Source organism: Schistocerca americana, chromosome 5, assembly GCF_021461395.2.
Source record: "Schistocerca americana isolate TAMUIC-IGC-003095 chromosome 5, iqSchAmer2.1, whole genome shotgun sequence".
NCBI classification, from domain to species: domain Eukaryota; kingdom Metazoa; phylum Arthropoda; class Insecta; order Orthoptera; family Acrididae; genus Schistocerca; species Schistocerca americana.
In genome coordinates, this window is record NC_060123.1 from 18,568,876 (window position 1) to 18,640,964 (window position 72,089).

Sequence of the window (72,089 nt, forward strand, 5' to 3'; positions counted from 1 at the left end):
TGTGTAATTACCTGTACATCACGTATGCATTAAGGACATCTAGGATTTCATTGTATATCATATGTAGGGTAACATAGCTCCCCCTATCTAAGGATGTCATGCAACCCACAACGCTATCAAATACCATGCGTAGTATTCTCATACTCTCCCGATAGCTAAGCGGAAACTATTAGTCACAAAGAAAAACAATACATAAACAGGACCTTTTTATAGTATATTGCAAGTCTTAAAATGAAAAAAACGTTCAAAAGTACATAAGCTACCTTCAAAAGTATTTTGTGGTGTCACCGCCAGACACCACACTTGCTAGGTGGTAGCTTAAATCGGCCGCGGTCCATTTAGTACATGTCGGACCCGCGTGTCGCCACTGTGTGATCGCAGACCGAGCGCCACCACAAGGCAGGTCTCGAGATACGGGATAGCTCTCGCCCTAGTTGTACGACGACTTTGCTAGCGACTACACTGACGAAGCCTTTCTCTCATTTGCCGAGAGACAGTTAGAATAGCCTTCAGCTAAGTCCATGGCTACGACCCAGCAAGGCGCCATTAGCCTTACATAGTTTGATAGTTATCGTATGAAATGTCTCATCAAGAATGCTGTATTCACAACAAGGATAAATAAAAGTTAATTATTCGAGGAGCTGCATACTTTTCTTATTAGAATTCACTACTTATCCTGTTCCAGAATTCACGCCCGTCTGCATTAGATAGCGTGCATTTCGGCCTCCTCTATCTACAAGGTGTTGGCACATTTGCCAACACATCATATTTTTCTTGAATAATTCGAAACCTGGGAGCTCCAGCGAAAACTTAACTCAGTGCCAATCTTAACTACATTAAATTTCCTACAAAAAGGTCCTGTTCATTTTTTCCGTAAGACTAACAGTTTATGCGTAGCGAACGAGAGAATATCAAAATCTCACGTGTTGTTTATGAAGGGATTGCAGGATTTTTAGAGCCATAGGTACAGGCATCTGAATCACGCGGTATAGGTGGTTTATGCATACATGGCAGCTTGGACTAGTGCTATTTTAATAGGTTACAACTTGTTGGAGTGCAGCAGAATGAGGGATATATTGTTTATTATTGTAGCTTCCGTCAATTGTTTTTAACTTCTTAATATATTATGTAACTCCTTTTATTTCTATCGTAGAATTTAGAAGGTGGCTATTGCATAGCCGAAACCGGGAGTTATACTCATAAGGCTGTGTGATCATGAAAATTAAATAAAAATTATTTCACCTACGTTTGAACATTTGTGTTCTTTTGATGTCAACGTTAGTTTTTTTGATAGAATAACTTATATAATTTGCAATGTTTAATCCTTGATCTTGGTATGAGATTATTGATTGGGAGGACCCGTATGGGGTTTTTCGGCCATCTGGTGCTTCTATTTGATTCCACTTCGGCGACTTACCCCTCAATGAAGACGAGAAGAAATGATTAGGACAAGATAAAACCCACAGACTCTGAGAGAAGGAAGTTTCCAACCTTATCGGGAGTTAATCCCGGGACCCAGCGATTTAGAAACTGCGACGCTAACAACTTTTTTTCTAATCTTAGAGAAGCAGTAAGTGACAATCTGAAGTTGGTGCTACGTTGAAAAGTGTAGTGAAAATGAGTTATCCAGCCAGGATTCGATACTACAAAGTTTCCGTACAGAGCTGCACACTTTACCATGTTTCCATTTATTTACCTGTTATTTTTTTGTAAAAATGAAAATAGCATCAACAAACAGTTAAAAGACAAAATACGCCCCTAAACATGCTTTTTCCTTGCTTTTTCCACCTGCACACAAAAGAGAGCACAATAGCCGAAACAGCTCGCCGAAGATACAAACGAGAAACGATAAGGGTTACACACCACTATAAGACACCTCGACGTCTCTGAAAAGGGCCACATACTCTGACTACCTTAAGCCTGTTTGGTAGACGTAAGTTATAGCATGTTAGCAAAATTGGCAGGGAAATGGGGCAATTGCGAGGCATCTCAATATGATGTAAGCATGTTCTACTAGCCATTAATCTCATCGGAGAGAAGGAAGAATCCGACTTGAGTGTAATGTCGGTGGTATAGGAAGCGAAAGAAGGCCTGCTGAGGAGCGCAAGCTAATTCCCTCGCAGCCAGAGACAGTTCTCCAGATGACCACTGGAGGGAAACCTTGGAAATTTGTGTTAAGTTCCTATGGGTCCAAACTGCTAAGATCATCGGTCCCTAGGCTTACAGACTACTTAATCTAACTTAAACTAACTCGCACTAACGACAACACACACACCCGTGCCCGAGGGAGGACTCGAACTTCCGACGGTGGGAGCCGCGCGAACCGTGGCAAGGCGCCCCAGACCGCACGGCTGAGGGAAATCTGTGCGGAGGGGTCTCCAAGGATCCAAACCGACAATATGTACCCGTTTCAGTAAGTCCAAGTCGGTTAGTAGGTATTATGTTGTCAGTCGCCTGTACCAAGAAAAAGCCACTTCCATCGTGTTGGTCAGATGATCTTCCAACGAACACGGGGTGATAACAGTTCAGCGGGATTGGGCACATTGCCCCTTCACAGCGTAACTATTTTCCACCTCATGATGTCTTCCCCCAGATGGCTCAGCGCGATATAGAATTCTCGAACGTAATGCAATTTGAAATGAGTGCGATTTACGTCAACAGGTGAAACAAGAGTTACTGGCCGCACGAGAGTGAAGAGTCGTAATTCACTGGAAAAAATGTGTCATGCGTCGGATACACACTTCAGACGCCTTGCGTGTGATACCTGAGACAGACAAGAGTCCTTCCATGAGTGACTTCTCCAGAACCTCGTATTGTTGTTAAAATATATTGCCTTTGCACAGAAATCGGCTAGACAATTGCCACAAGTACTGCTCAACATTAAATAAGAGTTCTGTATACTCGATCTGACTTACATTTCGAGATCCCTAATGACCGCGAACTTCCCTGTGGTTAAGTAACCCTTGAACAATAAATACTCTGAGGTGAAACAAGTCATGGAATACTTCCTAATATCTTGTTGGACCTCTTTTTTCACGGCGTAGTGCAGCATCTAGAAGTGACATGGAGTGAACAAGTCGCTGGAAGTCCCCTGCAGAAACAGTGAGCCATTCTGCCACTATAGTCCATAACTGCGAAATGGTTTCCGGTGCAGGGTTCTCTGCACGAACTAACCTCTTCGATAAATGTTTGATGGGATGCATGTCGGGTGATCAGGATGGCCTAGTCGTTCTCTAGAACAGTACAGTATCCTCTTCAAACCAATCGTGAGCAATTGTGGACCAGTGACGTGGTGCAATGTCTTCCTTAAAAATTCTATCGTTGTTTGGAAACACGAAGTCCATGAATGGCTGCAAATGTCCTCCAAGTAGCAGAATATAAACATCCCCAGTCAGTGATCGGTTCTGCTCCATATAAACGCAATCCACACCGTTATAGAGCTATCATCAGCTCGCACAATGCCTTATTGACAACCTGGACCCACGGCTTCTTGGAGTCTGCACCACATTCGAACGGTCGTCTGCTGCCATGGCCCATTAACATCAAATTTCGCAGTACTGCCGTAACAGAAACGTTCGTCCTTCGTTCCACACTGATTTCTACGGTTAATTCTCGCAGTGTTGCTTGTCTGTTAGCACTCACAACTGTACGCAAATGTGCTTCTCTCAGTCTTTAAGTGAAGGCCTTCAGCCACTACAGCGTCCGCGGTGAGAAATAACGACTGAAATTTGATATTCTTGGCACACTTTTGATACCACTGATCTCGGAACACTGCCTTCTTAAATGTAAAGTCCCATGCGAGAAGCTCCAGCTACCCTCTCGCATTCAGTATCTGTTCTTGTAGTGCGGCCATAATCACGTCGGAAACTTATTCACACGAATTATCTGAAGACAAATGACAGCTCTGTCGATACATTGCCTTTTCATACCTTGTGTACACGATGCTACTGCCATTTGTGTATGTGTATATTGCTGTCCCATTGTAACCTCCCCCTCACTTATCGACCTTAATGGCCGTAAAAATTAAACCGCGTGTACCTAATGGAAATTTGGGAAAATCAATCGTCACCGAAGTCAATCTGTCAGTGAAGAGGGAGGAAAGGGTTACATCTAAATGAAAGGAAAAATGCAAATGAAACTGGTGGAAATTAATTTTGAACACGGGTACAGTTAATAAAGAAAGTAAATGTGCGGTCGTTACGTTAACACTTAACTGGCGTTAATTAGATATTTGAGATTTGGAGAAAATTACGGTCGCCAGTCCTATGGACAACTACTGTAATAACTGAAAAAAGAAAGTTTATTGCACATATAATTAGCACTAAAAGCGTGGCAACCGAAGGTTGACACATGTTGTGTGAAAACTGAATGTTTGTCAGAAGTAATAAATTTCGCTACAATCTGACTTAATTTAGCAGAAGAATTAATAAAACCGGAAAATTGAAAGTTAATTTAGTGACTGAAATTAATAGTGAGCTATGTTTCTGAAGCACTACGAATTTCAGTAAAATAAGGTTAGTCTTGGGCTACTTGAATCTACGCAATTTAGAAATAAGAGATTTAACTTTGAACCTGAATTAAATGATTCTGAACAATTAACAATACTAAAATTTAGTACGTACCAAGCTGAGCTGCAGTCACAGGTAAGCTAAAATATGGTAACAAAACTCGCACTCTTAATTTGTGCTTGTGTAATCTAAATATTGTAGCCAGCAATGAATACCTTAACTGAGCTTTGAAATTAAAGCAGTGAAATCGAATGATATTACTTTAATGCTGGCGTTTAAATTTCAACGACACTCGGGTTCATTCCGGAAAAGGAAGGGACCCTGATTGGTAATGCAATTGAGACAATGAGCAACAAAGGTTCATGCTAAGTTGCTGTATTTTGCTAATGGAATAGTTTGAAAAGCTGAAGTCTGGCATACAGTTCTAAAACTCTACGTGCTTTCAGTCTTCCTTGTTGGTTGATTGAAGGTTTGCAGTCGTCGATCGGGGAGGTGGCGACAATCACTCACTGTCGGCCGTCACTGTTGCAGAAACTGGATGTTGGCGCGCCTTCTCCACACGGTCACCAGGCGAAACGGGCTCTTTATGTGCATCAACTAATGCTTCCCGTCCGCGACACCGTGTCAGAAATTATCAAAACAAGTCGAGCGCAATTACATGCTGCGAAACCCAGAAAGCGCGGCAGCTCGCGGGAGCGTCACACAACACACCTGCTCCACCGCCCTACTCCAGCCAGACTCTCTCTGCCGGCGCGCTCCATCCGGCAGAGTTAACACTACCAAAGATCCTAAACACCTTGGTTCTCCACACGACCAATTACAGTATACAAAGATACAGAACTGTCATATGTTTAGGTAACAAAAGAAGGAAAAAAATGTGTAGTACAATAAATGGAAATAGGAGGATATGCATTTCCAGCGTTACACCATGAATTTTGGCACTTCAGTGCAGAACCAGCTGCGTTTGTGGGATGTTTGCTTCATTGTGACGAGTTTCCGGATGCATTATTTTCAAAGATATAAGACGCAGAGGTGGTAACCAGTGTCATGACTCTCTGTTTCACATGAGGTGCACAAGCTGCTGAGCCACATTTCTGCCTCTTCTGGGTATGGTAACTGCGTCACTATCAGGTTGACTGCGTCACTATCAGGTTGTCTGTGTCATGGGTCCTCATTATAACATGTTACAGACTTAGCATTTAGTTTCTGCAGGCACTAAATTAGGTAATTACGTGCTGATATACGTCTTCCTTAGAACACAAGCAGGTGACTTTGATTGCGACCTCCATTCAGTATACTTTCCTTTGGTTTTCTCTGTATCCCATTGTTGTAATCTCTTACATTTTCCTGTGAACGTAGTAAAAAGGTACTGTTATATCTAACTTGCACTGTCTGTGAATATGTTGATTACGTGTGGTTAGGTCTATTTTGCTTTTCATGAATTTGCATGAGTGCTGTTCCACAGAGAATGTGATTCAGGCATTTAATTTATGCTTTACCGATAAGGCGAGAAGTGCTCGCTCAAGGAAGACAATAAAGATCACTCGTCATGAAGATTGTGTGCAATCCCGAGAAACTGCGCCACGATTTTCCGTTTCGTGAGACTCAGGAATCCGAACTAATCGCGAAGCAAACTAAGACTACCGCAGCTCGCAAAATTAGAACTATCGCGTTGCAGAGTAGTTTAAAATATGGAAACATGGGTGACATTCCAGTCTGGATGCGGGGAGGGGGGGAGGGGGGGAATTTGAAACAAGCAAACCAGATAGAAAGAGAGCAAAAGAAAGGAAAGAACCAGTAGAAGCTTATAGAAAGAGAGCGGAAGAGGGAGAAGAACAAGCAAAAGTAAATAGAAAAGAAGCACAAGATGGTAGAAGTTCCGGGACGAGATGTAAGTAAGATATAAGTATTACATGGAATACTTGATTACAATTTAAATTCGGTAGACAAGAACTTAGCTGAAGTATCAAAGACACTACAGGGCAAGGTGTCCAGGTTGGAGAGTGTGGAACTGATGTTTGCTAAGGACAAAGTAGGGAAACCAAACATTTTGCTTTCATAAAGAATACAGGTTTTGGAGGAGCGGACCTTATCTGATGTCACGGAAGCAGTTCGTTTTTCAGAAAAAGGAGAATTTTTCACGATTCGACCAGATGTAGATATATTAAATAAAACAGAGGGGTTCTAGAGCTATATTAAATAAAACAGAGGGGTTCTAGAGCCAGAATCACGGCACAGATAGTATCAGATGTAGAAAGGATGCCTTGGGCTCACGCCGTCCTGTGCGCCTGCGAAAGTTCGCACACCAGCGATGCATTTTCATCAGCGCAGGCAGGGCATATGGCAGGAGAAACAATTGTTCATTAAGGGGCATTATTTGATGACAAGTAGATCTTTTCATTACGTAAACTCCCAAATGCGCTGCTCATGAGAACACTGATCGGTCACGTCAAGGGTAGTGCACCGAATTACTCGCGATTTCAGCGGGAGTCAGAGTTTATGAGCAACCAAGTGAATGGTGAACTGACTGCACCAGTTCTGGCAGCTATAAGAGACAGAAGAATTTTTTTCAGAATTTGACAAAGAAGTGATGGAACTGTGCTGGTTATTCGTGGAACAGAAGTGAGTGAACGCAGGCATTATAAGAACTCTAACTCTGTCAGATCGCATTTCCAGACGCAATCGAAGTGCTACTTTGAAATTTAATCATTATCTAGATTATTCTTACAATACTGGCGAGCTAATACAGCTATTCGTTAATACAATATCCACGAAATGTAAGAAGCGATAATTAAATCAAGACATAAGTTGTCGACAGGCGTTCATGTACATCAACGGGGGCAGTTGAAAATGTGTGCCCCAACCGAGATCCGAACCCGGGATCTCCTGCTTACATGACAGGCGCTCTATCCATCTGAGCCACCGAAGGCACGGAGGATAGTGCGGCTGCGGGGATTTATCCCGTGCATGCTCCCCGTGAGACCCACATTCCCAACTTACTGTCCACACATTCCACTCGTAGTGCCCCTGCCCTTTACACTCGTTACTCGCGGCAGACAATATCACCGAGTCCCGTAAGAGTTCGGGCTATGCGTGTGCATCCAACACAGAAGATGGTCAAAGGCCGGTTAGCCTTAACTATATGAAGATGGTATGTGTTCTTTCGGACATGTCCGCTTTCAAATTGATCCTAAGGGACTTTGACGAATAAGAGGGGTTAGAAGAGAGAATTCTGCAGCATAGAGACAGCAATGTACCGATACAGACGTGGATAGGCGCGCGAATGACATTTCTTTGGGAAGGAGCAACAACGCGTCGCAGAACCAGAGAGGGAACTAGCGCAGTCAGAGATCAGGAATGGTGATAGATGCCGTCAGCCGAATCCTGCACAAATCCAGGAAGCGCAGTAAATCAGAATGCTGGAGATAGCAGAGGTTCGATATCTGGCTCCAAACAGAAATCAGTAGTTGGCTAGATAATGAGCAGGAAAAAAGTATTGACGAGGGCTGTGTCTATGCTCTAAAATGCTAAAATATGAAAGGGACGATCTTTTGGACAAGATGATTGATACGCAGTTACAGTGATAAGATTGCATACGACAGACTTTACCGTTACTGTAGATATGGGGAGTACATGAGAAGCCACATTTCTCGCCTATGAACAGGTGGAACAGAGGACAACAGTTGCATTGCTGAAAACGCGGATGAGAGGATCGGTAAAAGGAAAAAGAGTCGAAGTAAAGAAAGAAGTACGATTTTCCATCAAGTGTCAAGGTTTGAAATTGCTGATGAATGCTATCATAATTTCGCAGCTGAGTATAGAAGTCATTCTGGGCTTAGAATGTATGCAATGGCATGCCACAATAATAGATGTATGAAGAGTCGAGCTTCCCTTCACTAAAGTAGAGCAGGAAGTAACTCCTTTTCAACAGGACAGAGACGAGCAGAGACGCTGTGTCCCATGGCCTAGCCATCTGGGAATTAGCCACATAGCATACTTCGCCATACCACATTTACTCCCACCTATAAAGATATGGAAAGCCGTGTGCGAGATGTTGCAGAGTATGATCACATTATCCGTAACACAGAAGAAAAAGTATATCACTGAGAGATATGCTAGAAACAGACGAGATGAGCTCAAGCCCATTTTAATGGAGCACGCAAAAGTTTTCTTGGTAAAAACGGGTAGTTTCAGGAATTTTACTTACAGATTTCGGCTTAAGATGAACAATGAATTTTTCTCGAATGGTATTGTCCTGATCAACAAGAAGTAAGTGGAGAAATAAGTTCACGAGGTGCTGGAACAAGATGTGGTAGAAAGGACTAGCTATAGCTGTAACAATCCATGCTAATAACGCCAAGAAAGGACCGTTGAATCAGGATGGTACTAGATCCCCGTCAAATAAATACTACCTGCGTGCAGCAGATCGTCCTGAATCCAGAACAAGTGCTTCAAAGATTCCTCAGGAAGCACATATTTTTGGCGCTTTCTCATGCTATGGCATGTGCTATTACTTCAAAAAGCTACTGTTTGGCTTCTCGAGATCTTCCTGTGTCTTAGTATGGACTCTCTACATAACAGCAGACGACGAAATATAACAGTTTGTCACATTATACACTGATGACATGATATTTGGTTGAAGGTCCTCGAAGTACCACTTTTTTTTTTACACAGAGAGGTTGCTGTGGACACTGTCGATGAATGAATGCTTGCGAACGTGAGGAAATCAGGTTTTGGCAAGAAGGAAATTGCTTTTATGGAGCACAGGGTTTGCCACGACGGAACCTGACTAGATGACAAAAAGTTAAATGGGATACGGGAGTTCCTGGCATCAACTACCAAAAAATAAATGACAAACGTCTAAGGATTAATAAATTTTTATAGGCAATTTATAGGAAACGAGGTTTCATCATTGTCCAGGTTGTACGCCTTACCACGAAAGAGCGTGTCTTCGAACAGAAATGAGGACGTTTATAGGGAGTTTCAGGAACAAGTTTTTGGTGAATACGCCCATCCTACCCCACCTTAATTTGAGTATTTCATTCTGCATTGCATTGGATTGCATGAAAGTTTGCATTGGCGTGGTGGTGCACCAATAGGTGGGTGTAAATGAGAAAGGCAACATAAAACGACAGCATATGCCAGCTGCGTGCTGAATAAGAGTGAGTCCGCAGCTCGTGGTCGTGCGGTAGCGTTCTCGCTTCCCACGCCCGGGTTCCCGGGTTCGATTCCCGGCGGGGTCAGGGATTTTCTCTGCCTCGTGATGACTGGGTGTTGTGTGGTGTCATTAGGTGAGTTAGGTTCTAAGTTCTAGGGGACTGATGACCATAGATGTTAAGTCCCATAATGCTTAGAGCCATTTGAACCATTTTTTTTTTTTTTTTTTGAATAAGAGTGACTGTAACTGTCCCGTTACAGAACTGGAGGCAGTGCCCATCATGTATACTTTCCGAAAGTTTCGATGCTATCTCTACGGTTGAAGAACCTCTGTACACACAGGCCACAAGGACCAGAATTTTTAATGTCAGAAAAATATATACACCCATGGATGCCTGTCTCAATGATAAATTAAGCCAGAGAAATTTAATTTTCGTATTAAACACGTCCCTGGAAAAGAGAGGATGGTCACAGATGTGCTATTACTATTATCCGTCAGGTTAAGTAAAGGAGCGGAATAAGAGGTAAATGGGAGTAGATATGTCATCTTTTTCATGAAGATTGTCGCGTTTGATACTTTTGTTGCTGAGGCGTTGTTTAATACGGGTCAGGATCAAGAAGACGTTCCAGCACTGGGAGAAGTGAAAGATAATGTACAAGACAGGATATTTCAGGCGCTAAAGCAGTACTATCTGCACAGGAACAGTATGTCATCCAGCACTTCAGTGTTCTTTGCTTCATTACTAAATTGCGACCTGAGTCTATATCTGCTTCTATGTATGCATTAACACGCAATACCTGATTCAAAATCTCTTTCTGACAAAGATGTAATCCATTCGGTATCTCCCAGTGTATCCAAGCCTTTTCTAAGTTACCTCCTCCTCTTGTCTCTCTTGAACAAAATATTTGCTATTAGTAACCAAACTTTGTTGCAGAACTCGGTTAGTCTTTCTCTATTGTTATTACTACTACCAAACCCATTTTCTCTAGTAACTGTTTCTTCTACTCCTTTTCCTCAGACCCCATTCCAGTACCCAAGACTATTAGATTACCATCTCCCAGTAACTACTGAATTACCCTTTCAATATCCTCGTGTGCTTTATCTCTCTCTCTTCATCTTCCGCTTGCGACGTCTGTATGTGTACCTGAATTACTATTGTCAGCATTGGTCTGTTGTTGAATCCGATTAGAACAGTTCGCTCTCTGCCCTTCACTCCTATTCGTAATGAATCCTACTCCCATTGTACCATTCTCTGCTACTGTTGACACTATTTTATATTCTGTAGCACTTCACTCGGTTTTAGTTAGGACTAGAAACAGTGCTAAAACGCATCTGATGATCTGCATGGGAACGAACCATGTTTTTTTGGAAGATACAGACTATATCTTTGCATATTTATTTGACGGTGTCTAACAAACGCTTCTCTTTCAATACTGTGTAATATTAAATACAGAAATTCTTATTTTCTATTCCTTTCACTTCAGCGATCCCCACTATATGTAGATTGACACTTTGTATTTCCGTTTTCACATTTTATAGCTTCCCTACTACGTTCATACTACTGACATTCAACTCTCCGACTCCTAGAGAATTACCCTTTCGATGATTACTCAGTCTTTTTCTCGTGGTAACCTTCCCCTTAGCAGTCCCCTCCCGGAGATCCGAATGGGGGACGATTCCGGAATCTTTTGCCAATGGACAGATCATCATGAGACATTTTCAACTACAGGTCACATGTCCTGTGAGTACGACTGACGTGTCTTTATTGCAGTGGCTTCCATTGCCTCCTGCATCCTCATGCCGTTGATCATTGCTGATTCTTCTGCCTTATACTGGCAGTTTCCCGCCCCAAGCGCAAGAGAGTGCACTTAACCTCTGTCTTCACCTCCACCCTCTTTGAAAAGATCTTTGGCAGAACGTGGGTGACTCCTTATGCCGGAAGTTTTCGTCCGCACATTGCTGATGGCTTTTATTCAGAATTTAAACAGTGGCTATGTTCGAACTTGGGACCCAGGACATGTACACTACTAGTCTACCACGGATTCTTTCCTTGCTGAATTTAAGTCGTTTGGTTTCAAAACTAGTTTTTTCTTTCAATTTCCCCGACGTTTCTCTTGAGCTTTGTCATTCGAAGACAGTACGAAGATGAAATTTGTTCTTGCTTTTTTGTTGCACACTTTTCCTCTCTACAGTGTTGTACGATCTACGTTAGTGTTCCACTGTCGTGCAACATCTATACGTTACCAGGTGTATTGCAAAGGTACTGCCAGCAGAAGGATGTTTTTCAGTGCATAGTTTTCAAGAACGATCACGATTTTTGTAGCTGGCATCAGCACAGTCCACATCATTTCATTAAACACCCAAACATTGCAATATGACTCGCTAGGCTAGATTCGTCTCGCGTAAATATTTGCGTTTACGGCTCGCCGCCTTATTTCAGTAGCTCTCAGATACGACTCCATTAAATACGGAATGACTCACTTAGACGATGGCGTTGCGAATTTTGCTCATTACTTTTGGCAAACTTTAGATGTACCCTAGCTGTTGCATTTCAAATTCCTGCGCCCCTGGGGAGGCTCAAAGTTCTGGCACCTTCTGACTTCCGCGCAGCTCGTAGTTTCGGAAGCGGGCATGCCGTAAGGAATAATATTGTAACTCCACACATTTCCGGCTACAAACTCGAGAGCGTGCCATGCTCTCAAAGTCTATAAGTCTAGGAACTAACACAACAGCGGAAGTATGGTGCGGATTAACAGCCAGAATGACGGATATTCGTGATGGAAGAAGACATTCTGACATGGAACTTGGCAAGGGAAAAGGACATTTTAGCTTCGTCTAATAACAGCCGTATTCCTACAGAAACCATTGCGTTTCTTAATTCATTCCTAACTGACGTCTCTCATGAAATATTAATGACAATAAACGTCTCACCTATGTTAGGACTAGAATGAAGAAAGATTATACTTTGACGTCCCTCGACAGAACGGTAATGAGAGTTGTACTGTGTTTTACAGACTATAAGACGCTACGGAATACAAGACGGACCATAATGTTTAAGCAATTTTTTTTTAAAAAATAATATTTTCGCGATTTTTATTATTAGATTCCGAAGCCAGACAAAAAAATTCTTAGTTTATAAAACCCTACTATACTCTAAAACATCTTGGTCATTATGCATTCAGTCCTCTGTTTGCATTTCTAGTCTTCCTCGTTTTTTGCAGTTCTTACCCGCAAAACGCGAATCGTTTTTGTTATTGGTTGATGGCCGATATGCCGCTCAGCCACTATGTTTCCATTTTCTTCTGCATATCCTATTACTTTCCATTCATAGCCCCCATCATACGAATACCTTTTATTTTTTTACATTTCGAAACTAGGTACTAACAGAAATATTGTACTGTTATCGATAACACACACTTTTACTTCAGCTTCTGTGGCATCATAGACTGCAATGAGGCATCATAGCCGCGCGGGATTAGCCGAGCGGTCTAGGGCGCTGCAATCATGGACTGTGCGGCTGATCCTCGCAGAGGTTCGAGTCCTCCTTCGGGCATGGATGTGTGTGTTTGTCCTTAGGATAATTTGGGTTAAATAGTGGGTAAGCTTAGGGACTGATGACCTCAGCAGTTAAGTCCCATAAGGTTTCACACATGTTTTGCATGAGGCATCATAGGCTGGGCAATGTCCTGACTTTGTGATGACGGGGTGGGAGACAGAATGTTAGCAATCTTATGACGGATTACGAAAGGATGGGAAGGAAATGGACCGTGCCCTTTGCAGAGGAACCATCCCGGCATTTTGCTGGAACATTTTAGGGAAATCTCCTGGATGACCGGGCAGGGTTTTGAGCCGTTACCTTGAATGCGAGTCCAGTGTGCTAACCTTGCTTGGTTTTAGGTAAGACTAGAACCTGTACTGAAACGTATCTGCAGGTCTCTATGGTAACCAACCGTATGAAAGCTCTTTTGCGTTACATGCAGATTCTATTTTTTTGGTGTGTATTTGTGTATTTCATGGTTTCTAACAGACGTTTCCCTTTCCAACGCTGTGTAATACATTGTTAAAATGCGGGAGGAGAGAAAACTTAATACGTGAAAAGCTATAGATAAAAATACACACTTTTGTGATATCAGGAGGTTGATAAGCAACAAATTCCCTCACAAAAACGTCACTGTTTCTTATCAATTTGTCGTTAGTGTTTTATACCTTGAATTTATCCAAGAACCATATACTGCATTGACTTTTAAAGAATCTGGCTACAGGTTTCTTAAAGCGTTTCAACTCTTACCGCCTAAATAAAATCATTTCAATCGCACTGTTAATGCATGCTATCTATTTATGTGTTCATTGAAAAATTTTCAGTCCATACGACACGTTTATGAAAAAATCTCATACTTTTGAATATATCATTACTTAATTTCTAATACTTTTTTTGTTTGTGAAACTATAGCCAATGTAATCGCAGCTACACTGTGTCATTTTATATGAAGAAAAATAAGTCAGTTAATGTAATCATTTCGTCTTAGAGTAGGCAGTGGTCTTAGTATTATGATTCAACTCAGATCTGCTCCTGTGGTGGGTACGGCTTGCACCCCCTGCACAGCAGAGCGTAGGTAACGCCAAGCTCGGGGGCTGAGGTGGTGACTTGTATTGAGGAAACTGCGGCGCTTGGAGCACGGCGGTCAGGACACACAAGGGCTGTCGATGAAATGTCAGCGGTTAACCAAGATTCACTCTAGAAACACACTACACCCACGTAGAGGGCAGTCGACACAATAGAAACCCATAGGACACTGAAGCGGATGCCTACTCCGCAGCGTCCGCTAGCTACTTGCAAGACCGTTCAGGTCAGGTTATTTTAGAACTGTGTGAAGCTTGCCTCAGTGATTTTGGGTTCTGAAGAGTTGAATAGTAAGTTGTTCTTGACAATATTTTGCTCTTCGATCTTTCCATTGTACTAAGTCATTGTCATCTAAGAATCCCTTTATCTTTCCTACTGTATTAAACCCCGAGTATCCTTTCTTAATGAATGAATGTAAAATACAATTAGTAAATGCTGGATATGGTTTCACCTGTTCCAGGTAATTTTGATGTATTCAATAGGTAAAAAATACTTTCGTTTAACTACCATTTACAAATGAGCTCCAGTAACCATTCAAATATTAACTACAGCGTTTTCACAACTTACAATGCTGGTAATGTAAAGCAGCATTCTACTATTTTAAACACGATTACAGCTAAAAAAAACTTAAGTTACCTGCTTGTCGGCTCGTAATATGGAATCGTATCTCCGTTAGCCTAGGATAGCAGTTTCATTCACTATATTGCTAATTATTACAGTTAATTCCAAGAATTTAATTAGACACGTTAATGAGATTTCAATGTGTGTATGAAAGTTACTTTGAAGCAGTACGCGTTGATTATCAGTGTGAAGAGTTAAGTTTCGATCAGTTCAGTAAATATTATTAGCAAAAATTTTCTAAGTTATCGGATCTTTCACTTTAAATATATCAAAATTTTCAGTTAGTGTTTATCTTATCATGTACAGTGAATCTGGCTGCTACATGTCCGACTTACTTTGTCAGTGCATGTCATTAATGACGCAACGTAATCATCTTCTAATAAACTTTTGGATTATCAAAAAACTAAGCTGGCGATAGTATTTAATTGCCATTTCAATGACTTAGTGTGGGTTGTTCCGAAATTTGAGGATACTTTCCCTACCTCTTGTGTGTCTAATTTGCACTAAAGTTGGCACGTTTCTATTAACGTTAACCTATGAAGCTGATGCAAGTTATCTATCCAAATAACTAGCTGTCCACACTCCCTTTAAGCCGTTTTTACACAGTAACGAGTTACCAAACCATTAGGGACACAGAAGCACGATCTGCTGCATACCTTCCAGATTATGAGAGCCACAAGCAACTTCATGCGCAGAAAGTTGTTAGTGTCCCGAAGTGCTATGTTCAATGTCTAGATGTGCCAGAAACCAATATTTCTAGATTTCGAAGGTGATTTACTTTTCATCCTAGCTTTATCTCTCTTTATATTATCCAGCCTTCTTTCGGGATCGTGGCAAGCTATCTAGTATCATAGGGCCGTGCTCAAATTGAAAAAGGCGTCTCCTAAACGTCAAAAAAGTGTTGTACTTACATTCGTACGTATCTGCTTATGCGTCTGGTTTTTGTGGTTACAACGGGGAATCAACCAGCTTTCACCATGCAGGTCGTTAGAACCAGTTAAATGCAATACATAGATGGTCGGTGTACGACATCCGTTGATGGTAACTTGGCGAACGTACGCGATCTGGTGGTTCAACAACCAATTTCGTAAATCAGAGAGCTTTGTGTCACAGTACACAGACTTTGAGGACTTGTGGTGTGGACCAAGACGGTTAAATTTCGCTTAGGAACTCATGTCCTGCTACACGCAATACACGACAACACATGTTGTTCTCTCTCCTGCTGCTTGTCGTGTGGGTCCACTTACCAGCAGAGCTACATCCCGACGTCAACACAGATGTGGTATCTCTCTAACATGTTCCTGTAGACATTCATCAGTCCCTGGTCCTCCACAGTCATAACCCGCGCCGGTAGGTCTTCTTCGGATGCAACAGGTTTTCGTAAATCAAGGCAGATCAAGCACTCAACGGAATGACATGTAAACAAATCTATAGTGGTCGTGGGACATCGTACGATCGGTGAATGACATCCCCTAGCCAGAGGCGACGAAAATGCTGGAGACATGAACATGTGTTGTGGTATTTGTGGCATTTGGCGCGTAGCGTGAAAACGGCTCATTTTTGGAAGGAGTTCATGTATTAAAGTTAACCGTGTTGATCTCCAGTACAAGCCCTCAAATTCTGTAAAGAGAATTTAGTTAGTCCCTGTACGACTAGGTCTTTTTAAAATATATAGCTGAAAATTAATATACCATATTTTAAACGGTAGCCTACTCAAAATACGTAGAACCGTAGCTGCCATGGGTAATAGCAGCCAATAAGATCTTTGGGGCCCTCAACTGAGGTGAAGCTCTTTGGAGCAGGCGTGTGTGTTTACTCAGTGCGCTCGTAAATATGGGTGTTTACTCGTGGAAAAAATTTACTAAGGCAATATTGTAGCTTAAATAAGTAAATTAGTATCTATTGTGATCTATATATTGAAGGTTTCGCTTTTACTTGTGTAGTTTTCGTGAAAAGAGAACTGTTCTAAAGTGCAAGCTTTTGGCGTGGGTTTGTTTTCGTTATTGACCACAGTAAGTTATGTGATTATTCAATAATTTCCTGGTAGTGTCTGAGTAGCTTTATTGAAGAGTATCGTACGTGTATAGTTTGCATTCGGTTCGTGTTTTCTGTGTTTCTGTACTTCCGTACAGTTAATTTTCCATATTCTGCGGTAAAGTCGTTAAGTGGTGTTTCTGTCTCCATTACAGTATTTATACATAATTCAGCAATAGCGCCTCTTCAAATTTGTCGTTAGAAAATATCGATCCTCTTCAGTTTCTTACTCGTTTCGTGATTGCCGCCACTATAACCTAGGCCTTCAATTAACTTCGCGCTGTTTACATTCGCCTGCTGCTACATTCGCCTGACGTACAGAAGTTCCTCCTCAGCTCACCGCAAGGTAAGTTGCTTTCTGCTAATAATTAATTGGTGTAGGGGAATTGTTTGTAGTGTAATTTGCATTGTTTAATCTGCCGTCATGTGTGACAAATGTGGATGTTGTCGCAGATTAGTGAGCACTGGAGTGAAATGTCAGGGTTGTGGGTTGGTGTTTCACTGGGGAGATTGTAGCAGAGAAGCTGTTGTAGTGCCATCTGAGGCTCGCCAACGGAGTTTTTGTAGCCATGATAAGAAAATCGTGGAACAGGGAAAAAAGATTTGTGCCCTTCAGGCTGAACTAGAAATAGTGTGCTTTGAATTAGACAGGTTGAAGGGGAAAGAGACAATGGGACCTGGGAACAGGTAACAAGTCGTTGTCAGAAGCAAAAAAACCTCAGAAATCACTTTTCAGATTCCTGTGAGCAATCAGTTTGATTTGTTACCTGAAGTAGAAGAGCCTCAAACAGTTTTTGAGCAAAGTAGGGTGCAGCAGACTCGTAGTAACAATTGTAATGCTAGGTCGGGAGTAAAGTCAAGCAGAAAGAAAAGAGTCCTACTGTTAGGCAGCAGTAACGGGAGAGGTGTAGGTCGTACAGGATACCCTAGGAGTCGAGTACCAGGTCACAAGCATTGTGAAACCTAGTGCTAAGCTTAGCCAGGTGACAGAGAACCTAGGGGCCTTGTGCAAAGATTTTGATGGAGAGGACCATGTTCTTACAGGAGGAGGAGCAGGAAACAGCCTGGCTAGCAATTCGGACTGTAGTATTAGGTGTGACCTGGATGAAATAGGTGCAGCAACAGCTCACACTCGTGTGGGGTTTGTGGATGTTTTGCAGCGCCATGACCAGCCCTGGGTTAATACGGCTGTCAACCGTGTTAACAGAGAGCTAAGGGGGTTACTGTTGGCAGAAACTAAATCTCATATCTGAGCTGTGCTTGCTGATGCAATTAGGAGGTGGGGTTACACTAGTCATGGCCTGCACCTGAATAGGAGGGGGAAGGATAGATTAGTTGACCTTCTCGCAGAAAATGTAAGGGGGGGCCACATGCACACAAGGCAAAATTCATGTGATCATGGAGTCAGAGGGACACATTTTTTTAGGTTAAAGTCAGGTTATAGGCAGAAAGTATTGAAAGAGATTAAAACAGAACAGTGCCATAATGTCTGTAGCAGTATCCCAAGAAATAAAATTTGTGTGTTTCATCACAACATTAGAGGACTGAAAATAAGATAGATGAGCTTCTTGTATGCCTAGAAAATGGGTTACATTCTGAAGGTATAGATATTTTGCGTATCCACCATGTAACCGCAGGGATGGAGAAGTTAAATTTAAGGGATTTCAGGTTAGGATCTTATTCATGTAGAGTCGACATGGAGAAAGGAGGAGTTGCTACTGATATAAAAACTGGACACAAAGTCAAAAATATTGAAACAAATAGTTTTTGTGTAGATCAGATCGTTGAAGCATGTGCTTGTGACTTGCTACTGTAATATACCTCTATAGTAATTGTAACAATCTACAGATCCCCTCAAGGTATCTTTAAGCTATTCATGAAAAATCTTGAGGCATTATTGAGCCACCTGTCAGACAAAAAGAAGTAGTTAGTGGTTTGTGGTGATTTTAATGTAGATTTCTTAAAAGATACAGATAGCAAAAATGAGCTCGAATCTTTGTTTGGTTGTTTCAATCTAGTATCTGTTGTAAATTTTCCAACTCGTGTGCAGCAGGATAGTAGGTCACATATCGATAACATTTTCATAGACACTGCTCAGGCAGAAACAATTAATGTGTTTGCAGTTGTTAATGGACTATCTGATCATGATACACAGTTAATGGAAATAATACATATAGCACCTTACAGGATTCAGGCATGTTCATACAAAGCAGGGAGGCTTATTAATGCGAACAGGATACAGAGCTTTAAGTGCAGCCTAGAAGAGGTAGAATGGGATGAAGTATACATGGAAAATGATGCTGATGCCAAATTCAATTTATTCCACAGTAAATTTGTCTCAATATTTTAAAGCTGCTTTCCTGAAACGTTATCCAAAAAAGCCATTACAAAGTCAAGTAAGCCATGGATTACGATTACTAAGGGTATTACGATATTGTGTAAGAGGAAGAGGGAAATATATGGACAGGCCAGAATAAGTCAGGATCCGACATTACTTGTTTACTACAAAAGATACTGTAATATTTTAAGGAAAGTCATTAAGAAGTCGAGAAGCTTATGTGTTCTGACAGAAATTAATAATGCGGATAATAAGTTTAAAACTAAATGGAATATAGTCAAATGGGAGACAGGACAGCCTGACAGTGCACAGTATACCATAGCAATAAAGCTAAATGATGATTTTTGTGAGTGATAATTCAAAAGTTGTAAGTATTTTAACGATCACTTTCTGAATGTAGCAGCAAAAATCGGGTTAAAGGGTTCAGTTGAAGAAGCAAAAAAATATGTTAAAAATGTCATTCTCCAGCCTTTGTAAATAGCACCAACATCCCCTACTGAAATTAAGGGAATAATAAATACGCTGGAGAAACAAGAGCTCATGTGGTGTTGATGGAGTCTCTAACAGAATTTTGAAGTGTTGTTCTAATTTAATAAGTGTAGTTCTTAACGATATATGTAATGCTTCGCTGGCGCAGGGAATTTTTCCAAAAAGATTGAAATATGGAATTGTCAAACCTCTTCATAAGAAAGGGGACAAGAGTGACTTAAATAATTACAGACCAATCTCTTTGCTGACTTAATTTTATAAGATATCCTAAAAAGTTATGTTTTCAAGAATAGTCTCACATTTAAGTGAAAACAATTTACTCAGCATGTCACAGTTCAGATTCCGGAAGGGTTACTCGAATGAGAATGCCCCCGTCAAATAGCACAAGCCCTAAATAACAAATTATCGCCAGTTGGTATTTTTTGTAATCTCTCCAAGGCATTTGACTGTGTGGATCATGTCTAGAAAAACTCAGGTTTTATGGAATTGAATGCTATTCACACAGCTGGTTTCAATCGTACTTAATGAACAGAAAGCCAAACGTTGTGCTGAATAAGCGCAAATAATGTTGGGTGGTAAATTCTAGTGAATGGGGAGTTATCACAAAGGGAGTCCCACATGGTCCAATTTTAGGTCCTCTGCTGTTCCTTATTCATGTGAATGACCTCCCACTTAATGTTCAGCAAGCGGAACTAGTACTTTTTGCAGATGACAAGGGTGTTATAATAATTCCCATTCCAGAAAGAGCAACTGAAGATATTGTTAAGGATGTCTTTCAAATAAATATTAATTGGTTGTCAGAAAATGGACTCTCCATTAATTTTGAAAAAAAAGCTCTATATCCAGTCCTGTACACCGAATAGTCATACTGACAATTGATGTACCATATGAACAGGGCTCAGTTCACAGGGTAGATTTGGGTGTTCACATTGATGACATCTTGAACTCGAAGAAGCATGTTACTAAGCTTCTCAAACATCTTAAGTTCATCTTCTTTCACTCTTCGTATAATCGCCAGTTTTGGTCATAAACAGGTCTGCCTCCTAACGTACTTTGCACATTTCCACTCAATAATGTCTTATGGAATATTTTTCTGGGCTAACTCGCCACTTAGACATAAAGTATTGCTTGCACAAAAGAGAGCAGCGAGAATAATTAGTGGTGTTCGCCCAAGGACGTCATGTAGGCACATTTTCAAGGTGTTAGGTATTTTAACTGCGCCATCAGAGTACATACATTCGCTAATGAAATTCGTTACAAATAATCCATCTCAATTCGCGAAGAAAAGTGATATTCATACGTACTACACTAGAGGGAGAAATGACCTTTCCTATCCGTTATTGAAGCTGTCAGTTGCTCAAAAAGGAGTACATTATTCGGCAACAAAAATCTTTGATAATTTGCCCAACAACATAAAGTGTCTGGCAGGTAGCAGATCGAGTTTTAAATTATATCTTTTGGACAACTTCTTCTACTCCATGGACGAGTTTTTGTTTCAGAAATGGTAAAAAAAATTGTACTTCTAAATGTAGTTGCATGTGTATAACTAAAAACTTAACTAATATTAATATTAGCACCATTCATGTGTATATATATCTTGTAATCTGACTTGTTCCACATCCTATCGATAAAATAATCGGGAAAATGATCTACGGAGCATGACTTACCTGAAACTAAACTAAAACTAAACTCGACCATTACAGAAAATTCGTAAACAAACTTACTTTATCAGTGAAACGTTTCATTCCGTCAACTACCTGTTTTCCACAAATCCTTTCATCTCTGTCTTCCTAAAGTACTCGAAATAGTCTGGAAAATATTCTGCATATTATAATTGTCTCCCTTAGAATGTGTTCTCCACCGTGACTCGCTGCAGAATTAAGATAATCTTTTGATGCTTTAGCATATCTTCCAATGGCACATCTTCTGATAAATAAGTAAACAGTCTTCTTCGGCTATCCTTCATAGTACGTCTTTGTTGCAGTATACATATTGGCAAAAAACTTTTTAGTTGCTGCAACAACAGGCCAGTTGAAAGACTAGAGAAGTAAAAATGCCTCCGCTGTAAAAACCTTGTATTCTTAGGTGCTATCGGTTTCACAGCACTTACAGCTGCAATTTCGGGTGCAAATCTGTATATGAGTTGTGAAGATAACATTACACAACAATAAAGATTGTTCCCCTTTTTCCTGTAAATCGATATATATTTGGAATATTGAAATTGTAATTCGAATAGATGTGAGCTGAGCGGTGTAGGAACATATGGATTGGTCGGCCAAGGAGAACACCAAAAAGAGTTGGGAGCGAGAAGACGACTGTCGTGCCGCGTGAGTGTTAATGTCCGTGACCGATGTAAAATAACTAATCGGCGATGCGTTTTGTAATTTCGGGTGCACCATAGACAAGGACTTAATAACCATGCGTAACGCTTTGCGTGCTGCTATTCGGTACTTTAAACTTAAAAACTATGATATGCAGATCGCCAAACTGCTGTAATTTAGCTCTGTAATGCACTGTTTTTATTGTAGACAGTATATGGTAACGTACATGCTTGTCGTGAGCTGATGTCAATTACTTCAATCCTGAATTCATTCTGTGCCGACCGCTGCGCAGCTGGTGTGACTGCGATGACTACTGCGCACGATACGGATTGTTTGACACACATTGCGGACAGTCGTGTCAAGATACAAGTAACTTAATGTGCTTTCTTGTCGTGGACGTTTATACTGTGAAATGTGCCGACCGCGATAGAACGGAAAACAGTAAATTTCAAACTGTGACTAGCAAACATTATGACATCGAAATATGTCATGCGTTAAATTAAGGAAGCCTCTCTTATTTTAGTCTTTGCATGTAGATGTGCTAATTTCGATGACCCTACAAACATCAAGCGTTCCCGCAACATTCGCAACGGGCTGCTACAGCCAGGAGGGTCAGCAATACCTCGATAATTGCTGGACTACACGCTATAAGATTACGGACCAGCAAAACGGACATCGACGACTCGCCGACAGCACCAGTTAGGTGAAGACAGACTCACAAGTATTATACAAAAGCTCAACCGACGCGAACTATTGCTGAAAAGAATTTTATACTTAAAAAAACCCTTTGAAAGGATACGGGCAACTTCCTTGCCTCATCCGATGGGGCCAATGACCCAGCTGTTTGCTCCCCTCCCTCAAATGCGTCAATAGTAGTGTGTGTGTCTGAGAATTTTGGCCTGACGGGAGGCGTGGTAGGGTAATCCGTGCAGCAGCAAAGACCACTGTGTTCAGAGCATATGTCTCGTAAGCAGAAGACCCGGGTTCCAATACCAGTCCCGCGCACATTTTCTACTTTCCTCATTGATTTCAATCAATGCCCGCTCGCAGCCAATCTCTGTAATTCCTTTGTGTCGAGTCTTCATTATTGCCAGTATCTGCTATGATAAAGAGTGAGACTACAATTTTTCAGTCTTCATATTTCATTTCCTTTTAATTGCTCATGTATATTTATTTGTGTTGATTCCTGGTGTTTGTTTTAGTTCAATGTTCTTTCGTTTTTGCGCCAGTTCTTGTGCGGACTGAGCAGTTGTTCATTGTCTGGCATTACACAAGCAAACAGTATCTCACCACTACTTGCCAACTGTATTTAGTGAATAAGTGTATTAATTGAAAACATTTTAGATTTTGACATGCATGTAAATACTACTCGTGTTATAGTTTTATGAACCTTGTTCGCGTGTGTGGACACATAGTCAGTCCTGGCGGAAGTCAAATGTTGTTGTTCTCAGTTACTTAAAACGTACGTATGGGAGAAATGGGGAGACGTACCGGGTTTCTTCCACTTTTAGTAGATAAACACGGTTATTTCTAGTTAGATTAACATTCCTGTGGGCTCTGCTTCTCAACAGACTGGAGCAATCAGATATCCCAAACCTAATATGAAACCATAATAAAAGATGTAGTCACCAGAGTCAAGTCATACTGTATGTAACATATTAAGGAAACATCCGATGTTCATATTCAGTCCCATGCAATAGATTATCGGAAAACATTCTTATGTCCTAAAATTAATAGCATATGGTGCAACACGCTCCCGTAAAATCTATGAAAAAGGGTAAAAAACTAAATGTGAATACTTACGTAATGTCATTATGGATAAACTGGAGATGTAAGAGCCACTTACCGAACATCAACATGTAGAGTTGAGCACTCACTACCATTTTGAGGCGCGCACTGCAGCTGCAGGGGTTATAAAACTAATTACTGACAAACTTATTTGTGCACTGTTATACAGTTATTAAATTTAATAGTTTTCAGCGGTGTTTCGTGCCGTTTGTGGCGAAATAAAGGTTTAATAAACTTTTGGAAACGTTCGTTCGCTGTTTTTTTTTTTTTTTTTTTTTTTTTTTTAGAGTTTTCTGTGCGTTGAAGTCGTTTAGTAAATTTCGTGCTTTAGTTTTCAACTGACGTTTCCTACTGTTTCTAGTGAAACATTTCAGTAAAATTTTCATTCAGTGTTTTAACTTCGTTTAGTGTTCCAGTGGCCGTTTGCATTATTTGGTTCCAGCTAACAATTTTGTGAAGTTTTGTTGGTATTGATATTAGCTGTGGTGTAGTAGTATTAATACAAGTAGTTGCTTCCTTAGTTGGCAGAGAATTTCGATATTATTATTGTTAGTTCTATTAATAGTTCTACCGGTGTAGCTGAACTTTGGTAACGTAGACGTATAGTTTTTTTCAGTAACTGTGAAATTTCACCATGAGTGAGAAGTGTGGGCTCTGTCGTAGATCTGTGAGTACTGGGTTACGGTGTGGGTTTTGTTCAAAGTATTTTCATTGGGGGGAACGCAGTGGGGAAGCCAGCGGTCATTTTAGTGAGATCCTCTCCTGGGAATGCAGAATACGTAGAAGAAATAAGTTGATGAGGGGCAGGAGCGTAAGCTCTGTGCCCTTGAGGTGCAGTTACAACGCGCAAAGGAGGAACTAGATAGGTTGAGGAGGGTGAAGGGTGGTGGGGAATGGGAACTGGCAGTTGGCAAGAAGGCAGCTAGCAAGAGTAGGTATTTAGACAGTTTCACTTTGCGTATATGCAATAGGTTTGACGAACTGTCAGAGTTGAGAGGAGTCTCGTGTAGCTGTAGATGTAGGGAACACGCAGCAGTCCTCAGCAATTAGAAGGCCTAGGTTAGTTGCAAAGTCTAGCAGAAAGAAGAAGGTTCTGCTGCTAGGTAGTTCTCACGGTAGAGGTGTTGGCCAGCAGTTGCAGAAAATATTGGGGAATGAGTACCAGGTCACCAGCATTGTGAAGCCTCCATCTCCATCTACGTGATTACTCTGCTATTCACAATAAAGTGCCTGGCAGAGGATTCAATGAACCACCTTCAAACTGTCTCTCTACCGTTCCACTCTCGAACGGCACGTGGGAAAAACAAGCACTTAATTTTTTTTGCGAGCCCTGATTTCTCTTATTTTATTGTGATGACCATTTCTTCCTATGTCGGTGGGTGCCAACAGAATGTTTTCGCAATCGGAGGAGAAACTTGTGATTGTAATTTCATGAGAAGATCCCGCCGCAACGAAAAACGCCTTCGTTTTAATGATTGCCTCTCCAATACACGTATCATGTCTGTGACACTATCTCCCCTATTTCGCGATAATACAAAACGTCCTGCCCTTCTTTGTACTTTTTCGATGTCATCCGTCAGACCCACCTGATGCGGATCCCACACCGCACAGCAATACTCTAGAATAGGGCGGACAAGCGTGGTGTAAGCAGTCTCTTTAGTAGACCTGTTGCACCTTCTAAGTGTTCTGCCAATGAATCGCAGCCTTTAGTTTGCTCTACCCACAATATTATTTGCGTGATCGTTCCAATTTAGGTTATTTGTAATTGTAATCACTAAGTATTACGTTGAATTTAAAGCCTTCAGATCTGTGTGACTTATCGCGTAATCGAAATTTAGCTGAATTCTTTTAGTACTCACGTGAATAACTTCACACTTCTCTTTATTCAGGGTCGATTGCCACTTTTCGCACCATACAGATATCTTACCTAAATCTTTTTGCAAGTCATTTTGATCATTTGATGACTTTACAAGACGGTAAATGACAGCGTCGTCTGCAAACAATCTAAGACGGCTACTCAGATTGTCTCCTATGTCGTTAATATATAACAGGAACAATAGAGGGCCTATAACACTTCCTCGTGGAACGCCGGAATTACCTCTGTTTTACTCGATGACTTTCCGTCTATTACTACGAACTGTGATATTTCTGACAGGCAATCACGAATCCAGTGGCACAACTGAGGCGATACTCCGTAGGCACGCAGTTTGGTTAGAAGACGCTTGTCAGCAACGGTGTCGAAAGCCTTCTGGAAATCTAAAAATATGGAATCAATTTGACACCCCCTGTCGATAGCACTTATTACTTCATGAGTATAAAGAGCTAGTTGTGTTTCACAAGAACGATATTTTCTGAATCCGTGCTGACTATATGTCAATAAATCGTTTTCTTCGAGGTAATTCAAAATGTTCGAATACAGTATATGTTCTAAAACCCTACAGCAAATCGACGCCAGTGATATAGGCCTGTAGTTCAACGGATTACTCCTACTTTCCTTTTTGGGTATTGGTGTGACGTGAGCATTTTTCCAGTCTTCAGGTACGGATATTTCTGTGAGCGAGTGGTTATATATAATTGCTAAATATGGAGCTATTTTATCAGCATACTCTGAGAGGAACCTGACTGGTATACAATCTGGACTGGAGGCCTTGCCTTTATTAAGTGATTTAAGGTGCTTTCCTACAACGAGAATATCTACTTCTATTTATCTCAACTTGGCAGTTGTTGTTGACTGGAATTCCGGAATATTTAGTTTGTCTTCTTTGGTGAAGGAGTTTCGGAAAACCGTGTTTAATAACTCTGTTTTGGTAGCACTGTCATCAGTGACTTCACCGTTGTTATCGCACAGTTAAGGTATTGATTGCGTCCTGTCACTGGTGTGCTTTATGCACGAACAGAATCTCTTCGGGTTTTCTGCCAGATTTCGAAACAGAATCTCGTTGTGGGCATTATTAGAAGCATCTCGCATTGAATTACGTGCCATATTTCGAACTTCTGTGCTGGGTTGGCTGAAGTTACTGACAGCATAGGGGGATTATGTAGGAATTTTTCGAAGGAGATAGGTAGTGATAGTGGGTGGAGCAGGGAACAGTCTTGATAGGTGGTGATCTGGTAAAGATAGCTGCTCAAACTGGTGGCAATAATGTGCATTTCGTGCAACTGTTTCAGCGTCATGATCGGCCTCGCCTTAATGCGGCTGTTAGGCGCGTTAACATGGCCCTGGGGAGGGCGCTGATGACAAAGTCATGTGTCACATCTCAGTGGTGCCATTTGGGTCTATCATTAGATTAGATTTCATCAGGCATGGCCTGCACTTCCAGAGATATGGGAAGGGGCGGCTGGCTAAGTGTATAGATGACAGTGTAGTTGGAAAAATTCCTGTAGTAGCTGGTGTCAGAGCTGCACCTTTTTTAGACTGAAGTCATCTGATAGGTGTACCTCCTTAAAGGAAGTCCCCTTAACTAAGGGCTCACATTCCGAGGACGTAATGTTTCCAAGTAGAGAAGGAATTAGCATATAAGAGGTATTAGAGATATAGTTAGTGAATTGCTTACAGATGTTGACTCTGAAATTATTGGTATATCAGAGTACCACTTAAATAATTTGACAATTCAGAGGCTTCATTTGCCAGGATACGGATTGGCTGGCTGTTTCTGAAGGAATTCCTTGTGGGGTGGGGGAGTGTCTACCTATGTAAGAAACAGTATTCTATTTGAGTCCACAGACATATCACGGCACTGCACTGAACAGAAATTTGAAAGTTGTGCAGGGGCAGTTGACTTTAGTGAAACTAAACTTCTAATTGTTGTTGTTTATAGATCCCCTAACTCCAGCTTCAGAGCATATCTGCTGAAGCTAGAGAGAGTTCTTGATTCACTTTGTAGGAAGTACCAGAAATTAGTTCTATGTGGTGACGTCAACATAAATTTTGTATATGATGGTGCAAGAAAAAGTATGTTGGTAGATCTTCTAAATTCATATGATCTGACGCAGATTGTGTTTTTTTCCAACTAGGATGCAGGGGAACAGTAACACAGTGATAGACAATATTTTTATTTATTCTTCATTACTAGATGGGTGTTCCGTTAGTAAAAGCATGAATGGCCTTTCGGACCATGATGCACAAATGTTAACACTAAAAGGCTTTTATACCCAAACCAATGTCATATTTAATTTAAACTATATAGGAAAGTTAATCCAACATTAATATAGAGTTTTTTAAACCTTGTCAAGGAACATGAGTGGCAGGATGTTTGTAGTGCCGAAACATAGATGGTAAATACATTGCTTTCCTTGACACATTTCTCATGTTCTTTGTGAGTTGCTTTCCATTAGAACGTTCTAAACAGGGTACTAGCAGTAACAGACAGCCCAGGTGGCTGACTAGTGGGATAAAGGTATCTTGTAGAACAAAGCGGGAATTATATCAAAATGTTAGTAGCCCCAATCAAGCTACAGCAGCCCAATACAAACAGTATTGTATGGTGTTTAAAAATGTTATTAGGAAGGCAAAGAGTATGTGGTATACAAATAGAACAGCTAATTCACAGGATAAAATTAAAACCATATGGTCAGTTGTGAAGGAAGTGTCTGGTCAGCAGCACAGGTCCACGATATAAAGTCAGTTCACAGAAAAAAATTTCTGTTACTGATGAATAAGATATATCTACAGTATTTAGCAATCGTTTTCTGAGCATTGCAGGTGAATTAAATAAAAGTTTAGTTTCTACAGAAAATCATTTCTTCGCAAATGCCTTTTCGAGATTGATGTCTGAAATACTCCTCTGTGATACAGGCAATAGGGAGATTGAGTCAGTAATTAAATCACTGAAGACTAAGGACTTTCATGGTTACGATGGAGTGTCTAGCGGAATATGAAAGTACAATGCTGCACATGTTAGCCCTGTATTTATCCATATTTGTAATTTTTCCTTTAGGAATTGTCAGTTTCCCGAATGATTAAAGTACTCAGTAGTAAAGCCGCTTTATAAAAAGGGAGAAAGGGATAATGTAGATATTTTTAAACCTATTTCTATGACATCAGTGTTTGCAAAAGTTGTTGGAAAGGTTGTGTATGTAAGAGTAATTGATCATTTTATATCACACGATTTGCTATCAAATGTACAGTTCGGCTTTAGAAGTCGTTTAACAACTGAAAATACTATATTCTCTTTTCTCTGTGAGGTGCTGGATGAGCTAAACAAAAGGTTTCGAACGCTTGGCATATTTTTTTTATTTAACTAAGGCATTTGATTGTGTTGATCACAAAATATTCCTCCAGAAGTTGGACCATTACAGAATACGGCGAGTAGCTCACAATTGGTTCACCTCTTACTCTAGCAACAGGCAGAAAAAGGTCATTACTCACAATGTTGATAAGGGCTGGGATGTGAGGTCTGAGTGTGATACTGTCAAGTGGGGTGTGCCCCAGGGATCAGTGTTGGGGCCACTCCTGTTCCTTATCTGTATAGATGACATGCCCTCTGGAATTACGGGTAACTCTAAAATATTTCTGTTTGCTGATGACACTAGCTTGGTAGTAAAGGATGTTGTGTGCAACATTGGTTCGGCTTCAAATAGTGCCATACATGACCTAAGTTCATCACTTGTAGAAAATAAACTAACGTTAAATCACAGTAAGACTCTGTTGTTACAGTTTCTAACACACAATTCAACAAAACCTGACATTTTGATTTCACAGAACAAGCATATGATTAGTGAAACTGAACAGTTCAGATTTCTAGGTGTTCAGATTGATAGTAAGCTGTCATAGAAATCCCACGCTCAGGGATCTGCCATTTTTACCATTCAAGCGGTACCAGAAGTGAGTGACCGTTCGACGCGAAAATTAGTTTACTTTGCTTATTTTCATTCACTTATGTCGTATGGTATTATATTTTGGGGTAACTCTTCCATTTCTAAAAGGATATTTTTGGCTCAGAAATAGGCGGTTCAGGCAATAAGAGGTGTACGTTCATGAACCACTTGTTGACCCCTCTTCACGAGTCTGGATATTTTCACATTGGCCTCTCAATATTAATATTGCTTACTGTCATTTATTGTTAACCATATTAGCTTATTCCCAAGAATAAGCAGCTTTCACTCGGTTAATACTCGGCACAAATCAAACCTGCATTTGGATCGGACTTCCTTGTGCAAAAAGGTGTGCAGTATACTGCTGCATTTATTTTCAGTAAGCTACCACTCGAATACAAAAATCTTAGCAGTAATCCACGCGCTTTCAAATCGAAACCGAAGAGTTTCCTCATGGGTCACTCCTTCTGTCCTGTCGAGGAGTTCCTTGAAAAACTAGGCTGACTCTTGTTGTATTGTTAACTGCGTTTACTTAAAGTAATGGACTGACTTTTTTCGGGTCCATTTTTATCTGTTACTACTTTTATGTTCTAATTTCATGTACTGACACGTTTCATGGCGTTGGAGATTTGCTCCTCAATTTGGTCCTACGGAACTTTACGTGTAAATAAAAAAAAAAAAGGCATCTAGGTGACAGCGCAACGGTCGCCATAATAGCAGCATCTCAAGGATAATGGACTGTAGTGTGAGTAATTCCATTGAAACATAAAATAAATGTGATAATATAACAAGCAGGCGTAATCTATGACCGAAAGGTTTAGGTAGCAACTCATATAATATATATTGTTATGTGTTTGCCCTTTGGCTTTAACAGTAGCGTAAAGCATCAAATTTTAAATGCTTCTGATAGCATGGGGAAAGCGGTCTATCCTAGTCAAGCGTCGGATGAGGAGTGAAGGAGATTCACTCCGACGTTGTACAGCGCTCTTCGTTGGAACTGGAACAGAACAGTCTTCCCAGCAAACTTCTATTCATCATTGTCTTCCTGGAATAATCTGTTGCATTTATTACTCAGTGATTTCGCACAATGGTTACTTTGAATAGTGTGACCTTTAGAGAAAAGAAACACATGTTGAAATATTTTAGTCATTCAATAGTGTCCTCCAATCGAGACACTCACTCTCCAAAGCACTTTACTCTTAGTTGTATCTGGGTGCCACCGAGCAGTTTTCGGTCGTGACGCGTAGTGAACTGGTAGGCAACCTTCCGAAGTTCTAGGACTGACCACAGAGTTCCCAGACCGGAGGAAGACCGCACCTTGGGATGGTGGCAGAGTGGCTGGCTGTCTCAGATCCATCCTACGATACTCCTTGCAGCGTGAATCTGATTATCGAAAATCACTCTCCTCTGTGTCAGTGTGTTCAACCAAGTGCTCGCTGCAGGGTTCAGGGTTGATCCTCAGCATAAAAGAAAGTGATGTATTACTCGTATATGGGCTAATATACTAGACACTGTATGATTGTACGATTACAAGCAGCCACATCACTAACGTATCTGGAAGTTATCGTACACAGCAGTTTAGAATGGAACGACCACATAAAGCTAATCCGAAAAAGGCATTTATGTTCATTAGCAGAATACTCAGATAGCTTACTCCATCTACGCAGGAAATAGCTTATAATCCTTCTTCCGAAAGACACTTGAACGTTCTTCGTCGTTCTGCGATTCGTACCAGATAACACTGATAAAGAAAACCGATAAGATCCAAAGGCGAGCAGGCTGTTTCGTTCATATAATAAGAGAGATTCTCAACCAACACTGGTGGAAGACGCTGCAGTAGATGTGTGCTTTACTATTAGAATTCCAAAAGCGTACGTTCCTAGAAGAGTCCACCATTATATTCCTACCTCCTATCTCTTATCTCGAGATAAGACCACTAGCGCAAAATGAGAAATATTCGAGCTCACACGGAAGCTTACCAAAACCCTTTCATCCAGAGAAACACTCGTGACTGAAACAGGGAAGAGGAAGTACACAAAGTACCCTCCACCACACTCCATACTGTGGTTGTCGTAATTTACATGTAGATGTAACTCTTGTTCTCTGCCTCAGCCGAGAAAGACATACTGCTTGACACTCCGTGTCGTTTCAGTGATTTCCCCCGAAAAGTTGCATCGTTGGAATTCGTTGCGGCCTTTATTACTGGCAGTCCCTCACTCTATTCAACAAATAGCTTCTATAAGGTCTCAACCTTGATTTTAATGTCCTAGTGTCCGGGCTTATGCGCCATCTATTTGGATCAGCTGTGGTCAGTCATAATCGTGTGTCAATACACGCGTCAGTCGATTAACGCGCTCTCCCTGCGATAATACGCTGCGAACATAGCGATCTCGCTAAGGCGACGACCACGCCAGGGCTCTTTTGTCAAGGGCTACAGAAGGGGACACGCCAGCACGTCCTCCTCTCTGTGATTCAGAACAATTGACGCACGTAACCTCATACTATTCTTCTCCACAAAACTCATCTACATGCTTGGGTGGCGGCCTTTTGAGACGATTCCAGGGCGTCATCCAATGCTGTCACGCAGAATTTCTGCAACTGTGAAACCTATTTGCTTTGTTTCTAATGCTTTAAATCTTTCTATCTTTATATGGCTTTCGCCGTTGCGATCTGTCCCCCGGTATCTCAAACGACACTGCATTATGTAAGCGAATGTTTACTTTGGTTTACGGGCTACCACCTTCGCTGTATTAGCGTTCTCAATTATGGCAACATTAAGGGATCTCCAAACTGGCTTGTTATGCATTTTTTATAAAATGACATCACCCACCTTTTAGCGTCTGAATCGCTCGTGACGGCTGTTCTTGACCTTTCGGCTTGTGCAACCTTTTTCATGTTATCCAGCAGCACACTTTTTCTCAAATTAATGACTCCATGTCATCAGCGTTGTGGAGCTGTAACAAAATCTCTAATCAAATCTTTTGATCTCACTTGGAACATGATCTCATAGGGAGATCATCAAGTACTGCCATGAGGAAGACTGTTTATTATCCTGTTGAAATCTTCCAGATATGCAGCCCACATAGAGTGATACCGCCATAGACAGCAAAGATTTTCTGGTCCCCCGTTAACCTCCCTGGTGGGTTAGGCGCTGGCTAATAGTGTAGATGGACTTCGTCTGCAGTTTACTCAAGAGTGATAAATCCAGTGTTGTGTGTTATAGTGTGAACCTTTATTGGTAATGAACTGTTCGGGTATCCCGTGCCGGAAAACATACTGATGTCTCATCACTTTAGTCAGATCTTTCGCTGATGCTCCCCCATCAGAAAAAGTATAGCATACTTGTATAGCACTTCTGTAACAGCATACCCTAGCCTGCTAGGGAGTGGAGTGAATAAATATGCAGCAACTAGATATCTAATTCACCTTAGAATTTTTAGATGCGTACCTGGCCTTTCGTTTCAATATGGACTTTCGTGTTTCGACACTTGGCACAAGCTCCCATACTTCATAGACCCTGTGAATATGTTACTGCAATAGTAAGTCGTCCTTAAGTGAATCAGAAATTTCTTCACACCAAAGTAAGCGTGGCTTAAGGGCACATACCAAAAAAAATTATAGACTGGCCTGTTGGTTAGTTCTTCTGGTAAACGTAGCACCTGAACAGGTTCTGGAGCACCAAGTTGGTCATATAACATTTCATCCTTAACCAGATAAATCTGGCGAATTGCGCTCATTCCCGGATCACGCCTTTTCACTAGTAGAATACTTTCTTTGGTTAACTTATCAAAAACGTTGTGAGGGAAACTTGAGGAAGAAGCTTGTCACATATAGCTTGCAGACATTGCATGCAAACACTTACATGAACATATCATGTCCGAGTCTTCCATTCGTCGTAAGTGCCTTGTTATCAGTCTAGAAATGATAGTTTTGGATGAAAAAATGATAACGGAGTAAGTGAAATGTTCACTCAATAACAAGCGTCCCTAGCTCTGTTGTTGTTGTTGTTGTTGTTGTGGTCTTCAGTCCTGAGACTGGTTTCATGCAGCTCTCCATGCTACTCTATCCTGTGCAAGCTTCTTCATCTCCCAGTACCTACTGCAACCTACATCCTTTTGAATCTGCTTAGTGTATCCATCTCTTGGTCTCCCTCAACGATTTTTACCTTCCACGCTGCCCTCCAATACTAAATTGGTGATCCCTTGATGCCTCAAAACATGTCCTACCAACCGATCTCTCCTTCTAGTCAAGTTGTGCCACAAACTTCTCTTTTCCCCAATCCTATTCAATACCTCCTTATTGGTTATGTGATCTACCCATTTAATCTTCAGCATTCTTCTGTAGAACCACATTTCGAAAGCATCTATTCTCTTCTTGTCCATACTATTTACCGTCCAAGTTTCACTTCCATACAATGGCCACACTCAATACAAATACTTTCAGAAACGACTTCCTGACATTTAAATCAATACTCGATGTTACCAAATTTCTCTTCATCAAAAACGCTTTCCTTTCCATTGGCAATCTACATTTTATATCCTCTCTACTTCGATCATCATCAGTTATTTTGCTCCCCAAATAGCAAAACTCCTTTTGGGTGTTCTGTGATGTCCTTAGGTTAGTTAGGTTTAAGTAGTTCTAAGTTCTAGGGGACTGATGACCATAGATGTTAAGTACAATAGTGCTCAGAGCCATTTGAACCATTTGAACCAAAACTCCTTTACTACTTTGTCTCATTTCCTAATCTAATTCCCTCAGCATCACCCGACTTAATTCGACTACATTCCATTATCCTCGTTTTGCTTCTATTGATGTTCATCTTATATCCTCCTTTCAAAACACTATCCATTCCGTTCAACTGCTCTTCCAAGTCCTTTGTTGTCTCTGACAGAATTACAATGTCATCGGCAAACCTCAAAGTTTTTATTTCTTCTCCATGGATTTTAATACCTACTCCGAATTTTTCTTTTGTTTCCTTTACTGCTTGCTCAATATAAAGATTGAATAACATCGGGGATAGGCTACAACCCTGTCTCACTCCCTTCCCAACAACTGCTTCCCTTTCATGTCCCTCGACTCTTATAACTGTCATCTGGTTTATGTAAAAATTGTAAATAGCTTGTCACTCCATGTATTTTACCCCTGCCACCTTCAGAATTTGAAAGACTGTATTCCACTCAACATTAACAAAAGCTTTCTCTAAGTCTACAAGTGCTAGAAACGTAGGTTTGCCTTTCCTTAATCTAGCTTCTAAGATAAGTCGTAGGGTCAGTATTGCCTCACGTGTTCCAACATTTCTACGGAATCCAAACTGATCTTCCCCGAGGTCGGCTTCTACTAGTTTTTCCTTTCGTCTGTAAAGAATTCGCGTTAGTATTTTGCAGCTGCGACTTATTAAACTGATCACATCTGTCAACACCTGCTTTCTTTGGGATTGGAATTATTATATTCTTCTTGAAGTCTGAGGGTATTTCGCCTGTCTCATACATCTTGATCACCAGATGGTAGAGTTTCATCAGGACTGGCTCTCCCAAGGCTGTCAGTAGTTCTAATGGAATGTTGTCTACTCCTGGGGCCTTGTTTCGACTAAGATCTTTCAGTGCTCTGTCGAACTCTTCACGCAGTATCATATCTCCCATTTCATCTTCATCTACATCCTCTTCCATTACCATAATATTGTCCTGAAGTACATCGCCCTTGTATAGCCCCCCTATATACTCCTTCCACCTTTCTGCTTTCCCTTCTTTGCTTAGAACTGGGTTTCCATCTGAGCTCTTGATATTCATACAAGTGGTTCTCTTCTCGCCAAAGGTCTCTTTAATTTTCCTGTAGGCAGTATCTATCTTACCGCTAGTGAGATAAGCCTCTACAACCTTACATTTGTCCTCCAGCCATCCCTGCTTAGCCATTTTGCATTTTCTGTCAATCTCATTTTTGAGATGTTTGTATTCCTTTTTGCCTGCTTCATTTACTGCATTTTTATATTTTCTCCTTTCATCAATTAAATTCATTATTTCTTCTGTTACCCAAGGAGTTCTATTAGCCCTTGTCTTTTTACCCACTTGTTCCTCTGCTGCCTTCACTACTTCATCCCTCAAAGGTACCCATTCTTCTTCTTCTGTATTTCTTTCCCCCATTCCAGTAAATTGTTCTGTTTTGCGCTCCCTGAAACTCTGTATAACCTCTGGTTTAGTCAGTTTATCCAGGTCCCATCTCTTTAAATTCCCACCTTTCTGCAGTTTCTTCAGTGTTAATCTACAGTTCCTAACCAATAGATTGTGGTCAGAGCCCACATCTGCCCCTGGAAATGTCTTACAATAAAAACCTGGTTCCTAAATCTCTGTCTAACCACTATATAATCTATCTGAAACCTGTAAGAGTCTCCAGGGTTCTTTCATGTATACAACCTTCTTTCATGATTCTTGAATCAAGTGTTAGCTATGATTAAGTTGTGCTGTGCAAAATTCTACCAAGCGGCTTCCTCTTTCATTTCTTAGCCCCAATCCATATTCACCTACTACGTTTTCTTCTCTCCATTTTCCTACTACCGAATTCCAGTCACCCATGACTATTAAATTTTCGTCTCCCTTCACTATCTGAATAATTTCCTTGACTTCATCATACATTTCTTCAATTTCGTCGTCATCTGCAGAGCTAGTTGGCATATAAACTTGTACTACTGTAGTAGGCGTGGGCTTCGTGTCTCTCTTGGCCACAATAATGCTTTCACTAAGCTGTTTGTAGTAGCTTATCCGCACTCCTATTTTCCTCTTCATTATAAAAGCTACTCCTGCATTATCCCTATTTGATTTTGTATTTATGATCCTGTATTCCCCTGACAAAAAGTCTTGTTCCTTCTGCCACCGAACTTCACTAAATCCCACTATATCTAACTTCAACCTATCCATTTCCCTTTTTAAATTTTCTAACCTACCTGCCCGATTAAGGGATCTGACATTCCACGCTCCGATCCGTAGAACGCCAGTTTTCTTTCTCCTGATAACGCCATCCTCTTGAGTAGTCCCCGCCCGGAGATCCGAGTGGGGGACTATTTTACCTCCGGAATATTTTACCCAAGAGGACGCCATTATCATTTAACCTACAGTAAAGCTGCATGCCCCCGGGAAAAATTACGACTGTATCTGCGCAGTTATTCTTCAACTTCATCATTATCATATCAGTCGGCCACTTTTGCCGTCTCCGATCTGCTCTATGTTCTGCAAATGCTGCACTGCAAAGTCCCAGAACTATAGAGATGGAAAAGTGACAAATGCATTCTTCACAATAACGAAGAACAACAAAAAATGGTTCAAATGCCTCTGAGCACTATCGGACTTAACATCTGAGGTCATAAGTCCCCTAGAACTTAGAACTACTTAAACCTAACTAACCTAAGGACATCACACACATCCATGCCCGAGGCAGGATTCGAACCTGCGAGCGTAGCGGTCGCGTAGTTCCAGACTGAAGCGCCTAGAACCGCTCGGCCACACTGGCCGGCGAAGAGGAACATGGTTGCGTTTCAGAAGAGATTGCGGGAGTGAAATATAGTTGACACCATCGACTGAAACAACGGAATATCTTCGATCTGGTTGACATCTGCCCAACTTCTGACGAAAGCACAGGCCCATTCATACCTGAACCCCTTGTGTTAATTTGTGTTATACTCTCGAGTTATGTTGTATTAGGCTTTGGAAATTATATGCCTCAAAACTTTTACCTACCCATGTACGAATACAGAGTTCCTCCCTTCAGTTGTTGCTGTTGATGCTCAAATGCTCACAATATGCAGCTCATAACATGGTTGGTTATCATAGTCCTTTAAGAAGATTGTCGTGTCACGAACGTAAACTTAGACCTGTCTCGAAAGCTCTCTTCGAAATACATCTGCTAGCGCCAAAATTAATACAGCTGTGGATATAGGTGGTCAATAAGATATACGCATCAAGTGATGCCTCCAACTTCCATAAAAGAAAGTAGTACAGTCACCAGCGATGTTGTGTTTGTCGTATCTCCCAGTAGCTCGCTGTGAAGTCCGAGCTGGTGAAACGTGCATCTCATGTGTCTACTACAGCAACTTCTTTATCAGTTCAGACTGACCTCTTCCCTGTGCCTAAAATGAGACAAACTGAGCCGTCTTGTTTGGTGATAATTCCTATGAGATTGGTGTCCTGGCTCGTCGCCAGCTCAATAACGTCTTCGCTTGCCATTTTCTGTATTTCGGCCGTCACTTCCTCTTTTATATGCTCAAGGAACGGAATATGGTTGATTTAAAGTAGCTGAAAATGCTTCACCCTCAATGTGTGCACATAGTCCTTGATTTGTGCTTAGAGTAGGGAAACCACAAGATTTGCGAGAGTTTGCACGAGGCCTTGTTACTCCAACTGGGGAATTTCTGTATGGACTATTACATTACACTCAGTTTTAGCAGTCTGATTGTGGCAGATCCGTCACTGGTATACCTCATTATGGCGTGGACTGCTTAGGGCCATGGTTGGGAAGATCTGCATCAAGACTCCTGAGACACAAAACGTCATTTAAGTCATTGTTTCCCTCCTTAATAAGGTACAAAAATTAATTCCGAAGCCTCGTCCATGAGCATTCAATATCATGCACTCATCTGCAAACTAGCTGATCTATTATCCAGTAATCCGGTAATCAACTATTAATCAGAAAACAAAGGCGCGTATAAACTAGAAATGAGGTCTGAAGTGAAATCAAGGAGCACATGCCTCTCCGTCATTCGGCTTCCCTCTTCAGAACTCACTGGACTCGCATTCGGGAGGACGACGGTTCAATCCCGTCTCCGACCATCCTGATTTAGGTTTTCCGTGATTTCCCTAAATCGCTTCAGGCAAATGCCGGGATGGTTCCTTTGAAAGGGCACGGCCGACTTCCTTCCCCATCCTTCCCTCATCCGAGCTTGCGCTCCGTCCCTAATGACCTCGTTGTCGACGGGACGTTAAACACTAATCTCCTCCTCCTCCTCCTCTTCAGAACTATTCACAACTTTAAGTCCCATACTGGTAGTAACGATAACGGTTTATTCTCTCTGGAATACATCACATGCACACTCCAGACCCACTGATATTTATTTACCTGCGACTAAGATCTCGTCTGTTTTCCCTTAATAATCACCTGCACAGCTTGTTGGCAAAATTTGGTACCAGTGATTGAATGGTGGCAGGCCTCTCTCTCACTTTAACTACTCTGTCAGTCAGATTAATATTCATATTTCAGGTCATGATCTCCGTGTTCCCAAGCGCTACATCGGGAATGTGTGGCTTATCACTATTTTTACAACAGGAAATTGTGAGCAGAACGTTCTTATAACTGGATGGGTGGCCTGTAGAGAACTCGTACCCTATGGGCCGTAGTGGCGGCGACAGAGAACAGGGAGAAAGATGGATTGTGAGCCCTAAATACTGTGTCCAGCGACCTGGCTGTGAGAGTGATTTTTGGGAGCAGCGCTCTGTGAATTGTACCTGCAGAGAGACCTCCGTCTGGGGCACTCCACTCTTCACAACATTGGGTCAGAGCAGGGGGGCGCAGGCTTGCAAAACATTTTACCAGGGTCAGGCAGCAGTCCATCGCACAGGCGGCCAGATGGCGGAAGGTGGGTGCAGGAAGCCATTTAAGAGAGAAACTGCTGCAATATGCGACTTTGTGAAAATGGCAGGACGGTCACATACCTTAAACACTCTCATGTTAGAAGCTGGGATGAGATGATCAGAGCGGAGATGCACATGATTAGTGGAGCTCCGCCTACCATCCTCCAAGGGAGCCATGGGTCTGAAGATGTTTAAATAAATATAACCGAAACCGGTTATTGAGACATAAGTGTTGTGATCGACTGAACTTTAATTAAAATATAACAATTTATTGATCACTGTATTCCAAAAATGTTTACCAAAATTGTAGATAGAGGCTTTTTTTCAAAACATGAGATTTTGAGTCCGTGGTTGGCTCCCCTCAGGACATGCAAAGCAGGGTCTTGTTCCCCCAGCATGGGAACCCCAGTGCTGTGCCTGGACTGGCTACCAGGCCAGCAGAATCGTGAAGAGGGGAGATTTAATGAGTGAAGGATAGTTAGATTGGTTTGTACAGCGTGGAAGAAGGTGTTTTTCTGCTAATACCGACTCCTGTAAGAGGTTCAGTGGAAAGTGATTGTGATTCTTTGCCTTCTTCGTCATCTGGTCCTACCCTGGTGGCAAAATGGTTCAAATGGCTCTAAGCACTATGGGACATAACATCTGAGCTCATCAGTCCCCTAGACTAAGAACTACCTAAACCTAACTACCTTAAGGGCATCACACACATGCATGCCCGAGACAGGATTCGAACCTGCGACCGTAGCAGCAGCGCGGTTCCGTACTGAAGCGCCTACAACCGCTCGTCCACATCGGCCGTCTCCTGGTGGAAAACTTCAGGTCTTTACCTATTGGGTGAGACTTGTGGTATGCAACTTGGGGTGGACTAAGAGCCAGTGACAGTTTCCAACTGTATCGACAGTTGAACTGCGTGTCATCGCGGATATTTAGTGTGTGACAAGGCTTAACTTATTCGTCCTGAGAGTCGGCCGTTTGACGTTCGGCAATTCGAGCATGAGCAGTCGTGCCTGTGAGTTAAATTGGTCGGCCAGAGCAGCGAACGGCTGTCCCTCACACTGAAATCTGTTGGTTTTTTAGTGCTCTGATAGGGAAGTTTCTTGCGTTCTAATAAACACAACGCCAGTCCTTGTAGTTTTCGTAGACGTGTCAGTAAATTACAACCGCCGCCGCATTCTGCCCATCCCCTTCAGCGTGCCGTATCCTGCTGCTGCCTGAATCAAGGTGAATGGGTAAAATAGTGCTATATCGATGTGGGGTTATGAAATGAAATTCACAGCCGCCATTTCTCCGTGAACCATGGTTTGTGGTGTACATGGTCACAGTTGATTCCATTTGACAAGAATTTGTCGTCACAAACGATTAATTTAAACGAATCTGTTTGCATTCTAAAATGGATTAATTCAAGGGAGAACTTGTATAGTTTCCAACCCAATAAATGCTTTGCAAATCGAGCACCATTCTTTTCCTGATTTTGTTTGTCATTTTTTGTAATATTTATCAGCTGGACAGTAGTTATACAGGGTGTTCCAAAAAGGTACGGCCAAACTTTCAGGAAACATTCCTCACACACAAATAAAGAAAAGATGTTATGTGGACATGTGTCCGGAAACGCTTAATTTCCATGTTAGAGTTCATTTTCGTTTCGTCCACCTACGCTCAATGGAGCACGTTATCATGATTTCATACGGGATACTCTACCTGTGCTGCTAGAACATGTGCCTTTACATGTACGACACAACATGTGGTTCATGCGCGATGGAGCTCCTGCACATTTCAGTCGAAGTGTTCGTACGCTTCTCAACAACAGATTCGGTGACCGGTGGATTGGTAGAGGCGGACCAATTTCATGGCCTTCACGCTCTCCTGACCTCAACCCTCTTTACTTTCATTTATGGGGGTATTTTAAAGCTCTTGTCTACGCAACCCCGGTACCAAATGTAGAGACTCTTCGTGCTCGTATTGTGGACGGCTGTGATACAATACGCCATTCTCCAGGGCTGCATCAGCGCATCAGGGATTCCATGCGACGGAGGGTGGATGCATGTATCCTCGCTAACGGAGGACATTTTGAACATTTCCTGTAACAAAGTGTTTGAAGTCACGCTGGTACGTTCTGTTGCTGTGTGTTTCCATGCCATGATTAATGTGATTTGAAGAGAAGTAATAAAATGAGCTCTAAGATGGAAAGTAAGCGTTTCTGGACAAATGTCCACATAACATATTTTCTTTCTTTGTGTGTGAGGAATGTTTCCTGAAAGTTTGGCCGTACCTTTTTGTAACACCCTGTAAAAGGATGAATACAAAATTTGTCATAATATTTGTAAACTTAAATACGCCACTGTTCTCATTCACACTCCTCGAACCACTGTTTTTATTTCATTTCGTTGATATATAGGTACACCACCAATTCAGAATGCAATCGTACTAAATTAGTTAATTTCATGAATAATTTGAGTTCTGAAGGTGACCGCAGACAAAGTCAACGCAAGTGCCATGAGCATCACTTGAACATATATTTATGATAAAGCAAGTGACTACTTGCATCGTTTCCCGGTCATCTAAAATAATTTCTCGCATCTCGTCACCTTACTTCATGATTCTTATTGCTTATGCTACTATACCGCTTCGATTTTCGATCAGACCTTACGAAAACAAACTACCAATTTTCCTGTCATTATTGACGACTTTCTTTGTCACATCTGTAATTGCTAGTCATAGCTATAGTCTCCATTCACCTGTAGCTACGTATTCTTATGACTCTCGATAATTCCTCCACGCCGGCCGCGGTGGTCTCGCGGTTCTAGGCGCTCAGTCCGGAACCGCACGACTGCTACAGTCGCAGGTTCAAATCCTGCCTCGGGCATGGATGTGTGTGATGTCCTTAGGTTAGTTAGGTTTAAGTAGTTCTAAGTTCTAGGGGACTTATGACCACAGCAGTTGAGTCCCATAGTGCTCAGAGCCATTTGAACCATTTGAATTCCTCCACGGTGCTCATCAACATGTGAACGTCACATCATTATTACCCATGGTCCAGTAGCGTTCCATCAATATCTACTTCACTGTTGCCGTTTGCAATCTTAGAGGACCCAAACACTGGCTGCCATTCTTGATTACAACGACTCTCGAAGTTTAATTAATCCAACTGCTCTAAGACACAAGACTGCCTCTGCCTCTTATGTACTAGTGAAACAGCACAGTTGTTCTTTCGATTTGTTGAGATATTTGGACACGTATGACACAGGTTCTAGTTTGGATTCCATATCATTAGAGAATTTTCAAGCGAAATACGTTTTGTTTACTCAACAACATCTAAGTCTTAATAAACTTGCTAGATTCATTGCTGCAGTCATCATAAGAGGACTTTTTCCTGAAGGCGAGTTTTTACGAACCTAATATTTTCGTGTTCCGACTAATGGTGGCTATAACACTTCGAAACTCTCTTACAAACGCCATCAGCTGTTCTTCCCTAATTCGACATATATCTATAGAAGTTACTCAAATTTTCCGATGTTGCCGTTTACAGTACAATTTTTTCGAGTATTTCTGCTGGTGTATGTAACTTCTTGCTCATTCAATTCGATAATTTGTGCAAAGAGTCCATTAACCTTACGACCCATTAACGTTACGACGGTTCTGACCTTCCATGCTGCTAATGCGCCTCACGAGCCCCCAGCGACGTATTAAACCTGAGGCTACTACAGATTCCTGTAATGCACAGTCCTACACGATTCGTCGGCTCTTCTTAGATGTCTAGGATGAGATTACTCGTCTGTCCTACTAGAGACTTACAGTTGTGAGCTTCTGTTCTGGATACCCCACTGAAAACTATACAGCGTATTCGTTTGAACTTGAGACAACTAAATATCTCCTAAAACGCGCATCTTTCAAAAAAAAAATATTCTAGGTAAAAAGTTAATAAGTTAATATTAGCAAATGGGACATCTGTCTGTGGTACAACTGGTCACCTCCAAGCTATACCTTCTGCGTGGCGGTGGGAGGGGGGGAGGGGCACGTAGTATTTTCAAATGGGGAACACCCCGTCCACATTTTATTGCATATTCTACACCAAAAAGTTGAATCAAACCATTGTTTTCCACTCGTGGTAGATGGCGCTGTAATTTCAGATGTGCCTGTTTTTGCAATTAAGAGCAGATGCATTTGAATGTACACTTCATTTACGATGTAAATGTGAACATTTGTGTTCCAACAGTTGATATTTATGTTCGAAATTATTGTAATATTGCAAATTTAATTTTACGGTATAATGTGATTAGCCGTTTCAGTGCCTGATTGGAAACTACGTTTAGCGTGATGCAGATACTATACCTGTGAGGATGCTCGATACCACGGGGTCCCCTTGCCTCTCCCTATCGGCGTGCTTGATTTCGGCGTGAATCCCTGGCAGGTGTACAGTCGTGGACAAAACGAGCGAGACCCCTCGCCTTTTCGTTATGCTGATCCGCACAGCTGTAAAGTCTGCTGTACGACATAACAGGCAAGGTGACGAAGTGCTACCAACATACTATGCACAGGCGTGAAATTAAAAAACTATCCGAAATTTGTGAGACTGTTTCAATCATGGGTAAGACTATATTAATGCTGATTTGTGTGTTAAAGACAACACGTAAATATACGATATAAATGAAAGAAGAAACGCTAATTAGTATGAACTGTACTAACGAAAATGAATTTCAGCTTGTCGAGACAATATAACTGTTTTAGTAAGACAAAGTACCTCAGATCGTTACGGATTAGGAAAATATTATGCGCATTCGGCCGCGGAACAGTCTGTGTCAACGTTCAGACCAGTCATACTGGATTACCGTTGCTGACCTACCATGAAAGTGTGCAAATTTAGCAATGTGTGAAGATTCATGACGAAATTCAGTTAAAAATCATTCAGTGCCACACTTAAGTCAATTCAATTACTGACAGAAGCGTAAAACGTAGGCCGTCACAAATATGAAATTCTACAAGAGTTTCATATTGACATCCACAGGGCACAGGTACGGAATAAAGGTAGCAATAAAACGATGAAACGCGTTGGGGGCGCGAGAATTTCTTAAAATTGCTTTACTGATAGTCTGTCAGCCTACATCGAGATTAGAACCGAAAACAAACCAGACCTCCCTTGCTGTAGCAAACACCTTTCACTACACTAGCAGACAGCCCAGGCAAACAGCCCTCTATTATTACCCCAGACATGAAGAAGCAGGCAATTGCGCAATGAAAATGGCAAATTGTTCTGCAGTTTCTGTTGCATAGAGTTTTCTGGAGTCAATAACATGAATTTTCTACCTTCATGTCACCGCTTATGTGACAATCATTTGGGATGTTTATCGAAATAATAAAATACTGTTTTCAGCGAGTAAATTTAGTAGGATAATTCTGCACCACCCCAGAAAATAAACGGTTACATAGCTGCCAAACGTATTCTACAATGTTTCAAATTCTCCGTTAGACTCGTCACAGCCAGAAAACTTTCATTAGCCGCAATGTTTCTTACGCTAGTTAGCAATGGGAATGCTCGCACTTCTAAAACACGGTGGCATTAATACTGGGACCTAAATTACAACGTGTATAGGCAAATGGATTTTATTTGCATTCCTGCAAACGTGATTTGGATCGAAAGCGTAGCTACGATTAACATGCTGATGTATCGACTGCATCTAGAACATTCCGAATAGGAGGAATTATTTATGCGGCCCTCATCTTCAGTAAGTACCGTAGCTATTTTCGTTGTTAGGATTTCGTCACCTAAATCGGTAGAAGTAGAACCCTACTAGTCTCACTTTCTGGACCGTCCGTCTGTCTACCCAATCCTTGAAACCTTTTTACCTAGAGTACGGGTAGGCATAATAAGCGGAAATATATCGCACTTCCTGCATTATGCGGTCCCTTGGTGGTGTAAAAAAGTGAGCTTCTTTTTCAACGCAATCTAAAGATAGGGCCGTTTTGTAAAGAAAATCTACGTGAAAGGCCAAAAAATGGCTCTAAGAACTATACGACCAAACTGTTTACGTCATGAGTCCGATAAACCTAAACTACTCAAATCTACCTAACCTAAGGACATCACACACACCATGCACGAGGTAGGATTCCAACCTGTGACTGAAGCAGCCGCCCGGTTCGTGACTGAAGCGTCTAGAACCGCTAGGCCACAGCACCCGAATAAATCCTTTTCACCTCATGTATAATGATAATATATACTGTCTAGTGAGAATAAACTGTATTCGCCAGCAACTCAGGTCGTTTGATCACGGAATTTTTACGAAGCTACATTCAAATTTTGTTCGAAGTTGTCTTCAATATCCACTTATAAACACCCTAGGAACGTCGTATGCGACATCCACTTCTGAAGACGCTGTCAGATACTGCAGTACCATAACAAGTAGTTAAGAATTTATTTTTATTGGTCCATGCATGACACTTTATTTCAGTATCAATTTAACGCTCCTAGATGTTTGTCTATGTCTGAAAATAATGAAGAAACGATAAATAAACCGCAAACAATTTCGATGTTCAAATCAAATGTAACTCACATGCCGCAATTAGAACATAATTTCGTTGTTACATCTACATGACTACATCTACAAGATTTCTTTGCAATCCAGACTGTCGTGCCTGGCAGATGGTTCATCGACCACCTTCGGACTATTTCCCTACCGTCCCACTCTCTAACAGGTTGCGGGAAAAACACCACTTAAATCTTTTTTTACGAGCCCTGAATCACATTATTACTATGATCATTTCTTCCTGTGTGAATTCCCGAGGAAATAATGTTTCGGCTTTCAGAACAGTTGCCGGTGATTGAAATTTCGTGAAAAGATCTCGTGACGACGAAAAACTCTTTTGTTTTCATGAATGTCACCCCAACTCGCTTATCAAATCTGGGACTCTCTCTGCCCTATTTCGTGACATTACATATCGTGCTACCGTTCCTTGGACGTTTTTGGCGTCCACCGTCAATCACGTCTGTCAAGGATCCCATACCGCGCAGGAGTACTATAGCAGTGGACGGACAAATGTAATGTAGGTATTTTTTTCAGTAGACCTGTTGCTGCTTCTTAGTGTGCGGCCAATAAAACGCAGTCTTTCGTTTGCCTTTCCCACAAAAGTATGTTTGCGATCGTTTCAGTTTAAGTTTTACTGGGTACTGAAATGAACTGACAGTACTTCGACTTGTGTTTTTTAATGTAACCGAAAGTTAATTATTGTTACTGGACGCAGCTTTCGTGTTTAATGTATTCCTCATTCAACAAATTCACTCCTCGTACACCGATGTTACCAAGTTGCAGTGGTCATCTAAACTTGCCGTTTTGCAACACAGGAAAATATTATAGCGAAATATGGCAACTAAGAAGCGGACTATTCAAATAAACAAACATTTCCGGTTCAAGTCGTTGCAGTGGGTCTACTACACAGTAACTTAAATTAGGAGCAAAGTCCATTAGTAGATCGTTATCAGGAAAACAAGCCCTCATAATGCAAACGGCCACTACGAGAATGAATGTTCCAAACATGTCGATGAGTAGTTGAGGAAAGTGTACGCATTCTGTCTACTGAATCGTAACGTACGCCTCTTACGAGGGGACCCGCCAGGTGTCACACCCCGGCCTTGCTGAAACTTCGCTCAGTGAAAGAGGGGCCAAAATAAGCGAACACGTGTCTCGGCTTATCTGCATACACTCAACCGCTTCTCAGAAAACGACGGTCAAAGTTTTCAATGCGCTGTTGTTATAGTGTAGATACCTTTCAGCGTGTAAGTATTCAATCGAAGCGGTGGCTCAGCGGCTACCGTCGCGACTTCAGAACTTCGCGCTGCGAGTTCGAAATCCGCTTCTTCCTCCCCCCCCCCCCCCCTCACTCTCTGAATTATCTACGAATGTTTATTCCAATTTATGTTGAAATAATTTTGTCGTTATTCGTCAATTTATTAACTGTGTAATGAAAGAAGTAAAAAAAAAAAAAATAAACGAATGAGAAAATGGTGTGAAATATTTGTGTATGTCCTTGCAACATTACAGGTTGTAAGGAGGTTCAAAAATATTTCACATTATTTTCTTACTCGTTTATTTTTTTAATTCATTAATCACACACAGAGTTAATTGACGAATAACGACAACATTATCTCAACATAAATTAGAAAAAAACATTCGTAGGTAATTCTGATAGAGAGGCAGGAAATAATAATAATAATAAAAAAACCAATATGGTCTCTAACTTGGGAATCAAAGTTAAGAAGGAACGACGGTGGCCACTGAGCCAACACTTCAGTTGAATTATCGGGCGCAAAAGGTATCTGAACTATAGCAACAGCACGTTGACAACTTTGACCGTCGTTTTTTCGGAAACGGTCGAGTGTCTGCAGATAAGCCGAAACACATGTTCGCTTATTTTGTCCTCTCCTTCTTTGATCAAAGTTCCCGGACAATCGGCGTATGGCACCTGGTGAGTTCCCCTCGTTAGTCGAGTCGCTTCTCACGCCCGGCGGGATCTATGTATGCCTCAGAGTAAACTGTGCCACGTTTTCCTTCTTATAAGGCAACGTACAGCTAAAATTCACGAAGTGTTCTTCAGGTTACCTCAGATATTTCAGAAACGTTTCCTGCGTTAGGCCTGCCGTGTATGCAAAACGTAAACATTTCATTTCATGTAATATTTATCAGGATAAGACATGACAAGAGCAGACCAGTCCCTTCCGAGAAAAATTACAGATTCTAAGTTGCTCCACTGTGTAATTACACGGGTACGGGCTTACGATCTCTCGTTTATGCCATCGATTTCCGTGTTACACATACTTGACCGTTGCGTTGTGGCTGCCGTCGTAGAGGAGGCAGTCTCTTTCCTACTAGTGCTGTTTTCGTAGCAGATATTAACCGCAACGAATCATTCAGTCAACGCTAAATAGCTAGCTGAGGCAGACAAGGGCGCTATAATAGCACTCCATGCAAAGGGATTTTCAAATGGCTATATAGCAAGAACAATGAGTCTTCACAAGTCGACGGTAGCCAGGAGGATTAGACGAAAGGAAGAGTGTGGTAACCTGAATGGAAGGCCTCAGGGCCGTCGCCGCAAAACAGCAGCATCTCAGGATCGGCAGATACGCCGTTTCCGTGAGAACCACCCATTTGTCAACGCACGACATATTCAACAGACTTTGGTTCTCAATGTCAGCAGTAAGACCGTCACTCGTCCAAGGGAAGGTGAACTGAGAGCAAGAAGTGCTGCTGTGAACGAGACATTGACTGTTTCCCACCGAGCTTTTGTTGCTGAAAATGTCGACAAACCTCTCCAGTTTTGGAGACAAGTGATTTTCACGGACGAAAAAGTTTTCTCTACGGCATCAACCAGAAAAGTACTTGTTTACCGGCCAAAAGGTGCTAGGTTTAATCCAAAATATATTTACAGTTGCCGAAGGAGTGGCAGGAAGTCGGTAACGGTGTGGGTATGTGGGTATCGACCGAAGGGTGTGGGCTCCTGTGGGTAGTGGAAGGAAGACTCTATGCCCCCAATTATGTATCATTCTGGAGAACGTGATGTTACCTTTTGTGATAGCAAGATTTGGTGATGATCAGATCGTCTTCCAACAAGATCGCTCCCCTATTCATATGGCACGTGTGGTCAAGAGGTGGTTCGACGACCACAGTAATATTTCTGTAATGGAATGGCCACCTAATGGAGCTGACATGAATCCAATTGAGAATATTTGGGCAGAAATCGTCAGAGTAATACGGGAAAAAGGACAGTCATGTCGACTCGTCGACAGCTTTCTGATATGATTCATGACGCTTGGATTGATTTACTTGAATCTCCTAATTATATGACTAGAGTTGTGGGCTTAATGCCCAACAGACTTCGAGCCGTTGTAGAAGCCGAAGGAGGCTATACGCGAGACTAAGCAGTATTAGCAGGGGTGTTTTTTTTTCAGCCCTTAACCAATCAGCTGCATCAGATATTTCAAGTTATTTTTTACAGACATATTTTACATAATTTTTAGCAAACGCAGTAAGTGGAATCTGGACAAAGAAATTAATTCACAACAAGATATTTAATATTTAATTTGCTAAGAGAAGAAATATATTATATATTTATGGAGTCTATAAAAAATACCTGACACATGTATATGCAAGAAGGGTAAAAACCAATTCAGCACAAATGAAAAATATTGAGGAGAAGCTGGCCGATGAAGGCGTAATTGAAGAGCGAAGGTTGGGCTGGAAGAGGAGGAAAGGGGGCTCGAAAAAGAAGAGAAAAATCAAATACCAAATGGACTTCGAGTTGTTGTCGCAGCAGAGGGCGGTTGGTATATGCGATTCGGAGAAATAGTAGAATAATAGTTTTATATACTGATTTTTGAGGTTTTATTTTGTGACGGCTAAATAGTGCTGCTTCATGAGACTCACTGTTTGTCCACATGTGGCTAAACATCAAAGGTGTAAGAAATTTTTAGAGTTGCCGAAGTTATCTGGAACAGTAACGTTTTTCAGAAAAGAAGTTGATTTTTAGTTAATTTCATTCTAACCATTCACAGTGTGCTTTGAGGTTCTAATCTACGATTTCATTTTATTATTATGAATCTTTTCTTCAGTGAAAGTGAACGTTAGTAAGTTTCAAGATATAAAAAATACCTGGAAGTTTTTAATTTGTGAAATAGCGTATTTAACAGTTAATATTTTCAACAAATCTGTAGTTATGGGACACATTAAGAAGCAAGTTAAAAATGGTATTATGGAAATGTCAGGCTGGTCTCTAAAGGGTGACGACGGTCAAATAGCAAATCCAAAACTATGGGTAACAACTACTGTTGATGGTGAGGAACCATAATCGATATGCGACTATTCTGTAATTGTATTTCTGAAGTTTATCGTCGATCCTAGGACTGAAACCAATACTCTATTTTACATAAAGATTATAACCTTCAAAATTTACGTAGCACCGCAGAATATTGATACACAGAGTACAGATCAGGAGCCTAATCCCACTGCCTTTAATTTTATTCTCACAAATGACGCTGAGACAGTAAATAACAAGAGGAATAACAAAACTCTCAGAATCTATATAGGGAATTCAAGTGTCCAGTGGATTCAAAAGTTTGGTATAATAGCGAATAATTGCTTTCACTGACTCCATCATGCCTACGTTTTCTTAGTCAGACAATGTTTGAAACTAGGACTGACAAGGTAAAACCTTTTTCCCAAATTGCCAAATTGGAAGTCGAAGAGCAAGTTACATAAATTACAACAAACGTTTTTCGAGTAGACTTATCACTGTAGGTATCCAACGATTTTATTGTGTGTTTCATGCACAGTATGTAAACTGGCAACGCCACCAACACACAATACCACTAAGCTAAGTAGCCACTGTAGCAAAACAGAGCGTCCTCATTGTCCATGTGATGCATCAGACGACTAATTCGCAACATAAACGTGAATGTAAGCAGCAATTTCTGTTGTAACGTGCTTCCTGAACCAAATATAATACATTTCCTACGTCTTCAGTTCGAATCATGTAGCAAATGTAATTTAAAGAACATATAAATATCGAGTGGATTTAATAGCATAATTATGAACCCCCTCAAGAACGTAAATCGATGGTCACATAGTTGTCAAACGTATTTTTCGGTGTTGCCATTGTCCATTAGACTAGCAGCAGGAAGAAAAAGTTCGCTCAGCTGATGTGCTGAGATAGCACTAGAAAAGCTCGCGCTTCGAAGATGCCACAGCATCGTCTGCCACCACTTCGTGGGAAACGAAATACCTCAAGTATAAGCCAATGCGTTGTATTCGCATATCAGTGACTATGACTTGACGCTAAAGTGTGTTTACGGATAGTACGTATGCTCAGATTGCGAATCTAAAATTAATAAATAAGGGCAAGGGGAAATGAATTAAGCGTCCTTCCTCTTCCGTAACATCAAATATATTTTAGTTAATTTATCTTAGATGAACTGAGCAGAAAATCATTCAGCAGAAGTGAATAACTTTTTAGCAACACCAGATGACATTAACGGCTTGCCGGCGCGAGTTAGCCGTCCTTTCCATGGCGTCATATCGCGATCCGCACAGCTGACTGCGCCGTCGGTTCGAATCCTTCCCCGGGCATGGACGTGTGTTAGGTTAGGTAGGTTTAAGTAGTCCAGGGGACTGATGACCTAAGATGTTTGGTCGCATAGTTCTTAGAGCCATTTCTTGACCTTTCACGTAGATTTTCTATAAAAAAACGCCCCTATCCTTAGGTTGCGCTGACAAAGAAGCTCACTTTTTTATACCAACAAGGGACCGTATAACGCAGGAAGTGCGATATATATCCGCTTATTATGTCTACCCGTACTCTAGGTAAACACTTTTTAAGGGTTGGGTAGACAGATAGACGGTCAAGAAAGTGTGACTAGTAGGGTCCCACTTTTATCGACTTGGGTGACGAAATCCTAACAGAGAAAATAGTTACGACACTTACTGAAGATGAGGGCCGCATAAGTAATTCCCCCTACTCTTTATTCGAAATGTTCTAGTTGCAGTCGATACATCAGCGTATCAATCGTAGCTACGCATTCATCCAAATCACATTTGCAGGAATGCAAATTAAATCCATTTGCCTATACACGTTGTAATTTAGGTCCCAGTATTAATGCCACAGTGTTTTAGAAGTGCGAGCATTCCCATTGCCAACTATCGTAAGAAACATTTCGGCTAATGAACGTTTTCTGGCTGTGGCGAGTCTAACGGAGAATTCGAAATATTGTAGAATATGTTTGGCAGCTATGTAACCGTTTATTTCCTGGGGTGGTGCAGAATTATCCTACTAAATTTACTCGCTAATAACCCTATTTTGTTATTTCGATAAACATCCCGAATGATTGTCACATAAGCGGTGACATGAAGGTAGAAAATTCATGTTATTGAGTCCAGAAAACTCTATGCAACAGAAACTGCAGAACAATTTGCCTTTTTCATTGCGCATTTACCTGCTTCTTCATGTCTGGGATAATAATAGAGGGCTGTTTGCCTGGGCTGTCTACTAGCGTAGTGAAAGGTGTTTGCTACAGCAAGGGAGGTCTGGTTTATTTTCGGTTCTAATCTCGATGGAAGCTGGAAGACTATCAGTAAAGCAATTTTAAGAAATTCTCGCGCTCCCAATGCGTTTCATCGTTTTATTGCTACCTTTATTCTGTACTGGGGCCCTGTGGATGTCAATATGAAACTCTTGTAGAATTTCATACTTGTAACGGCCTACGTTTTCCGCTTTCTTCAGTAATTGAATTGACTTAAGTGTGGCACTGAATGATTTTTAACTGAATTTCGTCATGAATCTTCACGCATTGCTAAATTTACACACTTTCATGGTAGGTCAGCAACTGTAATCCAGTATGACTGGTCTGAACGTTGACACAGACTGTTTCGCGGTTGAATGCGCATAATATTTTCCTAATTCGTAACGATCTGGGGTACTTTGCCTTACAAAAACAGTTATGTTGTCTCGATAAGCTGAAATTCATTTTCGTTAGTACAGTTCATACTAATTAGCGTTTCAAATGGTTCAAATGGCTCTGAGAACTATGGGACTTAACGTCTGAGGTCATCAGTCCCCTAGAACTTAGAACTACTTAAACCTAACTAACCTAAGGACATCACACACATCCGTGCCCGAGGCAGGATTCGAACCTGCGACCGTAGCAGTCGCGCGGTTCCGGACTGCGCGCCTAGAACCGCTAGACCACCGCGGCCGGCTAATTAGCGTTTCCTCTATCATTTATATCGTATATTAACGTGTTGTGTTGAAGACAAAAATCAGCATTAATATAGTCTTACACATGATTGAAAACAGTCTGACAAAGTTCGGATGTTTTTTCTTTTTCACGCATGTATAGTATGTTGGTAGCACTTCGTCGCCTGTTGTTACGCTGTGTAGCAGACTATAAAGCTGTGCGGATCAGCATAACGAAAAGGCGAGGGGTCTCGCTCGTTTTGTCCACGACTGTACCTGTTAGTATCACTTCATAGACAATTTACCTTACTACACTGGTATTCTTCTGCTAGGGGCGATAATTACGGCTGTTGGAAGAAAACACACACGGAAATCTGTTAGCCTGATGATAAGGTTCGAGAGCGGCCACCGAAATCCAGCACTTAGAAATTTTTGCTGACTCACCACAATCAACGCAGTATGGATCACAAAGCAGTGCTGCCATAGGAGTAGCTTATTTGCCAGAAATGACCATGTTTACCCATATGTAGTGAACAACCATATTTGCAACACTAAAAGAAATCTCTAGCATAAATATCAACCTTTAGAACACAAAGGTTTACATTTACATCGAAAATGAAATGGAAAATCACTTAAGTCGGTTCTTTATTGCAAAAAGATGCGCACTTGATATTTATCGATTACAGTGCCATCTACGACGAGTGGGAATCATTTCTTTGATTAAACGATACTTATTTTTGTGGCAGGATCCGAACGTGCAGTGAAAGAGGATGATTCCCATCTGAAAATACAAAGTTACTCCGCCCTTCGCAAAAGGGGTGCTTAGGAGGTGAGGAGTAGCAGCACTGAGAGATTACTAATATTAACTCTTCATCCAGCAATTTTTTTTTTTTCGAACTATGGATTGATTTCCAGATATTTGGTTGTTTCAAGCCCTTAATATGAGGAATAATCGAGCCTTATGGCTCGATGTAAGAATGAAATAGTTTTTTAAGGAGACCATAAAACAAATACCATTGATATGAGGAAGTATTAAAGTTTACAGACGTTTATTCTTATACCAGACATGTCTAAGTTACAACAGCACTACCTACCAATGGTAAAGCTTACCGAATAGACTACGCCGAGTCATTACTGCCAGTCGCAGTTCAGAGTCCTGCGGACAAGGTCTGTCACCCTCAGAAAGCATTCTCAAACTCCTTGGGTATAACACCACATCTGAACCCGAAAACGCACTCCGTAAAACGTGCTGTCTGTCAGAACTCCTGCCGAATACTGCTCTCTCCAGTAATGTCCTTTTCCAGAACGCGGTTCTCCGCTTCTATTTTTCTCCGTTTTCCTACCCCTTCCAGTCGCTTGTTGTTCTAACGTTTCGACACTACAAATTTATCATTGCATTTTTATTATTACATGTTATACGATCATCTGGGTATTCAGTCTCAGGGCGTGTGTCTTTTTGTCACCTCATGCTAAGCGTCTTTGCGCCAGAAATAAACAGAATCTGAATGAAAGTAGAACTAAGTGATGTACAGTTCGCTTAAAACCTAAATTATGCTACCTGCGCTGATTGTTCGATTACTACCTACAAATCCAATGAATTAATACGGATTATATTTGATGTGGCGAGGTCATCATTTGTGAGCTCGCTACATTGGTATCACAGCATAAAATAATTATGTAAGTACTGTCTATAATAATAATGCCTAAATTAAATTTTAATAATTTCAACAGTAATGTAACTTAAGTTCCCTTATCTTAATGGTGTACTGCAGCTTTTATTTACTACAGAGTAGCGTGGGTGTGGCAATATCACCGTATTTGGACATCAGAAATCATAAATTCCAGCACGATTCAAGTATGCTTACATCTACGCAGTACATATTTACGTCTCATAAATGCTATTCTAATACACCAGAACCGTGATTTTTTGCTCAGAGTTCACTAGCAGTTGGCTTAATTAAGTCCGATCCATGCGTCATTCTTCAATTAAAAGTGGTGCTGCAACCATGGTACAGTTGTACAATTTTGTGTTGCGAATACATTCCTGACTTCAGCATGAGCTGGTGTCGCTTTCATAATTCTTTGCCTAGCGTAAATACCAATTTTAAAAATAATACTAAATTCAATTAAATAGATTGTGGCAAGAAAGAGTATTTGATTTACTGGCAAGAGGTAGGTCTGCCCGCACTCATCACATCGATACGGTGAAATCGATGTCCTTGTTTTACTTGCGTACCGTAGTTTACATACTTCCCGACAAAAAGTGAAGTACCAGAAGACGTCGTCGGATATCAATGTAACTTTGTACACGTACCCAACATCGGTGGATGTATAAATGATTTGCGTTTTCAGTCCTCTGTGACATGCAGTACAGCCAGCAGAGTGCGTTAGTGTTGTTCGCCTGTAGTCTTGTGAGCAGGTTTGGTAGGGAATATAAAAGAGTGAACAGCGTTAAATGTTGAATGATCACCGGGAAGGAAACAGAGATGCTGCATGCTGGCGTGGGACAGCGTTATTTGCATCTGACAAGAGTCTCATTGTGGGTCTCTGTTTAGACGGCTGGTCGAATCCTGCAAAATCCAGATTCGTGAGACATTCGGATGTGATGGTGGTCCGGCAGTGGACACCATAGGAACTTCATGACAGGCACACAGGACGTCGATGTCCCCTCGACCCTAGTGGAGGATCACCTTGTTGTCTACCAACCACGTTGTAACCTCTTCACATCTGACGCTGCCGTCCGAGAACTGACTGTTGATTCCGTGCGACATTCTGTGGCATCGTGTGTCATTGATCGGAGACTAGCAGCAGTAGGGCTAGGGAATTAAGGACTCATGCTTAGGACGCTATTACAGCAACACAAATGGCTGCGTTTGGAGTGGTGGCATGACCAGTATTTTTTCTTTTCTTTTCTGCTTTTTTTTGGGGAGGGGGGGAGGGAGCATTGTGATAGAGGTTAGTTTCTCTCTGGCTGTCTTGATGCGTCTCGTCAAAACTTCCCTCTCCTGTGCCATTCTCTTCATCTCAGAGAAGCAGCACATACATGCAACGTGTTTTGGGCTTCATACGCTTGTGCCTGGTCTGTCCTCACTTTTCATTGGCATCTCGTTCTGGGGTTTTCACCGTCCCTGCCTTCTCACACCTAGTAATGCTTGGAGTTCTCCCTACAATCATTCTTTGTGGGTGATGTTTCGATAATTTTTATTTTCTTCAACCTTTTAATTAATATCTAGTTGATTCCTAAGATCCTTAGTTCTTATGTGTCCTTCCCTGTGAAATTTTCTCACTTTCCTGGGAAATCACTTTACTGCTGCTTGAAGTTTAGTAGCATCACGTTTTCATCAGTGTATGACTCACTTTCATATAGCAATACTGATGTAGCCGTAGTTTTATAGAATTTTAATTTTGTTTACGAAGGTTTTGTTTATAATTCCACATACTAACTAATGTTTGTTAATTTTATTTGCTACATCTTTGTCCATATTTTAGATTTTAGTTTAATTCCCCCAAAAGAAGTTAAGGCGGAAGCCCTGTTCAAGTAGGGTACTCGTATTTTTATTTTTGAATGGACGAGTTATTGCCCAGTTTCAGCTTTCTTTATTGATACATGGAGCTCATATTCTCTTTTCCCCAAAAGATGTAGTTCATACACTGCTTTTTCTACCTCCTCTTTCTTCCAAAGCTGTTAAGTCATCTGTATATGTAATGATACCTATGCCATTACTTCTATTAATCTGTATACACCTGATTTACTTCCTTGCTAGAGTTATTAATCAGATCACGTACATGCGCATTAATTAAGGTTGGTGATAGGCTGCAGCAGTGTTTATATCCCTTAGTGATATTGATTTCCTCTATTCTACTATTGCCAACTTTTATTACTGTTGTTTCCTCATAAAAGCTTTTTATTGATTCAGTAAGACTTGTAGGATAACCAGCTTCAGTCATGGTTTCTCATAGCTTATGTCTGATCACACTGTTAAAATCTTTTTAAAAGTAAATATGTTTAATTTCTCTAAAACACATTTTATGGTAGGTGTATTTGTCATTGCATGAATGGCCTGTCCAGAATCCACTTTGTTTGTGTAATAGAAAAATCTCTGTTATGATTTTTATATAATTATTAATTAAGCCTAGAAATGTTTTACAGGATACTCTTAGGAAGTTCATTCCTCTATAATTTTTATAATTCTTTCTTTATTATTGTTTAAAAATTGATATCACTTCTGAAATTTTCCAAGAGTTCAGAATTTTATATCAGTACCGGTATTCACTAAAAATGTAATCTACAATCACAGAAGGGACTGGCACATTCTAAAAATTCCATAATAGTAACATCTGGTCCCAAAGTTTTTCATACCTTTTAAATTTACTTCCAGTTCTTTTACTGTGACTGAATTCACAGTATAACGTGATCTCCTCTTCCTTCAGTTCTTCATCGCTTTCAATTTCTGGTGTTTTATTCTGCAATGGTTTTTTTCTGGGTTCTATCCTCTTCTTCAGCATCCTTTGAAATATTTACTTTGAAAATGCTTATCCCTTCATTTTTGAAACTGATCAGATATCACCTCTTTGGTATAAGGATGTATCTTGAATCTAATTATGTATCTTGTCGTTTGTGATTATGTAGCCGATCAAAGATATATAGTCCCATGTATATCATTTTTCTTAAAAAGTATGTTCATGATCTTAAACTGGTTGAAGGCTGCAAACTGTCTAAGTTCTTCACAAAAATAAAAATACGAGTACCCTACTTGAACAGGGCTTCCGCCTTAACTTCTTTTGGGGGATTTAAACTAAAATCTAAAATATGGACAAAGATGTAGCAAATAAAATTAACAAACATTAGTTAGTATGCGGAATTATAAACAAAACCTTCGTAAACAAAATTAAAATTCTATAAAACTACGGCTACATCAGTATTGCTATATGAAAGTGAGTCATACACTGATGAAAACGTGATGCTACTAAACTTCAAGCAGCAGTAAAGTGATTTCCCAGGAAAGTGAGAAAATTTCACAGGGAAGGACACATAGGAACTAAGGATCTTAGGAATCAACTAGATATTAATTAAAAGGTTGAAGAAAATAAAAATTATCGAAACATCACCCACAAAGAATGATTGTAGGGAGAACTCCAAGCATTACTAGGTGTGAGAAGGCAGGGACGGTGAAAACCCCAGAACGAGATGCCAATGAAAAGTGAGGACAGACCAGACACAAGCGTATGAAGCCCAAAACACGTTGCATGTATGTGCTGCTTCTCTGAGATGAAGAGAATGGCACAGGAGAGGGAAGTTTTGACGAGACGCATCAAGACAGCCAGAGAGAAACTAACCTCTATCACAATGCTCCCTCCCTCCCCCTCCCCAAAAAAAAGCAGAAAAGAAAAGAAAAAATACTGGTCATGCCACCACTCCAAACGCAGCCATTTGTGTTGCTGTAATAGCGTCCTAAGCATGAATCCTTAATTCCCTAGCCCTACTGCTGCTAGTCTCCGATCAATGACACACGATGCCACAGAATGTCGCACGGAATCAACAATCAGTTCTCGGACGGCAGCGTCAGATGTGAAGAGGTTACAACGTGGTTGGTAGACAACAAGGTGATCCTCCACTAGGGTCGAGGGGACATCGACGTCATGTGTGACTGTCATGAAGTTCCTATGGTGTCCACTGCCGGACCACCATCACATCCGAATGTCTCACGAATCTAGATTTTGCAGGATTCGACCAGCCGTCTAAACAGAGACCCACAATGAGACTCTTGTCAGATGCAAATAACGCTGTCCCACGCCAGCATGCAGCATCTCTGTTTCCTTCCCGGTGATCATTCAACATTTAACGCTGTTCACTCTTTTATATTCCCTACCAAACCTGCTCACAAGACTACAGGCGAACAACACTAACGCGCTCTGCTGGCTGTACTGCATGTCACAGAGGACTGAAAACGCAAATCATTTATACATCCACCGATGTTGGGTACGTGTACAAAGTTACATTGATATCCAACGACGTCTTCTGGTACTTCACTTTTTGTCGGGAAGTACGTAAACTACGGTACGCAAGTAAAACAAGGACATCGATTTCACCGTATCGATGTGATGAGTGCGGCCAGACCTACCTCTTGCCAGTAAATCAAATACTCTTTCTTGCCACAATCTATTTAATTGAATTTAGTATTATTTTTAAAATTGGTATTTACACTAGGCAAAGAATTATGAAAGCGATACCAGCTCATGCTGAAATCAGGAATGTATTCGCAACACAAAGTTGTACAACTGTACCATGGTTGCAGCACCACTTTTAATTGAAGAATGACGCATGGATCGGACTTAATGAAGCCAACTGCTAGTGAACTCTGAGCAAAAAATCACGGTTATGGTGTATTAGAAAAGCGTTTATGAGACGTAAATATGTACAGCGTAGATGTAAGCATACTTGAATCGTGCTGGAATTTATTATTTCTGATGCCCAAATACGGTGATATTGCCACACCCACGCTACTCTGTAGTAAAGAAAAGCTGCAGTACACCATTGAGATAAGGGAACTTAAGTTACATTACTGTTGAATTTATTGGTATTTAATTTAGTCATTATTATTATAGACAGTACTTACATAATTATTTTATGCTGTGATACCAATGTAGCGACGTCACAAATGGTGACCTCGCTGCATCAAATATAATCCGTATTAATTCATTGGATTTGTAGGTAGTAATCGAACAATTAGCGCAGGTAGCATAATTTAGGTTTTAAGCGAACTGTACATCACTTAGTTCTACTTTCATTCAAATTCTGTTTATTTCTGGCGCAAAGACGCTTAGCATGAGGTGACAAAAAGACACACGCGCTGAGACTGAATACCCAGATGATCGTATAACATGTAATAATAAAAATGCAATGATAAATTTGTAGTGTCGGAACGTTAGAACAACAAGCGACTGGAAGGGGTAGGAAAAAGAGAAAAATAGAAACGGAGAACCGCGTTCTGGAAAAGGACATTACTGGAGCGAGCAGTATTCGGCAGTAGTTCTGACAGACAGCACGTTTTACGGAGTGCGTTTTCGTTCAGAAATGTACCTACTGTAACTCTAGAGATAGGTATGTTGCCCACTCTAGGATTTAAATCTCTACAAATGGGAATCTATCTCTTGTTTACTTTGCTTAAGATGGTTCACAGTTCGTCGTAGAACAGTTTTTTTTTTCCTTCTGTTCTTCTAGTGGATGAATACCTGTCCTCTGTCAGTTTTATATTTATTTCATTTTCTTTTCCACTTGTTATCTATTAGGATTCCCATCTTAAATCTCACATGTCATTCTGATGTACTCTGCCGTTATTCACTCTACAGTAATCAAGATTTAGTGTCCCATTTAACTTCTTTTTTTGTTTCTATCATGATAGTTATAGGCTTATCAATTTGTTTCCCTCTTAACATATGTTCTAACTATTTCTTTGTTTCCAGTTCCTCATAGGTTCCACGTAGATGTTTCTACCCTAACTGTTATACCTAATCGTTTATGCTTAACGTTCTTAGATCATCTCCTTGATCCATTCTTTTTCGACAGAGGCAGAGTACTGTAGAGGAAGCAAGCATGTATGAAATCACCAGGCTGCGTTCCGAGCACTGTGCGGGTCAAGCTTGGTGATGGGGATGCTTCTCACAGCTTTGATGCCCACTGAGTAATATTCTGGATTACCATTCCTAGGCACACCGCCATTATCAGGCTCTGTGATCTGCCTGCACTGAAGACATGTCTCCCGTCTTTTTTACCAGTGGGATGTCATATAACATTCTCTTGCGTTATCGAGCCATTGACATTGTCTTCACTAGACAATGAAAAGTAAACCCCGAGGTATAGCAGTGAAATACTGTAGTGGTTACGAAAACATGAGTTGGCTAAGCGAGAGCGACAGAAAATGAAACAGAGCGAGTGTGACAAATAAGTGGAAGTATCTCGGACATAGCTAAGGGACGATATGGTTGCTGCCTTTATACTCCCATGCTCTCTCGCCTGCGGACCAAGTTGCCATGGGTGACGCTACCACGTAGCTCTGCTCCCGCCAGCGGAGCTCTGTGTATGACTGAGGCATACAAACCTCTTCACCCCATTAAGGTGGTAATCCATTAGGAGGACACGCCAAATTCGCACTTACTTGTTGAGTACATTCTAATCTCTGCGCCCTCAGGGGCTCAGCATTCATATGCTGAGTATGGGTTTGGTGACCGTTCGTAAGCTTGGGACTGACAAGCGCCACCAACCCTTGTCACCCCAAGTTTTGGGCATGCTTCAGCGACCGTCATGCGGCGTGGCGGTGCAACATTGTTTACCATAGAGAATGGGGATCTTGGCTTGACTACATGAAATGCGAGAATGGTAAAAATCTCTATAAGGTGCACTGCGTGCCGATGAGATACATGGCTGTTGAGGTGGAACAGTCGTTAGCGGGCAACCTTTTGAGGAACTTGCCACACGTCAGTTGTATAAGACTTTGTCTAGGTCGACATTTATTTCCCTGCAGAAAGGATAGGCCACTAGTAGGTACCAACACCCAATGAAACAAGAGGGTTCCTTCAGCCAGTCCTTCTGACTCTGGACTTATTCAGAGTGGTCATATTTATAGTAACAGAACTTCGCTACTCTCTGGAATGTGTTTTGCATAGTCAAGCGGAAAGAGGGTAGTTTTGACAAGTTTTTGTCCTTCTGTATTCAAAACGGCTTAGAGGGGATCTGGGGGTCTTTAAAGTCAGTCAAGCGCTTGTGAAATGGAATATTTCTAGTAGAAACTCCAAATTCCCACGAAGAAGTTAACCTACAAAAAGCTATATGTCTTCGGAAATGTGCAATTGAGACAAAACAGCCCAATACCTTGAACTGCAGCAAAGGTGTTGTGACTTCTAGGGATGTCGTTGACATTCCAAGACAAGAACTGCAAAATGAGTGGGCCCAAGAAGCCACTGTTGACGTACAAAAATAATGAAAAGGGTGGATGGTGGTCTACTGAAATTAGACTCTTTTATATTTACATCCAACAGCACGAAACTTTCAGAGCATATCAAGGCAAGTTTCTTTCGTCTCACTATGCGGCCTTATTTCCGAAACACAATGCACTGTTTTTAAGTCCCAACAGGTTGAGCACATTGCTGTCGGATGTAAGGGAGAACCCACTTCTATAAAATGTGGGAAGGCGGCCCATGAAGAAGTTGGTTGATCATCTTCTGTGTTAAATGCTCTGGAGATCTCTTTGTTTGGAGCAGGGACTGCAGTGTCCTTCTTGAACAAAGAACGGGACAGGAAATAAAATCAACTAGATGCATCCCATATGAAGAGGCCCAAAACATTTATAAGGCCATGGATCTCCCAGTGTTCGCTACCCCCTTTGTGTCTCTTCTTAAATAGCCAGTCCCTAAAGCCATTGCTGCTTCACAAATGGAGGTTACCAGCGTCGGCACTAGTAACTGTAGTTGCCAGTGCACTTGTTCTGCTGCAGGTATTCCGAAACCCATACCTTCACCCAGGACTTCAGATAAGGCCGTGACTGCTACTGCTTCAGAGTTCTCTGTCCCTCCAAAGGTTCATCCAGATCCACCATCTAGCGTTGTTACTACCACAGCCACGGTTGTGGCTCCAAAGCCTACTCAGGGCAAGAACTCAAAGGCAAAGTGTCAACAACTGACAGAGTCAGGAAGTCTGATGTATCTTGCGACTCTTCATGTGAGCTAATGGAACTTGATGTCAGACTGGGGCAATCATCTCATCCCAAAGCTGAGCCTCCTCATACAGTAGGCACCCTTCCAGATGGAACGGCAGGTTGAAAGAGAAACTTCCATGATAAATGACTCTCATCCTCCAGTTCAACGTTAATGGATCTGAATCTCCCAGGAGAGGTATGCTCTGTGTGGATTTGTATGCAGGAAACACATTTTAAAGCATATTATGCCCATGTCCCAGAGGGCTATACAGTCTATCACAAGGACAACCTGACTGGGGAAAGGACCAAGGGAAACGTTTCTACACTCCTGGAAATTGAAATAAGAACACCGTGAATTCATTGTCCCAGGAAGGGGAAACTTTATTGACACATTCCTGGGGTCAGATACATAACGTGATCACACTGACAGAACCACAGGCACATAGACACAGGCAACAGAGCATGCACAATGTCGGCACTAGTACAGTGTATATCCACCTTTCGCAGCAATGCAGGCTGCTATTCTCCCATGGAGACGATCGTAGAGATGCTGGATGTAGTCCTGTGGAACGGCTTGCCATGCCATTTCCACCTGGCGCCTCAGTTGGACCAGCGTTCGTGCTGGACGTGCAGACCGCGTGAGACGACGCTTCATCCAGTCCCAAACATGCTCAACGGGGGACAGATCCGGAGATCTTGCTGGCCAGGGTAGTTGACTTACACCTTCTAGAGCACGTTGGGTGGCACGGGATACATGCGGACGTGCATTGTCCTGTTGGAACAGCAAGTTCCCTTGCCAGTTTAGGAATGGTAGAACGATGGGTTCGATGACGGTTTGGATGTACCGTGCACTATTCAGTGTCCCCTCGACGATCACCAGTGGTGTACGGCCAGTGTAGGAGATCGCTCCCCACACCATGATGCCGGGTGTTGGCCCTGTGTGCCTCGGTCGTATGCAGTCCTGATTGTGGCGCTCACCTGCACGGCGCCAAACACGCATACGACCATCATTGGCACCAAGGCAGAAGCGACTCTCATCGAAGACGACACGTCTCCATTCGTCCCTCCATTCACGCCTGTCGCGACACCACTGGAGGCGGGCTGCACGATGTTGGGGCGTGAGCGGAAGACGGCCTAACGGTGTGCGGGACCGTAGCCCAGCTTCATGGAGACGGTTGCGAATGGTCCTCGCCGATACCCCAGGAGCAACAGTGTCCCTAATTTGCGGGGAAGTGGCGGTGCGGTCCCCTACGGCACTGCGTAGGATCCTACGGTCTTGGCGTGCATCCGTGCATCGCTGCGGTCCGGTCCCAGGTCGACGGGCACGTGCACCTTCCGCCGACCACTGGCGACAACATCGATGTACTGTGGAGACCTCACGCCCCACGTGTTGAGCAATTCGGCGGTACGTCCACCCGGCCTCCCGCATGCCCACTATACGCCCTCGCTCAAAGTCCGTCAACTGCACATACGGTTCACGTCCACGCTGTCGCGGCATGCTACCAGTGTTAAAGACTGCGATGGAGCTCCGTATGCCACGGCAAACTGGCTGACACTGACGGCGGCGGTGCACAAATGCTGCGCAGCTAGCGCCATTCGACGGCCAACACCGCGGTTCCTGGTGTGTCCGCTGTGCCGTGCGTGTGATCATTGCTTGTACAACCCTCTCGCAGTGTCCGAAGCAAGTATGGTGGGTCTGCCACACCGGTGTCAATGTGTTCTTTTTTCCATTTCCAGGAGTGTATGTTTGTAAACAACGCACGCCACTCCTCTGTTCTCCCCCTGGCTACTGATCTGCATGAAGTTGCAACTGAAATTCAGACATGGAGGATCACAGTTTGCTCATTGTATTTACCTACGTCTGATGCAATAGCGCCTGAGGCTCTCACAGATCTTATGGAACAACTATCCTGCATATTTCTCATCTTCAATGCTGATTATATCTTAGGGGCCTCGGCCTCCATTTGCCTTCAGGCTAGAGTTCCAGAGGGCCTCATGACGTTCCAAGAGCTGTCCATCCTAAACATTGGTACTCCCACTCATTTCTGTGCTGCTACTGAGTCATTCTCAGCTATCGACCTCTCTCTCTGGTCTCCAGTTCTTGCAGACTGTTCAGTGGGAAGTCTTCGATGACCTTCATCCCAGTGATCACTTTCCACTCTGCATTAGCCTACTGGATGGAGAATCGCTTCAACAGCACTCACCAAATGATGGTCAACAGTGATAAGTGGACGCTGTTCAGCCATCGGGCTGTGTTTGGACATCGCGACGGCGTCCAGGAACAGGTGTACAACATGACGCAATTGATCCACCGTGCCGCTGACCTATCCATCAAAAAGGCCACCTGTACCTCGGTGGACAGATGAGTGCCATTCAGAAATCCGGGACAGACGTGCAGCTCTTTGACAATTAAAATGACTGCGGACAGCCTCATAGTCATTCGAGTTGCAAGAGCCAAGGCTCGACGCGTAATTATAGAGAGCAATAAAAGGTCATGGCAAGCATTCCTGGACTCTATAAATCGTTTCACTTGTTCTACGAAGGTATAGGAAGCCACCCAGAGGATTTCCACTAAGAACAATCTTTCACCAATAGCAGCTGTACTGAAAGAGGGATGTCTCCAAACAACACCTGGAGATATCTCTCAAACGCTGGCAAAGCATTTTTAGAAACTACTGCCAAAGCATGCCAGGATCCGCCGCTTCTCCATGTGGGAACTGGAATCGGCACTGTCCGAGACTCGTGTCACGGCACCAGTCACGACCATATCTGGTACTGCATGATTCGACATTTCCCAGCAGCGGCAATGGAAATCCTCCTCGAATGTTTTAATCTTGTATGACAGACAGGCAGCTTCCCCAACTCATGGAGGGACGGAGGTCCGATACCTCTCGTCAAACTAAGTTAGGACTGCGCATCTCTCAGTAGTTTTTGGAAGTATCACCTTAATGAGATGTGTTGTTTAGACCCTGGAGCGAGTGGTTAACCGTCATCTGGTCTGGTTGTTAGAAACTAGGCAACTTCTAGGCCTTTCTCAGTGTGGATTCCAGAATTTCCGTCCAATGTCGACAACCAGACCATGCTAAAGGGGGCGATTCAGCTGTTTTTTGTACGTAGACATCAGTGTAGTGGCATCTTCTTCGATATCAGTAAGGCATACTACACTACTTGGAGAGACAATGTTCTCGCGCAGCTGCATCATAGGGGCTTTTGTGGCCACCTCCCTGTCTTCTACGGTCTTTCCTGTTTCATCTCGAGTTGAGTTGGTGACAAGCTGGCACATCGATTTCAGCAGGAGCAGGAGTGGCCTGCAAAGACGGGATTTTTGTTTTCTGCAGATAAATCTTTGTGTCTTCATTTCAATCGTTCTTCTCGTATTTTTGAATCACCTGACTTGCAAATGAATGACGCCATTCTACATTTTACAGACTTAGTAAGGTTTCTGGGCCTCATCTTTCATTCCAAATTGTCGTGGTTGCAACACCTGAGAGATCTGAAAGGCTTTGCTGTCCAAGGTGCTTATAGGACCAATCCCATACCCAGTCTCTGTGCTGAGGCTGGGGAATTACCACTTACCATCCTGTGGCAGCTATTCATGGTGCATCACAGCTCTGAATTCACCTTATCATACTGTTGATCGTCTGTCCTGTCCACGAGCCACAATACCGTTTGGAATATGCGTGCAGCATGAGCTGGAGTCACTCAGTGTGGAGCAAGTATGACCCCAAATCAAGGGCTTTAATTCTCCACCGCCTTGGTTACTGGAGGGACCCAGAGTAACTTTAGATTGGGTGCAATATAGGAGAGACTGCATTCCTGCTTCAGTTTTCTGTACGATATTTTCTCACATTTTATCTGAGCACCACAACTATGTAGCTGTCTCTAAAATGTGTCGAAGCAGGGGGCTCTGTTATTTGCTCTTTTGGTTCAAAATGGTTCAAATGGCTCTGAGCACTATGGGACTTAACATCTGTGGTCATCAGTCCCCTAGAACTTATAACTACTTAAACCTAACTAACCTAAGGACATCACACACAACCACGCCCGAGGAAGGATTCGAACCTGCGACCGTAGCGGTCACGTGGTTCCAGACTGAAACGCGTAGAACCGCACGGCCACACCGGCCGGCTATTTGCTCTTTTGTTTTCGAAGATAGTGTCCTCAAGTTCCGACAGCCTCACGATTCTGCTGCGTTTGATGAAAAATTACACGTGATCTTGCGAGCACTAGGACAGATGCGATGTTCTTCCAGTGCTAATTTTCTTGTCTGTCCTGGTTCTCTGACTGCCCATCACTCTCTGAAACATTTGTACCCAGCACATAAAGTAGTCCAGAATATCCACGATGCCCCCCCCTCCAACTACAACAACTGAATACCAGGGCGTAAGGGATTTGTGGGGAATGAAAGGTAGAATCTAGCAGCCAAGGAGATGTATCGTGATCCTCAGCTAGTTCAGTGCGCTCTTAAAGGGTGGAGACCTTCCACTCGCACACGGACGTGATGACCTTCGCAAAATATCTGTTGTCACCTCGATATTTGTTAGCTACTAATCCAGGAGGGCTTTGAGGAACGTGCATTGGAGTCAGCGACCTCGAAACCTGCGTGTTTTTTCAGATATTTATACGATACTATTGTTGTGTGACCTCATGGTAGTGAGAATTTAAACCGGTTTTTGGAACATCTGAATTCAATCCACCCGAATATTCAGTTCACTATGGAGGTGGAAAAGAATGGATGCCTTCCCTTCCTTGACGTGTTGGTCAAAAGGAAGACTGATGGTACGTTGGGACATTCTGTTATAAGGAAGCCCACCCACACTGACTTGTATCTGCGAGCTGATAGTTTTCACCATCCAGCTCAGCGTGAAGGAGTACTTCGCACCTTAGTTTACAGGACCCACATTATCCCAGACCCTGAAAGTTTGGCATTTGAGCTAGCACATCTCGAAGTCACCTTTCGTCAGAATGGTTATAGTGAGAGGCAGATCAAACGTGCGTTGCGCCACCAGCCTTCTGTGCAACGGGTGAGTGACGATAGCAACGAAGCCTTTTTGCCTCACGCAGGAAGCATTTCCAACAGGATTGGCCGTATTTTGCGGAAATATGATGTGAAATGTGTTTTTCGACCACCTTCTATGATAAAGGCCCTGTTGGCGTCCGTAAAATATGATCTTGGTTTGCGTAAGGCTGTGGTCTATCGTATTCCTTGGAGTTGTGGCATGTCATATATTGGCCAGACAATCAGGACTGTGGAAGACCGGTGTATTGAACATAAGCGTCACACACGCTTACAACAGCCGAGCAAATCCGCTATTGCAGAACATTGCCTTGACACCGGCCATCCTATGGAATACAACAACACGGAGATTCTGGCTTGCACCTCCAGCTATTGGAATAGTGTTATTAAGGAAGCTGTTGAAATCAGACTATCAAGCAACCTTATTAACAGAGATGGTGGATTTTGTTTAAATGCTGCTTGGAATCCGGCTCTCATCAAAAAACAGAGGGACAGAATTAGTGCTACCTCACCTGTTGATTAATAGTAACCATCGATATTTCTGATGTTGGTTATCTTTGGTTGTGTTGACACTTGTTCTGTGTGTGGTGTCTTCCTTGTTTCTCCTCTGTGAACCGAGGTATTAAATTTGCTTGCGCATTTTTTCTTCCTTGCATTTGTGCGTTGAGAATGGCAGGGTGTGCTCCTGTCGAAATATCGGTGGTGTTCGACGACGTCACCGGGCATCAAACCCGTAAGTTATTTGAATACTAATCCAGGAGTTCGCGGAATGTGGGCCCGTGTTGTGACCCGTGTGTCTGGGTAGGATTAGTTAAACAGGGGTGCATCGAAGAGATAGATAGTTGACGAAAAGCGAAAGAAGGGTAGTGGTTTCAAGGGCGGAAGGAAAAGAGTGCCAAGGCAAGCAGCCAGACGATGGTCTGGACAGGGTAGTAAGAGCTATAGTGGATTCCTTGCTGCACTGCGACAGACCGTGCAAAGCTAGGTCATGTCAGTAGTGGGTGGCATGCATCGATACGCATCGGTGCTAAAAAAGTCGTTACAGTAAGAGGAATCCGGTGCGGCAGTGCAGAGCCTTCCGCTGCGCCGTGTCATTGGTGACTTTGTCAGGCTGTTGTTGGTCGGCGGCAGATCGCAGACGTTCAGCGTCTTCTGTTTGCTGCACGGCACACATCTGCTGCAGTTTTTCCTCCAGCAGGGTCGCCTCTTCGGCAGTTTCTGCGCCGGCCTTTCGCGTATTGGTGACGAGTGCTGTCTTCCTTTTTCAGCCTGGGATCTGGCCGCTTCCGTAGCTTTCGCCGTCGCCGCCGTTGCCGCGGGGACGACGAAAATCCTCATGCCGCTGTTCTCCTGCGACGCTGCTAGGGTGGTCGCAGGGATAGGCACCGGAGGAATCTTTTGCGTGCCGGCAGCGCTCTTCTACGTAGGTGCAGGGGCAATCGCCAGGGCTGGCACCACTGTTGCTGAATGTAGGCCTTTGGCGAACACTTTACGCTGCTGTCCCGAGGCCTCCTCCGTGTCTGCAGCCAGAGCGGCTGTGAAGGGGACCCTCTCTGCCACCATGACGGCTTTGAGGGGCGCTGCGGCTTCCTCCACAGCGGCACGGAGGTCGACGCTGCTGTTCCTCCATCCTGCTTTGGGCGGTCGTCCCCGCCACTAGCACGGGGCCTTCTGCACTGTCCCTCCCTCAGCTGTGCCGGGTCGGCCTGTGCCCATCGTCGTCTTCCCCGCTGCGTCAATGGTCCCGCGCCCCCCTCGCCGCCTACAGCACGGCGACGGGCGGGTCGCCACACGGGGCGCCAGTCGGCAGCACTTGTCTGCCGCGGTCGCAGGCGCGGCTGTCGCGCTCGCCAGGGCACTCGACGCTTCGCGTTGTGTTGCGGCGACACTTGGCGATGTGCCCCTCGCTCTGCCACTTGAAGAACTGGGGCTGGGGTCCACAGCTTCTGCCGTAACAGGGAAGCCCACCAGCTTCCGCAGAGCGAAGATGTCGCCCCCGCCGTCCGCCGTTTGCGCGGTCGTGGCGCAGAGCGCAGGACTCCTCTCGTTAGTGCAGTTATGCAACCTTGCGGCCGCGTTAGCGAAACCGGCACGCAGCAGCCTTTCTCCAATCGCTGCCCCTTCGCAGCACCGAGGCATCCCACTTAGGAGCGTTTCGGGCGTCCTCATTCTTCCTGGGGAAGGCGCCTTCTCAAGCGCCGGTGGGTCCATAGCGCTCTGATCGCTGTGTAATCGGCCATGTTTGCTGCCAGCACGTGGAACGACGAGTCTGAATCAACAGACTCACAGACCACCTCGTTCTTGGAGCAGTTCGTCATTAGCTCGAACACCGCTCTCCACTCGCTTCTGTATTTGTACAGAAGAGGAACAGACTGCTCGATTCTTCTTTGCCTCGTCGACAGACACAGTGAAATGCGCGACCGGTGGCCACAGCGTGGCAGCAGGTGTCTTCTGCACAGTCTTCTTCCCCACGCTGCGGCGTGCAGAATACAACCGTCTGCTTGCGTTGTGAGGACAGCGAGCGACGATTTGCTCCTCGCCGCGGCCACAGCACGGAACTTCTTTCCCCAGCTCTCATCTGCCCAGTGAGCATAGAGAGCAGCAGCGAGATGCGCACTCCTCGCTGACTCGCACAGTGGGCCACCCACCTGGGTGCTATAATCTCGTTGTTGAACTCCAGAGTCTTGCGCTCGTGGGAGAATGAGTGGCTGGAAGTGACAGACAATAAGCTCCGTCTAGTAAAGCCAACAGCGCGGCTGTGCCGTACCTCCTACCAGCCAAGTCGGTGGAACAAGGTCTTCACGGCGTCCACAGCCCTATGACGCATGGCTTTTCGTTCCGGTGAGAAGTTCCCCCAAAGTGTGGTGTTTGTGTTGTACAGATAACTGTGCACCACATTTTAGTGTACTTTGCATCATCTTCCGACCAGCGGGCCGCGGCGGGTTTTCTGGTGGGTTTCCAGACGGATTTGCCATCTCTATTACGTAACTTTCAATCGAATGTGGTTCGAGTTTTTAAGTTTGTTTGAAGTGTCCAACATTTTCCCAGGATTTTAAGGAGATGGTTTCAATGTGTTAAAAGGGTACCTTGGTGACTGATATCCTTTCTACGTAGTCAGCCAGTGACATTTGCCTGTGCCTTTCTTTTACCTCCCTCGTGTTTTAATCTCAGGTATATCTACGTTTCCTCTTTCTCCGTTGTCTTGGAGCATGAAAAATAGAGTGATTGTGTGGTCGATTCCAGTGCATGAGTGCAGAACAACAATGTTCGGCATTAGCCACATTCGTTCGTGTTAATGAGTGCGAGGGTGGTGGTGAGCTCGCCGTTGAGCGCCCGTAAGCTCCAAACTTCACCGTCATCATCATACACTCTCTGCATTCCTCTACGGTTTTCATCTCCTACAGCTCCCTTTACTACCGTGGCAGCTTTTGTCTGAAATCTTAACATGTATCCTATCTTGGTGTCCTCTCTTCTTGTCAGTATTTTTCACATACTTCTTTCGTCGTCGATTCTACGAAGTAACCCCTCACTTCTGTTAATACCTCGTCTAATTTGCTACATATTCCTAGAGCACCGTCTCTCGAAATCTTCGATTCGCAACTTTTCTGGTTTTATTGCCATCGATGATTCACTTCCATACAGTTTTGTGCTCCACATTTACATTCTCAAAAATTTCTCTTTAAAATTAAGCCCAGTATTTGATTGTAGTACAGTTATTTGGGCAGTAATACGCTCTTCGCCTGTACTTTCTATGTCCTTGTTTCGTCTGTTATACGATATTTTCCTTGTAAGGTAGAAGACACCTTTCACTTAGTCCACTTCGTGATCCTAAGTTCTGACTGTAAACTTCTCTCTTATCTCATTTCTACTACTCCTCATTACTTTCGTCTATTTTCAGTTTACTCTGAATCCATACTTTGTGTTCAGCAGACTGTTCATTCCATCCAGTATGTCCTCTAATCTTTTCTGAACTTCACTCTGGTTAGCAATGTCATCAGCTAATCTTATCAATGATACTCTTTGACTCTGAGTTTTAAATTCCTTTCCTTCAGGTTTCTTTTATTTCAGTTATTCCTTCTTCGATGTACAGGTTGAGCAGTAGGGGAAACAGACTGTATAGAACAAAGGAAAGAACAGACTAGATCAAAATGTTGCCTTTATACGAATTATTAAACAGAGGCTTTAAGAAAAGAGACTAGCAGGACAGAAAGGGGCGGCAAATGCGAAGCTCCAAGGGGCGACGGAAGTAACTAAAACACCCGATGTGACGAAAGAAATTTGTTTCGTTCGTGAGAACCCGCCGTTACCACAAGTCACTGACTACACTGACTGCTTCAGTGCCGATGTGCACGGGCTGTCGGTTTTTCGCA